The sequence below is a fragment of the Cryptomeria japonica genome, chromosome 4, assembly GCF_030272615.1.
Source record: "Cryptomeria japonica chromosome 4, Sugi_1.0, whole genome shotgun sequence".
NCBI classification, from domain to species: Eukaryota; Viridiplantae; Streptophyta; class Pinopsida; order Cupressales; family Cupressaceae; genus Cryptomeria; species Cryptomeria japonica.
The window spans coordinates 574,088,816-574,160,904 of NC_081408.1; the positions used below are offsets into that span (position 1 = coordinate 574,088,816).

A 72,089-nucleotide genomic window follows, 5' to 3' on the forward strand; every position below is an offset into this window, starting at 1 on the left:
TACAAAAAGAAACCTTCAAGAGCTGCCTATCACCATACATGAATTGCATGAACACATGGAATAGTTGCCAACTTCACACCTCATTGATAAGTTAATGCGATTTGGGACAAAATTAAGAGGTACTAGATCATATTGGACAAAATGTACAATAGAATTATCTAACATGCTACAACAAATAGGGACACCAACAATATTCTTCACACTAAGTGCAGCTGATTTATATTGGCCCGACCTACATGCACTGATGTCAGGAACAATGCCAACTAATGCATGTGAAGCTCAAATTTTGAGGAAACAAAATGTTATCGACTACCCCCATATAGTCGTGCACTACATGAACTTAAGGCATTCACACTTTAGAAAAGAAATACTAGAAAAAGGTTTCAATGTGAGGACTATTGGTGCAGATATGAGTGGCAACATAGGGGATCACCATATGTTCATGGATTTTTATGGATACATGGAGCACCAAATATGGATACTATAGATTGGTCTAATGAACAAGAAATAAAAACTGCTGAAAGATATTCCCATTGCATTGTTCGTGCATTGAATCCAAGAGAAAATATTCATCAACAAAACATACAGGTATAATTGCAATCATTTTCACAAAATTATGTAATGTAACAAAAATATTAATACTTTATAAATAAGACAATTAATACATTTATATTTCTTATTGTAGGCATTTCAGAATTTCTCTTAACATCCATGTTTAAAAAATTCCACACAACTTGTTGAAATGGATATTGATCGAGATTATGAAGAAATTTTAAACACTGTACAAAGGCATACAATTTGTAAAGAAGGGGCATGCTCAAGAAAAAAAAGGAAGAATGGTTTGCAAGTATGTAATCCATCAAAGTATAATTTTATATATATAGTAAATATATTATTACAAAAAAGTATTCAAGTAAAATCAATCACATAAATTGTAGGTACAATGCTCCATGGACTTTAAATTTAAATGACACAAAACTATATAAGGACAAAGACAGCGGTGAAAAGAAATTTGAAGCTGCAAGAAATGATGATAGAGTGAATTCACACAACCGTTACATATTGCAATTGTGGAGAGATAATATAGATTGGCAGCCTATTCTCTCAAAATATGCAGTGATTAAATATATTGCAAAGTATACAACAAAAGAAGAGAAAATCTCAGAAACATACCATCAAATGCTAATGCGTCTTGCAAATATAGAGAACCCAGATGATCTAGCAGCAAGAGCCTATAGGAAACTTCTAAATGAAACTATTGTTGAAAGAGATGTTGGAGCTCAAGAAACATCTCACATGCTATTAGAACTTCCATTGGTTGAAACCAGTAGGCAATTTTTTAATCTCAATGTCTCACGTGAAGTATTCAAACCTGTAGCTGTAAATGATTGGAATGATAATGAAGAACACACAAAATAATTCATTGATGGATATAGAAGAAGACCATTCTCTATGGAAGTTGTCTCAATGATTGATGCAACTAGATTTTGGATGTATAATAATAATAAACGAAAAAGTGCTAACAAATGGAAACCTAGGGAAAAGGCAACAATAGTTAGAGTGTTTCCAAGGTTCCTATCCATTCCTTCATGTGAGTCAAATAATTTTTTTGACTTTTGTTATTCAGAATTGTTGCTCTACAAACCTTTTCATGACATAAGAATAGATATTGGTCTTCACAATGACTCCATAATATCAAATTGAGAGTCATTGAATTATAACCCCTAGCATGTGGAGCGAACACCCAATATAGAAAATCATGACAATATGAGTGATTCAAAAATTGAACATAATGAATTTGTTAATGAAAAAACTACCGAGCATGAATGGGAGATCATATCTAGACTGCATCATGATCAAATAATGCAGGTTTTTGAAATAGATATGTTGGGAAGAAGGGATATTGATAGACAAATAAATTGGTCTAACAAATATCAAGGTGATGAATACACAACTAAAGAAATCAATTTTATCAATAAAATGAGAGATGATTGGAGCCTTATATATGATGATATACCACAATGTATCAACTATGGAACGCTTAGTGAAAAGCAATAAAAAGCATTTAACATTATTATGTCACACTATCATATGGATCAAAATGCCAAGTCATTGTATATGATAATTCAAGGAATAGCGGCAATAGGAAAGTCATATTTGGTTTGTGCAATCCGTGAAGCTCTAAAAAATGTAGTCATGCCTAATCAATCTCCCCTTAAACTACTAGAACCAACTGGAGTAGCAGCATTCAATATAAGTGCATCAACAATTCATTCCAAGTTGAGAATTCCAATAGATGATTTTTCTAAACTAGAAGGAACAAGATTGACAACTTTTCAAGAATACATGTCTCATGTCAAATACATATTGATTGATGAAATGAGTTGCATTGGAGAGAAATTGTTGGCGAACATAGATTGTAGACTTCGTCAAGCATTTCCAACAAATGGAAATCTCAACTTTGGAGGTAAATAAATAATTACAAATGATTATAATAAACATGTCCTATTATAATAAATGTAATTTACATATATTATCAAAATACTTTATATTATACAATATAGTAAACAATTTTTATCGATTATTTACAGGTATTTCTATGATTTTAGTTGGAGATCTAGGTCAATTACCTCCAGTTAAAGATAAACCAGCATATGCTAGCAATAAACGGGCTAAACTACTGTGGGAACACTTCAAAACCATGGTAACATTGGAAAAAGTATTTAGACAAGAGGGAGAAGATATTCAACATAAGCAATTTCGCGATCTATTGACAAACTTGAGAGATGCACACCCCATAATTAATGACTAGAATTTGCTGATGTCAAGATCCAACACAAACATCACAATAACAATAAATGAAGATTTTGACAACAATGTTCACTTGTTCTCGACAAATGACAATGTTCACAATCATAACAAGAAAAAATTATATTCTCTAAAAGAACCTGTAGCATGTAGTATTGCAACAAAAGTTGGAACTCTCAATGCACAACAAGAAAATCCTCATGATCAACTTGATATGGAATTGTTGATTTCTAAAAATGCAAGAGTAATGTTAACTTCTAAACTATGGATAGAATTAGGTCTGTTAAATGATGTTTTAGGATATGTTCAAAATATTATATACAAACCTGGAAGAATGCCCCAAGAACCTCCAATGTATGTAACGGTTAAGTTTGATAACTACTCAGGATTACCATTTGAGGATCAAAATCCAAAAAAAAATTCAGATTAGTGCAATACAAAGAGGATCTACAATTCAGATACCATTGAGATTGGCATGGGCATTCATGATACATAAGTCACAAGGATTAACACTTGAAAAAGCGACAATTGATATAGGTCCAATTGCAAGAATAGGAATGACATTTGTGGCAATATCTCATGTAAAGTCTTTAGAAGGACTAAGAATAATTCCACCGTTCACGTTGAAAAAGGGAAAACAAGTTGAAAAATGAAAAGCTGAAGAGAAAAGACTAAAAGATTTGGAAACAACTTCATGTACTATATTTTCATAAATATTTTAGATTTGTATAATGAAATTTTAATTTATTTACTTCAGTCCAGTATAAACATATATGAAGGTCAGCCATACATGGAAGTCAACCATCCATGTACACAAAATCATCTCCTCAAATTTTGATGACATCTTTAATTCGTGACCTTTAAAATTGAATCCCTCATAAATTAAAATCAAATGCTTAAAAAATAGTAACCATGAATGCAAAATAAATAAAATCTAATTCATAAAACATTATCAATGCTAAAAACTTGGAGAACATGATAAATCTTCCTAACTTCTTTAAAATGACAGAATATCTACTAAAATTTCGGATCATATTTAAATCACCAGCATTTATATATGAAATCAAGTATTTAAATTCATCATCATAACAGAAACAACAATAAATCCTACCTATATTCGCGTGCGTGATAAATAATAATACAAAATAACAAAATTAGTTATGGATGAATGCCGAGTAAATGTGGGGCTTTACCTGTAAACATTGCGATAAGTATTTAAAATTCATCATCATAACATTCGAGTGGCTCCAACAATTACATTGAATCTGTAATGGACAAACCAATTGGTTCCATTACCAACACATTCGTGGTATCTTAAATGACCTTGAAGATATTGCGATAGGAGTCTACGCAACGTGATGTCGACCAAATGCGCGAAATCCAAGAAATGGTCGATTATATGCATTTCAAAACAGGAGCTCTAGATCAATTCTATATGCATTTCAAAACAGGAGCTCTAGATCAATTCTTTCGAGAACAAGTTAAGGAAGGATTCTTCTTTTTCCTCAACAAATAGAATATTTATGCAAAGTTTGATAAACTTCCAAGTAAATATGTATATTTTTTTTTAATATAGTTACTATAACTATAGTATCTCTGAAAATGGTCAGTATATGTAAAGGTAGGTGGTGGTAGTTTGTAAATTCTTATGTAAAATAATATTGAAGTTTGATTTTTTGTTTTTGTAAATTCTTTGGAATGTTTCTCGAATTTGCTTATTCCTTTTTCAAATAAGGTTTTTCATACTTTATTTTTATTATCAATTAAGATTTTCCCACTTCAATTATATATTATATTGAAAGAATATTAATAAATTTTGCAATATGCAATTGATTTAAATATAAAAAATTACATTTTGATTTCCATTAATCAGCAACTAGAAACAATTTATACTAATATTAGTTTATTTTGATAACAAGTAGCTAAATTTACTAGTTAAAACCCATAGATACAAGAAATTCATTCCACCTTTTCAAATTAGTGTTTGTTGAAATCATATTGAAAAGCATAAATATTGTTATGACATAGGGAAAAGTAATAGTGGAACAATATTCTTTACAAATTTTCTATTTTTGCATCATAAAAAGAAAGAATTTACTATATTTTGATAGTGGAACATTGATTATTATATGATATAATATATTTTAAACAATTGGATTCTAAACATTCTACCCAATAATTGGGTAGTTTCTTACTTTGTTACATATGTCAAATGTTCTACAAGCACTTACTAAAAACATGAATATGCATTAAAGTAAATAGACAAGCAATCACAAAAACCTTAAAAAGTACCACTTGAATGGATGAATAATGTATTTTTATTATATAAACAAATAAGTTTTTTAATGAAATAGTTATGTTATTTAAAAAGACATAATAGGAATTTATCTTGAGGTTTCCTAAAATACTACAAACATTTTTTTTTTCCATTGTGGTTTTATTGGGAACTTTATTTGAATTTTGAGGAAATTAAATTTAACTTTCATTATAGATTTTAAAAACATTTTGATGTTAGAAAAATATTAAAATATATGTATATTAAAAATATACAATTAGACACTTAATAAATTAGTTGATAAAAATAAATAAGGATATAAGTAATAAAAACAATGAAAAAATGGTACAAAAATTTATAATAACATTTAATTTGTTTTTTCGTCATCAATTTCATTGAGATTTACTTCTAGCTTAATATTTTAAATTGAAAGAATGTTTACCATATTATTCATAAGAATAAATTAAATTTGAACTCTAGATAAAATTGAATGATCTAACCATAAATCAAATTGAACCTTAATCCTAAAAAAAGTTGAACCCTCACACTAAAATAAATTAAACTCTAACCCTAAACCAAAATTAAATAACCCCAAACCTAATTGAATATTAAATTAAACGTAACCCTAATACTAAACCAAAATTTACTTTTTTAACCCTAACACAAGCAAATTCAATTATATCCTTGAACCAAATCCCACATCAACCCAAATTCTAAACCTAAATTTTACCTAACTTAAACATAATTTCAGACTATCCCTAACACTATTGAACACTAAGCCAAATTAACCCCTTATTCTAAAAGTAATATCCTAATCATATACCGAATCAAACCCTTACAAATATTGAATATTGAATCATAATTGTGAACCTAATCAAACTGTATATATGAGATTAAACCTAATTGAACCCTAATGCTAACAATTGAAAGACAATTGAATAAACTTAAATCTAACTTAACTGTAAACTAAATTCTAACCCCAAACCAAATTGAACCCTATCCTCAAATCAAACTAAATCTAAATCTTTAAGATGATATAACACAAGGTGAATAAAAGATGGGAGGAAGATATATGAAGAATCATTTTAAACCACATTATTCAAAAAATATTCATTGATAAAATGTAAGATTACTATTATCATAAAAAAATCATAAATACTAGATAATAGCTTAAAGAAAGATAAAATAATAAACAAGATTAAACCATAATCCTAAACAAAAGTGAACCACAACACTAACCTTCAATTGAACATTAAACCAAGTTAGACACTACCCCTAAACCAAATCATACATTAACCTAAATGCTATACATAATTGAACCCTAACCCTAACACTAAAAAAATAAAAATATACACCTTACACTAAATCAAAATGGAACCCTAACTATAAACCCAATTCAACACTAAATAAAATTAAATCCTAACCCTTATTAAATTAAGGATTAGTATTTTAATCCCAACCCTACATGTAATTGTATATCTAATATTATTTTGACCATAATTAAACCCTAATTGAATCATAATTAAACTGTCCATAATCCTAAGTTAGCACTAATTCTAATTAAACCCTTACTATAACCCTACCTCTAAGACTATTTGAAACATAACCTTCATCCCAATTGTAATAAACTATAGCCATATTTAAACCCTATTCCCAATTCAACCCTAACTCTAAACCAAATTGAACCCCAACACTAACCTTTACACTAAACCAAATTGAACCCTAGCCCTAAAACTAATTGATCTCTAAATAAAATTAAACTATAACCATTAATCAAATTGTACGATAGAACAACCCCAATATTAAACCATATTGATCTCTAATTATGAACAAAATTCAAATAACCCTAACACAAAACCTTATTGAACGTAACCGTAACCCTAAACCGAGTTGAACCCTAGCACCAACCCTTCCACTAAGCCAAATTGAACCCTAACACTAAACCAAATAAACCTAAAGCATAAATCAAATTGAATCATAACCCTAACCCTAACCCTAACCCTAACCCTAACCCTAATGCTAAACTAAACCAAATTAAGCACTCAAACAAAACAAAATGAAATTGTAACCCATGCCATTAAAAATATTATTAAAATATAAACATAAACAAAATGAAACCGTAATCATAAAACTAAATAACAAGCTTTACTAATTTAAAAATTACTTAAATAATTCATTTAAAATAAATTATTTGATTTATAAATTATTAATTATTTAAATAATTAATATAATATAAAATGTTGCACTTATAAATTAATAAATATTTTATAATTTAATTTCTTTAGCCTATATATATAGAAATATATATAAAGAAAGCCGAGAGATATCGAGGCTTTCATTTCAAATTTTTACTTAAAATTGAACTAAAAAAATTATTAAATGAAAACCTCGATATCTATTGACTTTCTATATATATATTTCTATATATATAGGCTAGTTTTAAGACAATGAGAGAAAGATAAAAATAACTTAAATATAATTATATAGACATAGCAAACACTTATTATAAAAAAACTACTATAATAATAAACTTTTTGCTTGGTAATGGGCCGAAGCCGAATTGCTCCCTTTTGACTGGAGCTATGAGCCAGTGAGACGGTTTGAGGGGTCTCATCACCATTTGAGGGGTCTCATCCTTATAGTTGTGGGACAAATGGGCTTGAAGAGATTCGAACCAGAGACCTCCCATGTAAGATTATTATTGAGAAATTAAACATAACAAATTTAATTATCTAATTTTATTTGTTTGCATTAATATTAAATAATTAAATTATAAAATCTTTACAATTTTAACCAACAATTTTGATAGGTGTGTGTAATCTTTTTATTTTAAGACAGAGAGTGTAGAAAGGAAAAAATGACTTGAATATAATTATATAAACACAACAAATAAATATAATAAGAAACTATGATTATGAACTTTAACTATCTAATATTCCAACCATTGAAATTCTTATTGCCAAAGACTATTACTAACAAACATTCAATTTTCTTTTACAACAACACACAAACACACATAAATATTAGATGTCACAACATACATGGATAAAAAAGCGTGTGCAGAATTATTTAATGGTTAACAGACCGTCCCCTAAAACTTGAATGAAGTGGGACAATGATCGTTGCTGACCCATACACTATCTTATCTGGGAGAGAGAACGGAGCTCTCTATGGTAGCCGCTGAGAATTCAACATTAACTGGAGTGTAGCTAGGGTGGACTACAACTTCATCCTCTCCCCTACCTATTGTATGTTGTAGTTGAAGAGCTTCTTTCAGTTCACTCACAACGTGGCTCATATTGGTTCTATGATTTTGTTGCTCCTCTGTACACGACATTATTAGTCCTGCAAGCTTAGACATTGCACCCGGGTGAAAGTTTTCCCCTACATCTTTATCTATCAAGCTGTCAATATCTCCTGCGGAAATCATCAACCTTGACTGCAGCATCATAGATCAATATTAGTAAATCAAACTGCACCATATCTTGTTTCTTGATTGAATAATTTTTTAGTGTTTAGAACATTGTTATCCTTGTGCTTACCGAGCTTAGAATGTTAATCCTTTCATCTGAACTATTCATATAAATAGGCTTTCTTCCCGAGATGATCTCTAAAATTAAAACGCCAAAGCTATATACGTCACTTTTTTCTGTTAAATTCCCAGTGTTGGCATATCTATCCAAAGAAAAGCACAGAAAAAAACTTTCAGCATTTGTGGTATAATTTATTTTACATGTATTAACAACTATGAAAATTATCAGAACTTAATTTACTGTGGATCAAGGTAGCCAAATGTGCCCTTCACATTTGTTGAGACATGAGTTGCTTCACTAGCTGGCCCATCCTTTGACAGCCCAAAATCTGCTATTTTCGCTTCCATTCTTTCACTTAGTAATATATTGTCTGATTTGATATCTCTATGAATTATGGGAGGTTTGCATCCAGAATGTAAGTACTCCAATCCTGATTATCACACCATCAGTTATTCCTTAAATAAAATTAGATTACAAACTGTCTTGTGATGTATAAAGGAATGCATATACCTTGAGCTGCATTTAAGGCTATGTCAAGCCTTCTTCCCCAGTCAAGGCACTGCTTTGATGAAGACGTTCCTGCAAGCATGGAGCCATATTTTAGCCCAAAGAGAGAAAAAAAAACGCTTTCCTACTAACAATCAGTGGGCTTAGAAAATAAAAACTCTACGCGGCCTCCATAACTATTGATTATCTTTCAAAATGCTAGAGATATCATCAGTTGACTAGGCAACTTGTCTTTTTCTTAATGTAACTATACTTACCATATGCAAGTTCAAATTAAGAGGGAAAATAAAATGGAAGGAAAGCTGTCAAATCAATTGCTTGCCCCTTTGTTCTAGTTGTAGTAAATGATTTTTGCTTAACTATTGACAGTCTACTACCATTATTTTAATAAAAACATTGCTCTTCTTCAATGAATAATAGCCTTTCGCTTTTGTCCAAGACTGATTTTAATTAAGAATTGGTTACTAAGGTTATTTAGGTCAACCATGAGAAATTTGACCGTGATAAAGCTAAATTTTAACTGTTACTTTAGAAAAAGAAAGGAGCAGAAGATTGCCATGGAGAAGTCTATGCAAGCTTCCCCTAGGCATAAACTCGTAAATCAATATTCGGTGTGGTCCTTCACAACAATATCCCAGTAAAGACACAAGATTTTTGTGATGTACTCTTGAGAGAAAGACAGCCTGCGAACAAATTTTCATTTAAGAAGAAATTAGAAACCAAATTATAGATTCGTGCTTGAATTCCTGTTATGGCCCAATTCATCAAGGAAACATACAGACCTCCGTAGTAAATTCATGCGTCCCCTGGTTAGATGTTTCTGAGGATATTTTGACGGCTACTTCCTGTTTGTTCTTTAACAGACCGTAGAATACAGGTCCATATCCTCCTTTCCCAATTTGCCTTTCAAACTCATTAGTCATTTCTTTGACCTCTTCGTAGCTGTATTCTCTGCGAATTGGTTCGATTACAACTTGCGTGTTATCGGAAACCGCGGATTCTGTACCGTGACAATCTTTTTATTATTAAAACTGACTACATCCGATGGGTAGCGTCGAAAAAAATGGGGAAGTAAAACAAGCATACTAGCCTGTAGCATTGCTTCTTCTGGAATTTCTACGATTAATTACGACGGCAGTGAAGGCGCCTATTAATAGTGCTATGACGCTACAACCAACAGCTAAACCGATAATCAAACCTTTGCTTGTGGATTTCCTTCTACAAAAATTGTGGCCTTCATAACAAAGATGTACATTTCCCGAAAGACTACAAAACAAATAAATCTGAAATCAGTAAATTGTGAACTCCTAACTTTTAGGTTTCAAGCCGAATAAAATTTTCCTCAGACAGTAAAATGACCCACAATATTGTAATCAAAATTCATCATTTGTAATGAATTTTGAGACTTCACCTGAGATTTAGGTTCTTTTTACTTTTCAAAGCTGCGGGCACTGTTCCCCCGAGGTCGTTGTTCTCCAAATCACTGAAAGAAAGTTTTCATTCACAAAAGACGTTCCCATTCAAGAAACAATAGCTTCTATGTGAATTCCATAACAAGTCAAACAAATCTCTTGACATAAAATAGTAGCAGAACTAAAAGAATATAGATTGCACAATTTGTAAATGTCAAGAGAATACTCACAGTTTCTTCAAGTTTGTCAAAGTAGCCAGCGATTCGGGTATTGTTCCGTTTAAGTTGTTGTTAGACAGATCACTGAAAACACATATAACAAATTTTTTTACTAGGAGACTGAACAAATAGGTGTTTCGGTTTTGGAAATAACTCTAATGACTTATAACTTCCAACCATATCATCATAGTCTTTAAACTTATCTTCACCGGAAGAAGAAAATGAGGGGAACAGTGGATCTTGGAAATATTGAGGCGTATAAAACAGTACAAGGTGATCCTAAAAGTTAAACATCAAGAATGAAGTATATATGACAGTGGCCCGCATGTTTTCTGGCAAAAGTAAATAGATATATCTGGCCTCTTCTGTTGCTTAAAAAGTAGTCTCAACCTATTGATTGAGCAGTTAAGTTGTTTTCTAAATATTTTTAAAAATATAAATCATATGTATATTATCAATATATTTATTAATAAAACTATTATCTTTATAAAATTTGTTCGAAAATAAAACTTACATAATCTCCAATGCTGTAAGACTGCTAATGTTAGCAGGAATGCTACCCGTTAAGCCTTTTCTTGATAGATTCCTGAAGAATGCACAAATATAAATGTTAGATTAACATAACAAGTTAAAGTTAAATGAATTAAATATAAATTTTAAGTATCACTTACAGGATCACAATTCTAGGTGATTCATCATCATTGCAAGTTAACCAATCCCAAGAATATTGTAAGGGCAAGCATGGGTCACCAACATAAGTATAGTTTATTTGTTGTTGAATGATGGCTGATGCTTCCACTACATTTTCAAAATAGTTGAATTAGACCTCTTATTAGACTTAACTTCTAATAACTTAAAGGATATATAATATTATTTAAATCATAATTTCTTCTAATCTCATATTCTATATTCCATTACATTTAATGAAAAAAAATTAATATTACATCAAAACCATCTGCAAAGACATTCATTCATGAATTCGTTAAGTTAAAAATTGGAAATAAAAGAAAGGATATATTGTTAATCTTAGAGGATCCGATTAATACTGAGAGGGGGGATGAATCAGTATTAACAATAATTTGAAATCAAAAACTTAAACTCATAAAAATTTCACCAAATCAAATATAGATCAACACTAGAGTCATTTACCAGTATCGCTATCTGCATCCAGTTAATACTGAGAGGGGGGACGAATCAGTATTAACAATAATTTGAAATCAGAAACTTAGACTCATAAAAATTTCACCAAATCAAATACAAATCAACACTAAAGTCATTTATCACTACCGATATCTACTGATAAACATCTGGTAAACTGATATATCAATGCTACACTTTAAGTGTTCATTAACCATGCATAAACTGAAAGTAAAGCATACCATCACATCAAAAACATTCACCATATGAACACCACAATTTTCATGTGGAAACCCAAATAGGGAAAAACCACGGTGGGAATTGGTACCCACAAATATTTTGCACTCTTTCAAAATGCGCCCTATTAGGAGCCAAGCCTAGTTAGAAGCTTACAATGATGCCCTGTCAGAAGTCACCCGATTAAGGGATTTACTTCAGCCCTATTAGGAGATTTGATCTGTTAGGATTAACCTCACAAGAGGATTTAGAACTCAGATATTGAGTCATCCTGTTAGGGGATTTTACAATATGAGGCCTCTCAGGACCTACCCAGTTAAGGGATTTTAGCTAATGTAATTGTTAGAGAACAACAACGAATGATCTGTGTATAGAACTCAACTGCTTGCTTGATCAGATCTAATTAAGTTCTAAGTCTACATCACTCTAGCAGATCTCTCACACCTTGGTTCAGCTTCACACACTTCTCAAAATCACCAACACTTCAAAACATCAACCTTACCCAGCTAAATAACCTTTACAACTAGGTTGGCATCAAAACCCTAAGACTTACTACATAGATAATCATAGATCTTTACAACTCATTATAGATCATCATATGGATCATTACAATCAATTACAAATCAATATCAGCCATTGAATGATCATAAGTCATCATCGCAAGTCGATCTGGTACAAAGTCAAACCCTTAGCTTATTTCGCTACGCACTTTGCACATTCCCAAGAAATTTGTTCTCCAAATGTGCCAAAACATCTTTCAAAAACATCACACGATTTGTGTCGTGTTATCATCAACATGTGAATTTGATGTAGATCATCGCCAAACCAAAAATCATTACCGATCAAGAGAATTCTTTACCGGTCCTTAAACACTTCTTAAACCCTTGCAAAAACTCAACAAAAATTATAAACATAACTTTTGGTTGTCACAACATGATGCAGTCTGGTCAGATACATGTTACAATGATAGGAACTCACATTCAAAACCACAAAACCTCAATCATCACCAATTGCCAGATACAATCAGAATATTTCCTCATATACCGGTTAAGGTCCTAAAACCCAATTTCTTCATTCTTTACCGGTAAGCTCTCTTTGGTAGACCAAAAGATTTAGATGAAACAATAAAATATAAGAAATCATCAGTAGACATGAATAAACATTAGTTTCCAGCAATGAGAACACAAATAACTGATTAGAGTCATCCATTATGCAATCTCAATCTCTTCATCACAATTTCATCTTAAATAGCCTTGTACCGGTTCAGTGATTGTTCTCTATTTGTATCAGTTATACCAAATATGCCAACAATCACCCCCTTTGGCATTGATGGAAACACTAAACATCAACATACTCAACTCATATTGTTTTGTTCTATTCTAGACATTCTTTGCAGCTCTACTCTTCTTTGTTGCACCTCATCTGCCGGTTACACTTTATCTTCATTTCTTCTCCTCTTTTCTGTTACACATCCATCTCCTCCTGATCATATTTCTTCTCTCATGACTAATCATATTTCTTCTCCCGCTTTGACAATAATGCTAAAGATGCACAAGCATCACTAATCATCAAATCTGATGCTGCTGCTATCTTCAACATATCTGCAAAACTCATCTAAGTTTCTCCCCCTACGGAGTAGCATGCATCCCATCAATCCAAAGTGAAAATTAGTCAATAAGCCCACTGGATTGATGCATCTCCTGCATCCTAGTGCTTTTTGAGTAGGGTCTGACCCCTAATTTACCTCTAAGGTACTCAAAGTTTGTCTTTGACAATGGTTTAGTGAAAATATCAGCAAGCTGCTCTTTTCTTGTCACATACTCCATTCTAACTTGGTTTTCCTGTACCCTTTCCCTTAGAAAATAATATTTTAATTCTATGTGCTTTGTTCTTGCATGTAGCACAAGATTTTTCAAAATATTAATTGCACTAGTATTATCACAATAAATAGTTACCAGTTCAGACATATCAAATCTGAATCATTCAAGTACATGTCTCATCCAGATTGCCTGTGTGCAATTCATTGATGCTACAACATACTCTGCTTCTGCAGTTGAATGAGAAACACAAGTTTTCTTCTTACTTGTCCAAGCAACCAATCTGCCTCCAAGAAGAAAAGCTCCACTGGTAGTTCTTTTCTGGTTGTCAACATTGCCTGCCCAATCAGCATCACTAAACATATTCAAAGAAAATTTTCTTTTATAAGGATACCATAAACCATAATCTACTGTGCCTTTCAGGCATCAGAATATCCTTTTCACTGCTACCAAGTGAGTCTCCTTGGCATCCTTTTTAAATCTACAAACTAATCCAACAACATGTGCAATATCAGTTTTTCTATGAATGACATAATGCAATTTACCAATCATAGACTTGTATTATTTCTCATCAATAGATGGTGAATCATCTTGTTTAGACAACTTGTAGCCTGTCACCATCAGAGTACCAACCGATCTACAATCTTCCATGCCAAATATTTTTAGCATCTCTTTGACATACTTACTCTGATAGATAAATTCCACCATCCAATTATTGGATTTGCAACCCAATGAAAAATTTAATTTCATCAATAAGAGACATCTCAAATTCCTTTTTTATCTCCTCAACAAAATCCATGCATAAGTCATGATTACTACAAAAAAATATGTCATCCACAAATACTTTAGCTATCAATACTTTATCTCCATCAGTCATTAGATATATGTTACTATCTTCACTAGTATGTTGGAATCCTATCTTGATCAGGTGTGCATGCAACCTTTCAAACCATGCTCTCGGTGCTTGCTTCAATCCATACAGAGCCTTATGTAGTTTGCAAACCATATCTTTGTCTTGACACAAAGCAAATCCATCTGGTTGTTCAATGTATACTTCTTATTCAAGGATGCCATTATGAAAAGATGGTTTAACATCCATCTGATAGACTTTAAATCCTTTAAATGCAGTATAAGAAAGTAGCATCCTTACTCCTTCCAATCCCATCACAGGTGCGATGGTTTCACCATAATCTTCTCTTTCTTCTTGTCCATAGCCTTTGCAAACCAATCTTTCTTTCTTTCTCACAAACTTGCCTTCTTTAATTAACTTGTTTATAAAGACCCATTTAGTGCCAATTAGATCCTTGTATTTGTTAGCAATTTGGAGGAATTGATCATGTGTTGTATTGATGTTTTGTCATTCATGGCAACACCAACTGTTTTGGTTGTTTACCAATTTTCAGTTGGTTCTAGTAGAGTGGTTGGATTATGATATTGATCCTGTATGCTCTGGTATGCTTTGGTTTGTAAAATTGATTTGGATTTGTCATCCATGCTATTCAGATGCATATCACGATCAGTTGGTTTGGGATTTGATGACTTAGATACTATCATTTGTTCTAGTGAGCCTTTTGGTTACTAGTAATGGTTTTACTGACAAAGCTTTGTTGAATTTTTTTTTTATGCACATGATAAGTGGTGTTGGTGCGGCTTCTAGATGCTTCTCAGGATGTTGATGGTTATCATGTTCATGCTCCAGTTCATCGTGGTGTTGGATTTGGTTTATGGCGACCTATTTTGGGTCTGGCATTATCTAGGTTATGGACCAGTTTATGTAATGTGTTGGAGGATGTTCCCAATGTGTTACCAGAAGGATTTAATGATTGGGTTACATTGTTTTTAGCCTAAGACGACTTGGTTAATCGTTGGATTATAGGTTTATGTTATGAATTTATTGTATTATCTTTTAGGTGGCTGACCTAATTGTTTAGGTCCTAGGTTGGTATAAAAATGATGTAAGATCTCTTTGTAGATCATGGTAATGGGATTATGGTTATGGGTTGGTTAGGTGATTACCTATATGAATAATGTTGTAATCATATGCAGTAGTTTTGGTTGATCATAGCTGATCGAATTAGGTTGGTAAGAGAGGTTTAAGGCCTCTAGTACTAAACTTAACCGGAACTGTCCTTAGGCATAGGAGATGCTATCTTTGCAGTTCACTCTTCTTTCCATATTGTTTTTTGGATTTATTTTGTAGTAAGTGAGGCTCCTTTTGTGATGAGCAATGTGTTCTAGGCCATTGGCCTTCCTGTATGTGTAGGCCCCTCATTTTGTAATCACATACTTACTGCAAAAGTATTATCTGACTATGGGCTAGCTTTCCACCGTAGTATTTCCCTTTACCAGGTTTTCCATGTACAAATATTGGTGTCATGTGTTCTGGATGGATGGTAATTGTTCTGTGATTTATTTCTATATTTAATTGCTATATCGGTTATTCTAGTATTTAGTTTATGCATTTTGGTATTGGTTTTATGTGTTTCGAAAATAAGGATTTGAATGCTTAAAATTTTGTAATCTATTGACAACTGATTCACCCATGCCTCTCACTTGTCCTCTAGTTATTTGAGTTGTCTAAAAATTAGTTTTAGAGCTTGGTCCTCTCTGTAGAAGCTTAAAAGCTTAAGGAAGATCCTATGGCATCTAACAGTTCAAGTTCATCAAATACACATGCAGCTATTTTCTAGAGAGAAATTCCTAGGCTTGATGGAATAAATTATAGAGTATGGAAGATTCAGATGGAGACTCATCTAAGATATCCTGGCAAGGAAATTTGGGAGATCAATGAGAAAGGATATATACGTCATAATCTGACATCTGTTAATCCTACTCTGGCAAGCCTAAATAAGGATCTTGAAAATGATTGTAGAGCTGGAGAAGCCCTTTTGTGTGCACTTTCTGATCAACAAATAATGAGACTAACTGACAAATCAGCTACAAAGGCTATATGGGACAAATTGGAGACTTTGAATGAAGGTGAACCTACTATTAAAATTGCTAAACTTGATGGCTACCTGGTGAGATATGAGAACTTGAAGATGGAAGAAGATGAAATGATTACCACTTTTATGGAGAGAGTTGATGAGATTGTTATGGGAATTCAATGTTGTGGTGGATCTATGAGAAAAGATGAAATAGTTTCTAAAGTACTAAGAGATTTTCCACCAGCTTATAAGATGGAGGATACTACAATTAATGAGCTATGAACTATAGAAAACACCTTTGTTAATAGAGATACCTTGGTTGGTAAGTTATCTTCTTTTGAACTTGAGGAATTTGGACCTTCTAGAGATGTAAAATTTGAACCTTCTTTTCATGTATCTACATCATCTACTGGAAAGAGTGATTGGAAAGCTTTATATGTGAAGGAATTATAAGATTTGAAGAAAGAGATAGAAGACCTTTTAGGCCTAACCATGATTATTATAACAAGCATAAGTACAAGAGGAACAAAGAAAAATCATGCTACTTTGTTGATGAGGAAGGTCTGATTGATTTTGATGATGAACCAACACAAGATTCAGCTAGTGGATCTAACAATAGAAAGGAATGGGTATTTTTGGCTATCAAGGAAGATGATCTGGTACCTGAAGAGAAGTCCCTTGCTGCTAAAATTGAAACAAGGATGAATGGGTAATTGATAGTGGATGTTTACATCATATGATTGGAGATAAAAGGAATTTCTTATCTTTGCAAGAATTTGATGGTGGTCTGGTTAGATTTGGAGATGACAAAAAATGCATAATTAAGCGAAGAGGAACAATATCATTGGATGGTAAGCATAACACTGATAATGTTTATTATATTGAAGGTTTAAGGCATAATCTTTTGAGTGTAGGAAAGTTGGTGGATAAGCGATGTCAGTTATAGTTCAAGGATGGAAAATGCAAGATTATCAATAGATCTGGATTGAAGATTGCAACCGGTACATAGACTAAAGATAATATCTTTCATTTGAACTCTGGTGAGAAGAAATGTTTGATTGCACAAACTGATGAGAGTTAGCTATGGCATAAGAGGTTTTGTCATGTGAATTTTAATTGCATTGTAAAGATCAGTTCTACTAGGGTAGTTAGAGATATACCTAAGATTGTGAAGCCTTATAATCTGGTATGTAAGGAATGGAAAATGGGAAAAAAAATAAGAACTTCTTTTAAGAGTATACAAGACAAATCTAATGATGTTCTTGATCTTATTCATACTAATTTGTGTGGTCTTGCTAGAATCAAAACTTTTCAGGATGATAGATATTTCATGCTAATCATTGATGACTATTCAAGAATGATGTTGGTTACTTTTCTAAGGGAGAAGTCTGAAGCATTTTAAAAGTTTAAAATCTTTAAAGCTAAAGTCGAGAAAGAGACATGATTGAAGATTAAATACTTAAGGCTAGATTAGGGTGGAGAATTCACATCCAGTGAATTTAACAGCTATTGTGAGAAGAATGGGATAAGAAGACAGTTGTCTACACCCCAGACACCTCAGCTGAATGGAGTTATGGACAGGGATAACTTTAAGAAACTACTCCTTAGGAAAAAGTATAAAATCCTAGCGAATCAGACATTATTTTTTGGGGGAAATTTTCATATTGATGGTGAATTTTTTTTTTCAAAGTAGGAAAAAAATTTATTTTGTATTGGCAATTTTTTCGTAGGGTATGAAATTTACATAAAATTCTGGCGAATAATACCTTCTTCTATGGGTAAATATATATATTATAGGAGGTAAATATTTTTTGTTTAAAGGAACAAATATATAATTGTATGGGCAAAAAATTTTAGTTCGAAGGAAAAATTATTTAAGCATATTGGCGATTTTTATCCACTGCCTGAAAATTATTTAATTTATTTGGCTAATATTTTGTTATTTATGGAAAAATATATATTTTATTGGCAATTTAATGAATTCATTGTCATTGATAGACAAGGCACATGATACATCACATTGAGTCAAGACTCTGCATGACGTATTGATAAGTGCGACCTCTTTGTCAAGTGAAGGGTGACATGTACCTAAAATCCATCAATGATTTTAAACCGTTCGATGATTGTTGATCAATGGTTGAAGTTTTATTTTAGCCCAAAATTTTGAAGAGAACGTAGTTCAGGAGAAAGTGCCCGGAATGGAATTGGATTCAATAGACACGTATCAAATGTCTCGATCGATAATATCGGTCACTTAATATATGTCTAGTCACTAACTACAATCCACTTTGTCCCCACGACTTCCAATGTGGTACTTGGTACTGGTTTATAAATTATAGCTGTTTCTAATTTGGTACTGGTTTATAGTTGTTTCCAATTTGGCACTTTTGCATTTATTGGAAATATTTGTAGAGATATACGAAAGATTTAAAAAAATTTAAAGAAATTAATACAGTTAGAGAAGGTATTATTACAATCAAGAGCTTCAGCTATTTGTATACGATCTCTTCTTCTTTCATCTTCAATTAGCCTTTGGTAGATAAATTGTCGGAGCTCGCAGTATTTAAATTTTGCCTCTAGTTTACGTCTATAGGCTTAGGCTGTTTAATTTGGTAATCTGATTTCTCAAGATGAACACTCCTATTCACTTGAGAAGCATTTCTGCGGAGGGCCAGAGAGCCTTTTTGGGCTCTGTTAGTGACCCAACCCTCCAATCAGTCTACAAGGAGGTTGGGATGTTCACTAATGAGGCTGTGAGGATGGTCCTAGGCAGAGACTGTGTAACAAAAATAGATATTGTGTTAACATGCACATTACGTCCTGGTTCTTGGTGCCTCTTCTGCACCTCGGAGGAGACAAGGTGGATATGTTGATGTTATTAAGGAAGGTGTTTAAAGAAGAATTCCTTGGAGATGACGTTACTATTGTCGTCCTTGCAGAAGTAGGGGTGGGCATCCCTTGGGCGAGTGAATTAACCAAGCTTCTCCTCCCTAACCAAACAGTGCCAGTAGCCAGGTAACCATTTCTTTTGAACCTGAATGCAAAGCAGTTGATACGTCATAGGAAATGGGTGCATATTGATAGGGACTTTCTCCGGAAATGGTTACTCCTAGACGACTTTCCAAACTACAATTGGCTTTTAGAATTTTCTCAGCTTATAATGTCTAAAGAATTCTATATGGAGGGAGGGCGAGATTCTTAGCGTAAACCATGAATATGTCCACTACCTGTGCTCTAGCACCGAACCCCTAGTATTTTTGTTTTTTTGTCTATGTCCTCGTAACCTCACAAGCTCAATGGCTCACTCATTTTGGCTTTAAAGTTTTTGAGGGACTCAAGTCTCAGACATGTAAAAATTATAAATTTCTGAAACATAAATATTAATGATAATTTTGCAAATTCCAGTTCATTTCAGTTTGCCTCTTATTGATATAAAAATGCTTTCTATTTCATTTTATTAATGATAACTTTGCAAATATTTTTTGTCTATGAGCTACATTATTTCAATATTTTGTTAAACAATAGAAATAAATTTAATATTGTGATCTTTTTTATGTAATTCTTCCTCCTCTATATTTAATATATAAAAAAAAAAATCTAGTTCGTTCCATTGATTATTTGTACATTGATTATGGTTGATTACAATTTTATAAATATGAAAAAAAAAATTGTTTCTTGCAAAAAACAAGTGAATTAAAAGTCCAACTTACTTGTGGTTGAAGTTTTGAACTAGTTCATGCGTGGGTTAGTACATGCTATGGTTTATAGTTACGATTTTTTCATTATGAAGAAATTTGAGACATTTATGAACTGTAGATGGGATCACTTTCATGGAAGGGAACCAAGGATATCCCAACTTCACACAAAATTGATTTGATGTAGGAATGATAGCAAAATGATAGCTAAGCACTTAGTACCAACCTTAACGGGAAGAGTAATAGAACCTATAGTAAGACAAGAGAAACCATCAATAATCTTAACCACTAAATCAAATTTATCATATGTTACTTCATGCAATTGTAAAGTATAAAGATATTCTTAAGTTATTACATTCACCATACATGTTGGATCAATGAGAACCCCTTGTGAGAGTATGCCTTTGATCTTTGCAGTGATATATAGTGGGCCATCAGGTGTTTCAATAGTCTCACTAGGATTAAAGGTAATGCATATTTCATAGGTCCTTAGGAGGTGCAGGTTTATCAATAAGATTAACCACATTATTAGACTCAAGGCCAAAGTCATTAGAAGAAAATTCAAGATTCTCATACTCAATTAGAGAACAGGATTAGATCAATTAGATCAACGTCTTGAGGTGGATTTCAGCCTGAATGTGGGAAGTAAACACATTTGTGAGAGCTTCACCCCGAATTGAACGTTTTACATTTAACTAACAATAATTAAGTCTATAAAGCTCTATTTCAGGCAGAAGTTTTAAAGGATTAAAAAGACTTCAAAAATAGTCTGGAAAAGTGACTCGAGTCTGGTGACGTGTCTAAAAAATGGCAAAAGTCATGGGACCCATGACAACTGACAACAGATACCATCATCCGTTGGATGAGCACAGATCAATGACTTAGGGTGGATTTTGGCCCGAATGTGGGAAGTAAACACATTTGTGAGAACTTCGCCTAGAATTGAATGTTTTACATTTAATTAACTATAATTAAGTCTATAAAGCTCTATTTCTCACAGAAGTTGAAAAGGATTAAAAATACTTAAAAAATAGTCTGAAAAAGTGACTTGAGTGTGGTTACATGCCCGAAAAATGGCAAAAGTCATGGGACCGACGAAAACTGACAATAGATACCATCATCCATTAGATGAGCATAGATCAATGACTTAGGGTGGACTTTGGCCCGAATGTGGGAAGTAAACACATTTGTGAGAGCTTTGACCAAAATTGAATGTTTTACATTTAATTAAATATAATTAAGTCTATAAAGCTCTATTTTGGGTGGAAGTTGAAGGATTAAAAAGACTTAAAAAATAGTCCAAAAAAGTGACTCGAGTGTGGTGACGTGCCTGAAAAATGGCAAAATTCATGGGACCTACAACAATTGACAACATATACCATCGTTCATTGGATGAGCACAGATCAACGACTTAGGGTGGATTTGGGCCCGAATGTGGGAAGTAAACACATTTGTGAGAACTTCGTCTAGAATTGAACATTTTACATTTAATTAAATATAATTAAGTCTATAAAGCTCTATTTTGGGCGAAAGTTGAAGGATTAAAAAGACCTAAAAAACTGTCTAAAAAAGTCACTCGAGTGTGGTGACGTACCCGAAAAATGGCAAAAGTCATGGGATCCATGACAACTGACAACAGATACCATCATCCATTGGATGAACATAGATCAATGTCTTAGGGTGGATTTTGGCCTGAATGTGGGAAGTAAACACATTTTTGAGAACTTGACCTCGAATTGAATGTTTTACATTTAATTATCTATAATTAAGCTCTATTTCGAGCAGAAGTTGAAAAGGATTAAAAAGACTTCAAAAGCAGTCTGCAAAAGTGACTCGTCACTCAAGTCTGGTGACGTGCTCACTATCTTCAGAATTTAGACTGAAGCAATGAATGTTTTGTCCTTTAGTAGTGAATATATATTAATAATAATTAATAAAATTACAACAAGATTCTAGATATTTTGCCCTTTAGGTATTACTTTTGTAATTTTTAGTGTTTTCAAAATAAGTGACTCATAAATCATAATCGTATTTCATTTCATGGACAAACCAGTAAATTGAGGGATAACTAGCTACTAGATTGAGGAATGCAAGTTGCAATAGAGTTTGTCTACGCCAATCTAGCAAAATAGAAATTTCAGGTAAAATCTAGAACACCTACATCCCACATTTTTTACTTTTTTTAATCTCATGGTTCAATTTGAGGGTTAGCATTTTTAGACTTGTATCTAGCATTATTTTGAATTATTAACAATAATAGCGAAGGGGAAAATGGGAAGCAGTAGTTCAATAGGAAGCCAAGAGAAAAAAAATGTACCTAACCAAACTAGTTAAAAAACTAGGTTTCACTGATGAATACCATGATATTTATGACCCTGCTACCCATGGTGAAAAGCGTATCATAGATATTAGATATGCATTTTCTAATAAGGTGGCAAATCCAAGCAAGAAAAAATTTACTATTTTCAACACAATGTTAAAACAAATAACAAATAAAATCGCATCGTGGGATGCTAGATTGGGAAGCATTGTGTTACCTGAAGTATTCCCTTGCCCTAATTTTGTCATGGTTTGCCCCAAAAATTATGATGAAGCTAAAAAAGCAATTGTCAATAAAAATACAAAAGCGGAAATTCTATCCATAAACGTGGGATCAAATTTGCTTGTTTGTTGAACCTAAGGTTTGAAGAACAAAACTCAAACATCCACATTGATCTAGGAAAGATGGCAAAGAATTATGAGATTCTCAATGCAAGAACTGTAGAGATTCATTTATCAGATCTCTAATAATGTGTGGTACTCTGTTGGATCCGAATCATAAGCCTCCTTATCATTCTAACATTTTGTTCTATGGGTTCGGGATACTATTTCCTTGTTGGCATTTTGCTTGGAATTGGAAAATGATAGGGAAGTGGGTGCTAGCCTTCTTGAAATGATTTTTAACATCCATTGTGTAACTCAGCCAGTAAGATATAATTTTGTTGAGCATGTTGTTCAATCCATGCAAAAACAATTACTAATGATCAAAAAAGGTTCCTGTAAGATATTTAGGTTCTCATCCTACTTATGGTACCTCCTTCTATCCAAGTATCATGCAATATTTAAGACCAACAATCTTCACATTCTGAACTATAAGATTGATGAGAAGGCTCGGAATAGAACAGGGTGTCCAATATATGAATGAACACCAAAGATAAGGATGCATGATAACAGAAAGAACTACAACCATTTTGTCGACTTCTTTTTGGTACGGATGTCTAATAAAATTAAAAGCACTCCAATGCCTAGATTGCTTGTGTCTTGTAGAGATTGCATTCAACTTGGAAGTCAAATACAATTGGCTGATTGGTTCTTCATGGAAGAATACATTGTGTTAAGGTTTTATGGATCAATAGTAAAACCCTACAGACTTCCAATACATGTGATAGAGAGGGTATTTGCATTGGAACATGTATGGTAGTTGGAGAGAATAGATAGGAACTTCCATGGTCAACAAAAGAAGAGCATATTTCCTTCCTTGCCTTTCTCATGTGGAGGGTTCACATTTGAGACAAAAAAATTCAATGTGGCATATGACTTTTTGACATTTTTTAGCTTTGGTGATGAGGGTCTCTCTCTGGCAGTATGATCCAATCGTTGTAGTTCAAGCAAGGCTTAAGAAAAATGGGAACTCTTTAGCATTATGTCAACATGAAAGTAAACCATTGCTAGGAAAGCTTAGAAACATGGACTCCTTGGATGAGGTGAAAAAAGAGATGGAGAAAATTATCACTGACAATAACATTTCAACAGAAGAAATACCATCACAAATTATGGCATTACACACACAGAGGACATTAGAGGAGGGTCAAGGCATCCAAAATAGGAGGTCCTACAATTTCTACCAAAAATCTGCTAATTCATCTAACAAATCTATTCCCAAACAATTCTGCAAGAATGTAAAGACAGTTATTGAAATCAAACCGAAAAAAAAGTTTTTTGGACTATGAGGAAGATTGTTGGTGAACCAAAAACCAATGCAGAATTTGAGTCCATCGACGAGGATGAAAAATTTAGCAAATTATAGAATACGGAGTATCCCACAATATCATATGACAGGAGTGAAGATGAAAATGAGTAGGAGGTCGAGCCCACTCCAACAACTACTACAGTCCCTAAAATATTAGGTGGAGTCAATGAGTCCATGAAAGAAAAATATAGCAAAGGGGCAAACATTGTGGAAAAAGTGGGTTTTGAAGGTGGTGGTCTAGGTCCTAGAGGAGAAGGCATTTGGTATCTACTTGAGGTACAACTTCCATCAAATTCAAAATCAAAATCTCCTGTTAAACCAGTCATTGGACTTGATTCTTCAAATTCATCATGGAAAGGTACTACTCATTACCCTGAGGGTCCACCTGCATTTGTTTCAGGTTCAAATCCACAACCACCACCACATCATGGTATTCCTATTGGTGGTGAATGAAGTACCACTGCCATTGGTGGGGAATCTGGGGATAATACTCCTATTAGTGTTCAGTCAAGTGCCACTATGATTGGTGGGGTTGGCATGGGTACTATTACTGATACTAGTTGTCTTGGTGTTGGACAAGGGTAACAACAAAATATCTCTCGCAAGAGGCCACTAGTGGTAGATACTCATACTATTCAGAATCCTATGTCAAGTGCCACTGACACTAAAAATCTATCATTTGCAGCTTCAGATCAGACCCCTCAAAAGACTATAAAAACTACACATGAAAGTGATAGTGAGACATGATCAAGAATGGTTGTTTGTAATCCTTGTAATGCATTAGTTAAAACCACAACCATAGGTGGAACTAGAGCCTCATCTATTCCTATTTCACCTTTCAAACATTCAATTGCTTCAGCAAGCCAAGATTTTTAATTTTGTGATTACTATGAAAAATTTGAACACACAACAAATGCAAATAAAGAAAAAAAGAGTGCATTTCATAGGGTTGCCCTAATTAAAGTTTTAGACGAACAACCTGCAAGGAACAGGGCATTTCCAACATATGATCCACACAAAGATATGATGGAGTTCATGGTTGTTATGCCCCCAACTAAAGATAAAAATCCACCACACAGTCAGATAAATCCCTCTGAATTTCAAGTTAGCACCCTCCAAATGGATTTTTCCAAAGTACATAATGTGGACAAAATTAGTGTGTCAAACAGGACTAATGAAGTGGTCTACACTTCACTGCTAAAGGTGGAGAGTGTCACGAACCCTATTTTTTCAATAATTATTTAATTAGGAAAATAATGTTTATTTTTCAAATGAAATTGAAATGAAATGAAAATAGAACTGTTAATGAAATAAGATAGGATATCGAATGTACTGATATGATTTATATACAATTGAATGATCAGTAATAATTTTTATTGTAAATTGGGATCATCATTGCTAATGAGCGATTGAGTGCAAAGTGAATGCAGGAACAGGTGAACAATGATGAAGATGAGAACATGGTTTAGGTAGAGTTGTCTTAGCTCTTGTATTTCATTAGGATAGATGGAATCTCTCACACACCACATTAGGATTTATATTTGCATCTTGAAAGATGGATGATTTAAATGACCTTATTTGAGTGTTTGTTCAAATTTAAATGATGAATTTGGAATGAGTAGTAAATTGATTTAAATAATTATACATGTGCATTGATTACATGATGTGAGTGGTGTTTGAATTAAATCTAAGTTGTATGAGTGATTGTGAAATATTATGCTTCATAGTTAAAAGAGATAAAATGTGTAAATGATTCAAAAATGAATATTGAATCTAGGTTATATGTTCTTTTTGTTCAGAGAGGTATAAATGTATGAAAAAACATACTTATGAGTTTACTATTGTAAATTGGATAATAGTATAATATATATATATAGTTATAAATATCCAATTATCATGAAAAATGATTACTTCATGATATTTTGTTTATATCTACGAAATCAATTGAAATTAAAATAAATATATATACGTATTATATGTATATGAATTCTAATAATGATTCGACCATATACAAGTATAAACATATGTAATTATGATATATAAAAACATATTTTTAAAATTATAAATATTGTTTTAATGAAAAGTCATTATTTATATTTGTATTTGTATAGATATAAATTAAAGGTTTATTTATATTTGTATAAATATAAATTAAAATTAAAAATAAAAAAATAAAATAAAAATATAATAACAAATAATAACCAATGATTAAAGGTGGCGGGTTATTAAAACTTAAAGAAGGTGGTCGATAGTAATATCGACCACCCCCCTTATTTAAATAAAGGAGTCGATATTACCACCTACCACCCCTCCTCCCTTTTATATGTACAACTGCACCATGTTGCAAAACACTGACCAAGCTATTAAAGTATAAACCCATGTAGCAGCCATTAAGAATCAAAAACTTACGCTGCAGATCTATTATGGTAGTTGGCCAGTTTTATGTGTAGTTACATAAATTAAGGCAGGCGTAGTTTAGAGGGAGTCGACACACCTCCTCCCTTTACTACTAAATTAAAACACTGACCATATTTTACATACGTTGCAGCTGCCAAAACATATGACATGAATTAATAGAAATGTGGTTTACCAGCCCACGTAAACCCACCAATGCCTACATCGTGATTGACATGTATAACATAGTTATTTAAACTTTTAATATTTTAGGGAAGTCATTTTTAGTAAAGTGGACTTAGTCTTGGAGTTAAAAGCCACACGAATAATCAATAATTATGAATTTAACAACTTAGTGGTGTGGTGTCATGAAATGGATAATGGATAACATTGCATGGAGAACACATAAGTGTTCAAAACCATTCAGGATTGTTATGTTGCAATTAGATCGTGAGTGGTGTCACTTAGAATCAATCCACCACTAGGAGAGATAGCCCGAAAGTAGGAAAGGAAGGTAGACAACAACACTATATATAGACCATTGAGTTGGAAGAGAGGGGAAGGGAGATGGAAGAGGAAAAAGGGAAGAGATGCAACCAAGGATTAGAGAATGGAATGAAGAAGAGAAAAGTAGTGAGATTTAGATTTGTTTACAATCGAATCATAAAAGATCAATCATGATCATCTTAGATTTAGAGCCAAATTTCAGAGTAAAGTTTAGAAATAAAAGATAGAAAGGAAAGATAGAGTTAATAGAAAAATCGACAGATGGAGAGCGACAAAGAGGTTGTGTACCATCTTGAAAGAGAGAAGGCAAATGTGAAGAGGGAAGCAAATCCATCACCTCAAGCTAGTAACAAGAGCATAAGGATGTAGGATCTACCTTAATTCTTTGATCATTATGCAAGGATAGTGAGTGAGTCATGAAGTTATATACTGTTTATTAGAATGAAGTTTGATTGAGTCAAGCCATGATTAGAACAAAATTGTGTGAACTCGCTTTTGAATAGTCTTATAGAGAAATGTATTATGAGGTACATATGATAAAATAACTAAGAACATGCATGGAAGATGTTAAAGAGTGGTAGGAATTGCATTATAGGTTTCTTTACATATTCTCTAAAGGATGATCTAGTTTTAGACCTATGCAATATACTAATGGAAGAGTTAGAGTCGAAAAAGGAATTATTGTTAATTGTTTAAAAATTACGTTCATGTAAATAAAGATACAATAGTGAAATAATTTCTTAAAGTTTGTTGATAAACTTAGTAAAACTCTCATAAATGAGATTACCCAATCCTCTAGAAATTAAGTAAGAGGATAGAGAGAGAAACTTTGAGATTGAACCACGAAGAAGATGAAATAATAGGATAAAAACTTATAAATAATGAAGTTATTTTGATATCACAAGGAAAGACTTAGACTTTCAAATTTTACAAGAAAAATAAAGTTGGTTATCGAGTGTCTCATTTGAAAAGCCTTATAGATAGGCGTTTATGAACTTGTATCATATTAGATTGTCGATATGGTAAATTAGTGAAGTCAGTGTGTTAAGTTTTAAATCATGAAAAGTCACATATTAGTATTAAACTAAATATGATGTTTTGAGAAAAGTGGTAAATAAACCATGACACTTGGAAAGATAGAGAGAGTTTAGATGAGATAAGCTTAAAATTCTAAACCATAAGAAATGGAATGCATGTTAATGATTATGCTATGTTTTGATAATTGAATAAAAGAATGTGTACTCATTTTATTCAATTTATATGTAAGATACATACATGTGTTACACCTTCTTAATATTTTAATCTTGTCTTTAAAATTGCTTGAAAGATAGAAGGAAAAGAATGTTTTCTTTTAAATGTATATTTGATTATCCATAAAATATTATTTCTTGTCAGATAGGATTGATTGTAATAAAACATTTACTCTATCAATTTCTATTCAAACAAAAGATTGTCTTCTTAGCATACTATTTTTATCTTACAAGAAATAGGAAGCTAGAATTAAAAGGCGAAAGATTGTCTTCTATATGAATGTATGTGAACAAAGCTAGATAGGCTTGTGTTTGTGGAAAGTTACCTTCCAGGACGGGTGCTGAATGTGGATTATAGAGAGAATAGTTGCTTTTCCAACTATCTATTTTTGTTGTGCATGGCATTATACTCGGCCAAGTAATCAAATTGAATTAACCATTGAAATAATGGAATTCTTTTATTTTATCCTGTCTACCATATCCTAGATTGATAATGAATGCTTGTTTCTTAAAAGAGTTAGAAAAATGAAAATGCTTGTATCATCTAGGCATGGACTAGATTCCATCTTGCCTTTTGAATTTCTTTTTCTAAGCAATTCGTGCAGGGTCAGGTATTCTTGATTGACCAAGAATTCCGGGGAAGCTTAAGCTTCAAGGTTGGGTGGAAAAGGCACCTGAATCCTGTTCTCGTCTTCATGCTAAAGATTGCATTGGCGATAGCTTGGGTTGCAGATCAATGGACGCATCTCACCCTTTACTTTGTATTATTTTGTTATTGAACTTACGACAACTTGAAATGCGTAAGTATTGTATGATTGAAAAACTACTTATATCAATTTATTGAATGAAGAATCGTTATCTATTATAGAAATTTTGTGTTTATTACAATCTATATGGAATGATCAATTGAAGCTATTAATGGAAAAATGGAATGAAATAGACTTATCAACTGATCTATGAGTTTATTTAATAATAAAGAGTATTTAGGCTCATTATTGAAGTTAGCTCGATTTACGTCTTTACAGAGAGAGAAAATAATAAACTGGAGAAACAAATAGATTGTTATAGGAAGACCTAGTAAACGAAAAATCAAAGAGGAAAGCAATGATTTATAGAAAAGGATAAAAAATTCGAGCTCTGTAGTAGAAATTGCAGAGCAGGAAAATATGGATGTAGAATTGAAGGACCTGAGAGAAACACTGGCTAAAATCAGTAAAAAATTGAAGAGGAAAGAGCCAGTTTTTAAAAATTATACAAAAGATATGAGTCTGTTGCTGTCGAAATAAGAAAAATACAGGACCTATTGGATCATGAGAAGGAAAAAGAAAAACATTTGGAAGAGGAAGTAGAGGAAGAAAGAAAAAAATGTCCACAAATGAAAGAAGACCTACACAATGCAAATGATAAAATTAAAACTTTGGAGGATAGATTGAAAGATAATATGAAAAATACAATGAAGTATATATAAGAAAACATTTGGGGGAAAATAATATAGAGGAGTGACAAGTTGTGTGAATCGTTTGAATTGAATGAAAGTTTGAGATTAATTTATATGAAAATCAAAGGGCACATTGAGAAGAGCATACATGTTTATTCAAAAGAGGATATGGCAAAACAGATTTTGCTAGTAGTCTACAGTACCAGTGACAGCTATTTGTCATCCAAGGGAATTAAGAGCCACATTGATGCCACAATTAAGACATCATCTATCCTTCAAAAGTGCTAGAAACTAAGGGAAACATCAAAAGTTATGGATAAATGTGACAAAAAGATATTGAAGCTGCAAGAAAAGACTACTTTTATTAAACTTCGTTTGCCTAAGACCGTTGACCCATCAAATAAATTCATTGGAAAAGAAGCTTACAAAAAAAACATGGAGATAAAAATGAAGTCTGATTTAGACTTGCTTCCTAAGAACACAAGTCCCCAAAATTTTCTAGCATTCATAGAACCATTTACAACTTTGAATGCGGTATTGCGTGAAACAGTGATGTCAAGTCACTCTTCTAAATATGAATTGTTGATGAAGTTGCAATTTACTTTCCATAGTTTAAAGAATATTGACCTTCCATCAGACAAAGAGTGGATCACCCTACAAAAATTGGCACAAAAATCTTAAGACTCATAGTATGTATTGTATAATTTTCTGCTTTTACTCTTAATTTCAAGGTTTTATGTTTTTTTTGTTTGGAATTTGGCATTGCTTAAAATAATTGTATTTTTTGAACAGGAAAAAACCAACACTCGCTATTGCTAATCCAGCCTATGAATCTATGATGCACAGTGCAAACCTTTAGCCTATAAATTTGTATTCTCAAATTCTCCCAGGTTTTAACATTTCTGCATTTCTCTATTTTTGATTACTAGGTTTTGGGCACTATTATTATATATATTTAATTTGTCCTAGCTTGAATTAATATTTAATTTTGAACTCTATTTTTTGAACAAGAGACGTCAGACATGTAGCAATTGTTAAATTGCTAATCTGGCCTGTGATGGCCATGTAAATTTGTGCTGAGTTTGTGATTTTGATTTTGAGTCTTGACATGTTGTAAATCGACTTGAAGCTGTTGTTTCTCCCTAGTTTCTATAAAAAGGAATTGGGGGTCATTTGCAAATGGTTCTGAAACTTTGTATTCACTTTTGCATGGAGAATCACATAGAGTGGTGTACTAAATGAATTGTATCATATGGCTATATTTTAAAAGAATTAATGAAAATCTAAGTTCTCAACATGTCTAAATAAACATCTTTGTATCAATAAACACATTATTGTCTTTTATGCTATTTTAAATCTAGAAATAGAAAGTTGAAAAATACAATTACAAATCAATATTAAATTCTAATTGCAAAAAGTTGACAGACTCATAAAATGTCATCAAGTTATCAACCATAATAATATGCTTTTATAATATGAATGATTAGATACAGTAATAAGACTAATAAATACCAATCTCTTAAAGTTTCCATTCATCCTCATCAAATTCAGAGCTTTCTTGATTCTTGTCTGTGTTTTCTTCACTTTGGGTCTACATACCTTCATTGAATTGCATCTCAATGCTACCAATAGGTCTAGTACATGAGTCAATAGTCCCACTGACACTTTGGTTTGAAGTGTTTCCCAAACCTCTTCTTTCACATTTGGACCTCCAGATTTGTAGTGCCCTATCGTAAGGAAATGTGTGGACATCATACCTAGATGTATAGAGCCTCAAGCAATTTTCCAAATTTTTGTCTAGTTTGTTTCTTAGCTTTGATTTTAGGAACCCCAAACTAAAAACTCTCAAATCTTCCACCAAACCCAATATCATGGTAAGACATAAATCAAAAAGCTTCAAATATTCTGGCATTGAATCATGCGACCCTGCATTCTCAGCTATATATTTCCAAAGCCTTGTTATTGATCCCTCTTCGTGGGGTTTCTCCATTGTGCCATATTGTTCCCTCATAGTGTATGCAAAATGAGATGATTTCTCTCTAAGATGAGTTTCATCTAATATTCCATTTATAGTTACTCCATTCAATTCTCTGGATATGCAAAATTGTTTTATCAAAGTCAGTAGCTTACTTCAAAAATTAGCTGCACTATTGAGGCTCCAATATTGAGGAAAAACAATAGACATGGATTTGAGTAGGTCGTCAGGAGGGAATTCGCTTCTAATTTGTGAGGAAAGATTATAGGCAATTTTCTTCACAGAAGTAGTTATAGACTCAACAATTTTGTCGAAACCTTCCCTTGTAACTCTTGCTAGTTGCTTTCTGGGATACTTTCCTGGTTCCTCGGGGTCAACTGTGGCATAGAAGTGCATTGGTATCTCAGCTCCCCATACATTGGCACATACCTCTCTGTTTGAACTGATTTGTAAAAAGTTATCAGGATTGTTCAAATCTGTGAGTTTCCACCACTTAACAAACTTTTCATCAGATAGTGTTGGTTGATTTCGATAGAGATTGTCGAGGGTCATGTATGTTATCTTAAGCAGCGTAGCATATTTTACAGTATACAGAGCTCTTTTTTGGGAAGCATTCATAATATTCCTCATTTCCTCTAGCATGGGCAGAATAGCTACTAAAGTTAAGAGTGTCTCTAGATTACTTAACCTCCGAAGAAGGTCAAGAAATTTCAGTTGCTCTGATTCATCACAAGTGTGAAATAGTCCAATCAAGGATGGATATTCTAAAAAAACTCCAGTGAACCATCCAAAGAGATCCATTTGGTATCATTATCCTTGAGAAGCTTCTTCCTATCAGTTATTCCATCAGCAAAGTGTTGAAATTCCATAAATCGCTTGGGACTTCAACAGAAGTGTGAGTAGAGCTCTCTAATTAAAATTTCAATTTTTTTTACCGAAGCATACTTGCTCACAATTCCAAAAGCTAGATTCATTCTGTGAGCCATGCAGTGAATTGTAGTAATGTATGGAGCAAATGAAGTTTCAATCTTTGTACAAAGATTGTTCCTATGACCTTGCATTACTAAAGCTCCATCTGCTCCAACACACACCAATTTTTTGGCAATTGTCATGTCATCCATACCTCCATATTCAATTAAACTTCTCTTTACTAGTTGAAATAAATTTTCCATTGTCGCACTCTCCTTCATTTTAGCAATAGATAATAGATGAGGTTGATGGCCATGATTCTGTACAGTATAAACATGCATGCATACCCATGAAGTATTGTCTACTGTCGTAACTTTGTGTAAAGAAAATGCAATAAAGTTTGACTCTCTTATTTTTTCCTTTACATCTTATTTTTCAACCTCAACAAGACATCTTGCCCATTCTCATCCACTGTTTACTGACTAGTGTCTATTAGGATAGTTAGGAACTTTCAAAAAGTGTAATAAACCACTAATTGATGGGATATTTATCATAGCACGCCCTCTACTCAAAATATAAAAAAAAACGCTTAACTGAACAACTTTTCCCTATTGTTCTATTTGCATTGCTTTTCCAAAACTAGCTTCAATAGAACCTTTAACTTCAACAAGCTTCGTCTGTATTTTCTCATGAAAATAATACTCTTTAGCGTTCCTCGCATGCTTACATTCCTCCTTTGTTTTCCATCTTATCACTAATTTTTCAACTCCGTCTATCATTTATTTTTCATAAACTTTACCCATATGCTTTTCTATGGTTTCAAATTTTAGTTGCAACTTAGTTTCCTTGTTATGTTTCGAAGTACAAATCTTACACCTACATTCTATTGGAGGCTCACCTTTGATTGTATTCTCCACTGGTTCAATGAATGGATACTTTGATTCCCAATTAATTTGAAAATTTCTCACTGACATATCGCACTCCCAATCCTTTTTGGATTGTGGTTGATCCTTTTTTTTTATTTGGCTTTTCTTTTCCCCTTTCATGCATTATCATCAATGGAATTATCACCCAAGTCGATTATATCATTCCAGCTAACTTGGGAATCTACCAGATAATCTTCTTCAAGATCATCCTGATCTGAGATATCAGGTTCGTCGTCGTCTTCAACATGCGGTGTAGGTTGTGAATTTTGTACTTGTACTTGTGATGAGGTACCTTCATAATTTTCACCACAATCTTTTCCAAAGCCAAAGTACAAAGACAACGTTCTACTTTTTGTTGGCCTCTTATGTCCTTACCCACATTCAGGTTTCCTACCCTTCTTCCTATTTGACATCTCCAACAAAATAAAGGCTAGCAAAATTTTTTTAATTTGTTGAAGAAGCAATAATAGACTATAAAGTATAATATATGTTTCATTGGCCCTACGACCTACAATCTAGATGTTTGAGGTCTGAATCTCCCGGCTAACCACTTGGTACTGATGGGAACCCATTAAATAATAATGAAATTAACGATACAAACAAATATGATTGCTCACCTTTAGGTCACTAGCAATCACCAATGCAGTCAACAACAATGATTTTCCTCAGTCCGAAACTTTGTTATTGATCATAATTTAGAGCCTAGAACCCACCAAATTGTGTAGAGATACATCTAATCTTTGAATGTATTTATACCAATCCTTATATGGTGAATTCTATGAGAATTTTATATGGTATACAAATATTTGGTGAATCTCGCTTAACTATAACACGACTTATGTAATTTTTGAGGTGATTATGGGTCATCCAAATAATTCCCAAATACAATATAGTTGGTTAAAGTTAGGGTGAATGGAGACACACATTGGAAAAATGTTGGGTGAATTGGGTCCTCCTGGCTAACAAATCTTCATATGCCTATAGGCGAATTATGGTTGTCTATTAAGGCAACCTCGGAGAGTGTAGTTGAAAAAATTAAATCTATCATGTGTCCACCATATATTGTATTGGCAAAATCCTCACATAGAAATATTTAATTACATAAAACATATGGTGATCAGGCCATGAGTTTGATGGAAATTGATAATGTTTTGGCGACATGCCCACCCCCTAGTCGGTACAAAATATTTGCCATTTCCCAGGTTGCTAACGTGAAAAATTCGCCATTGGTGAATATTCGCCACTAAATTAATATCTGGTTGTTGAAAGGAAGAACAAAAATATCTTGGATGCATCTAGAAGTATGATGATAAAATATAATCTACCTCATGTCTACTGGAGAGAAGTTGTAAGCACAATAGTATACATATTCAATAGAGTTCATATCAAAGGAGAAACTGATAAGACACCTTATGAGCTATGGTTTGGTCATACAGTGACAGTTAAGTATTTTAGAATATTTGGTAGTAAATTCTATATCAAAAGAGATGATTACATTGGAAAGTTTGATCCTAGATGTGATGAAGGAATATTTCTTGGTTATTCTAATGAAAGAAAAGCATATAGATGTTATAATAAGAGATTTCAAAGAATTGTGGAGAGAACTAATGTCAAGGAGGATGAGAAGAACAGAAGTCAAATCAGAACTTATAAGAGAGAACTGGTAGTGGAAATGGTCATAACTAAACCGGTAGCACCTACACTGGAACAGAATATTGAACTAGTTACTCCAACAAAATCAAAAAATTGAATAGTAACTGAAGATCAGGACAGAGGAACATAAAATCTAAAGACTCCTAGGTATGTAATGTTGAATCATTTAGAAGATCAGATAATTGGAGACAAAAATAAAGGAGTGATGACAAGAAGAAGGTTGGTAGCTAATGAGGTATGTTTAATTTCTCAAGTTGAACCGACATTAGTAATTGAAGCTTGTAAAGATGAATGTTGGCTGAAACCTATGGAAGAAGAATTCGATCAAATAGAAAAGAATAACACATTGACTTTAGTTCCCCGGCCTAAAAATAGGAATATTATTGGAACTAAATGTGGTTTTAGGAATAAATTGAATGAAGATGGACAAGTTGTGAGGAATAAAGCTAGATTGGTTTGTAAAGGATATTCTCAAAAGGAAGAAATTGATAATGATGAAACCTTTACACCGATATGTAGGATTGAAGATGTGAGATTATTTCTTGCTTATGCTACACATAAGAACTACAAGGTTATATCAGATGGATGTTAAGTGTGCATTTCTAAATGGAGATCTTGAAGAGGAAGTTTATATTGAGCAACCTGATGGATTTTCACTTTTAGATGACAAAAACATGGCTTGCAAGTTAAAGAAATCTTTATATGGATTGAAATAAGCCCTTAGAGCTTGGTATGCAAGACTGGATAAATATCTTTTGAAGTTTGATTTCACTAAAGGTAATGCTGACAGTAGTTTATATTATAAGATCACTGATGATGACATATTTATTATTGAAGTCTTTGTTCATGATATCATTTTTGGAGGTGAAGATAAGTTGTATATGGATTTCTCTAACAATATGAAGAATGAATTTGAGATGTCTATGATTGGGGAGATGAAATTTTTCTTAGGTTTGCAAATAAGTCAAACTGATAAAGGTATTTTCATTTGTCAAAATAAGTATTCTAGGGAGTTGTTGAAGAAATTTGGTATGGAAAATTTTAAACCGGTTGGTACTTCGATCGTTACAAGTGAGAAATTGACAAAGAAAGATGCATCTGCACCGATAAAACCTACAAGATACAAGTCTATGATTGGAGGTTTGTTATATCTAACTTAGACTAGACTGGATATAATAAATGCAGTTTATATTATATCCATAAACTAAATATGGTTAGCCACTTCATCAACATCTTCAATCTGATTGTTCAATCTGTTACAGGTCTAGTGTTGGGAGCACATTGCTATTACCCAGCCTGTTACAAAGAAAGAAAGCTCCACCGAATGTGATCTTCTGGTCATCAACATCTTCAACCCAATCTGCATCTGTATATGCACATAATGTAAAGACATCATTTTTAGGATACCACAAACCATATTTAATTGTTCTCTATAAATACTTAAGAATCCTTTTCACCACATTCTCATGATTTTCTCTACGATCACTCAAAGATGACCCTCAATTAATGAAAGAGCTTGACTATTGGGATACTCTTGAGACATCCATTGCTGAAAATCATCAAATTGGTTATCCAATTTCGAAAGTTGTTGTATAGAAACCTCATGGAGAGCTTCTTCATCATTAAGAGGATTAGAGATGAACTTACAGAGCATGATGCAGCATCAAACTCGCTATACTTGGGGTGTTTGTATGTTCTCCCATTTGTATCATGATCTTCATCATATTGTTTATGATGATAGCACTAGTATATCTACTAGATGCACATTGTTACAGGTCTAGTGTTGGGAGCACATTGCTGTTACCTAGCCTATTCATCATAGATTTCACATTTAATATTAGTGCTATCAGCAATGTGCTCCCAACACTAGACCTGTAACAATGTGAATCTAGTAGATATATTAGTGCTATCATCATAAACAATATGATGAAGATCATGATACAAATGGGAGAACATACAAACACCCCAAGTATAGCGAGTTTGATGCTGCATCATGCTCTGTATGTTCATCTCTAATCCTCTTAATGATGAAGAAGCTCTCCATGAGGTTTCTATAGAACAACTTTCGAAATTGGATAACCAATTTGATGATTTTCAGCAATGGATGTCTCAAGAGTATCCCAATAGTCAAGCTCTTTCATTAATTGAGGGTCATCATTGAGTGATCCTAGAGAAAATCATGAGAGTGTGGTGAAAAGGATTCTTAAGTATTTATAGAGAACAATTAAATATGGTTTGTGGTATCCTAAAAATGATGACTTTACATTATGTGCATATACAGATATAGATTGGGCTGAAGATGTTGATGACCAGAAGATCACATTCGGTGGAGCTTTCTTTCTTAGAAATAAACTTATTTCATGGATCAACAAAAAGAAGTCATGTACCTCTTTATCTACTATTGAAGCTAAGTATGTTGTTGCTACTAACTGCACACAAGTTCTATGGATGAAGCAAATGTTGAAGGATATAAAGGTGAATTGTAATGAATCGGTAGTTATTCACTATGATAACTCTACTACTATTGATATATCAAAGAATCTGGTATTTCATTCTAAGACAAAGCACATATCTATCAAGTATAACTTTTTGAAGGAGAAGGTGGAAGAAAATGAAGTCAAACTAGTTTATGTGAACACTAAAGAGTAGATTTCAGATATCTTCACTAAACCTTTACCTAAAAAATCATTCAAGTACTTCAGAGATAGATTGGGGGTTTCTGCCCCTCTGGTAGAGACCTAAGTGATTCTAATTGGCATCAGTTCTATATCTATTATCAGAGCTATTACTCATTCTAGATTGGTGTGGTGGTGCTACTACTTAGGTGGAGTAGTTAGCTATAAGAATCAGAGGATTTATGATTTTTCTTTGATATTTATGTCAGATCTTTAGAATTGATGTCAAAGGGGGAGAGTTATTCTTGTGAAAAACATAAGGGAGAGATATATTCATTAGGGGAGTTTACTTCAAAGCTTCATTGCTATATCATTCTATGGGAGATTGTTGGTTGTCTTCCATAGGAGGAGACTTGTTTGGCTTTTCTTGGCACTTGGATGTTTTTCACATCTAGTGTTGCCATCAATGCAAAACGGGAAGATTGTTGGTAATTTGAAGGAATTTATTATGTGTTGCATTGATATTTTGTCATTGATGGTAACACCAACTATTTTGGTTGTTTACTGGTTTCCAGTTGGTTTCAATAGAGTGGTTGGATTATGATATTGATCTGGTATGCTCTGGTATTCTTTGCTTTGTGGAGTTGATTTGGATCTATCATTCATGCTATTCAGATGCATATCATGGTCAGTTGGTTTGGGATTTGATGACTTAAATACTACCATTTGTTCTAGTAAGCCTTTTGGTTATCGGTAAGGGTTTTACCGACAAAGCTTTGTTGATGATCTTTTGATGCACGTGATAAGTGGTGTTGGTGTGGCTTCTAGATGGTTCTCAGGATGCTGATGGTTATCATGTTCATGTTCCAGTTCATTAGTGGTTTTAGATTTGGTTTATGGTGACCTATTTTGAGTCTAGTGTTATCTAGTTTATGGACTGGTTTATGTAATATGTTGGAGGATGTTCCTGATGTGTTACTGATAGGATTTAATGATTGGTTTACATTGTTTTCAGCCTAAGATGACTTGGTTGATCATTGGATTGTGGGTTTATTTTATGAATTTATTGTATTATGTTTTAGGTGGCTAACCTAATTGTTTAGGTCCCAGGTTGGTATAAATATGATGTAAGATCTCTTTGTAGATCATGGTAATGGGATTATGATTGTGGGTTGGTTATGCGATTACCTATGTGAATAATGTTGTAATCATATCCAGAAGTTTTGGTCAGTCATAGGTTATCGAATTGGGTTAGTAAGAGAGGTTTAAGGCCTCTAGTAAGATTAACCAGAATTGTACTCAGGCATAGGAGATGTTATCTTTGCACTTCACTCTTCTTTATGGATTGTAGTCTGGATTTATTTTATAGTCAGTGAGGCTCCTTTTGTGATGAGCAGTATGCTCTAGGTTGTTGGCCTTCCTGTATGTGCAAAACCTTCATTTTTTAATAGCATACTTACTGCAGAAGTATTATCTGACTATGGGTAGGCTTCCCACCATGGTTTTTCCCTTTACCGGGTTTTCCACGTACAAATCTTGGTGTCATGTGTTTTGGATGGATGGTAATTGTTCTATGATTTATGTTTATGCTTAATTGTTATATCATTTATTCTGTTATTTGGTTTATACATTTTGGTATTGGGTTTAATTGTTCCGGTACTAAGGATTTGAATGCTTAAAGTTTCGTAATCTATTGACAACTATTTCACCCCATCTCTTAGTTGTCCTCTGGTTATTTGAGTTGTCTAACAGTCTTTCAGTCTGGGAACAAGTGGCCATACCATTTTCTTCTCTATTTGATCCAACTCCTCATTCATTGCATTAATTTAGTCATCATCCTTTAATGCCTCTCTTACTGTTTTGGGCTCAATGGTAGAAATCAGACAAGAATTTTCTATGATTTTCCTCCTTGTTTGAACTTCAACATTTTTATCTCCAACTATTTGTTCTTCTGAGTGATTTAGCCTGACATACCTTGGAATAACTAGTTTCGGTGTTGTGCTTCATGCTTCATGTTCTTCATCTTCTTTATTACTCTCTACATTTACCAGTTGAGCACCTATTTCTACAACATTTTGCTCACCTGTCTTCTACACTTCTGGTTCTATTAACATAAGTCTTTCTTCATCTTTCTCAGGCTCAAATCTGTTGATCTCTCTATGTTTCTTAGAGAGTTCATCTATATTCACATTAGCACTCTCAATGATCTTCTTAGTTCTCTTGTTATAATATTTAAGTGCCTTACTCTTTGTAGAGTAATCAAGAAAAATGTCTTCATCACACTTAGCATCAAACTTTTCAATGTAATTATGTCTCTTAATATAACATTTACTCCCAAAGATTTTGAAATAACATATACTAGGAGTCTTTCCATGCCATAATTCATAAGGTATTTTATTATTACCTTTTTTGACAAGTACTTGGTTCAAAGTATAAATGGTATTGTTGACTGCTTCTCTCCAAAACATCTTCGATACTTCACCTTGAATCATCATGGTTCTAGCAGCTTCAATAACTATTCTATTCATTCTCTCTACTATACCATTCTGTTGTGGAATTCTAGGAGCTAACATCTGCCTCTTAATTCCCTGTTCATCACAAAACTTCACAAATTCATTAGAAGTAAATTCACCTTCATGGTTAGATCTCAAACATTTAGATTCTTGCTAGTATCTTTCTCAACAAGAGCTTTAAATGTTTTAAACTTACTGAATGCCTCAAACTTTTCTCTCAGAAAAGTTACCCGCATCATTTTAGAATAATAATCAGTAAAGATCATAAAATACTTATCACCAAAATATCTCTTAGTCCTCATAGGACCACAAAGATTAGTATGCACCAAATCAGGAATATTCCCTAAAGAGAAATACTTACTCTTAAGAGATATAGAGGTCATCTTACCCATCTCACAATCCTTGCATAACACATTGTCTGGTTTCACAAGCTGGGGCAAACTTCTCACAATACGACTTACTAACTTTAATCAGATTGTCAAAATTGACATGAAAAAATCTCATGTGCCACAACCAGTTGTCTTCAATCTTCACCATAAAAGAATCATTTACATTAGTATTGAGATTAAATAGATTAGGTCTAGTTTTCTTCGTAGTAGCAATCAATTCTCCATTATTTCCAAGAATCTTGCACACTCCACTTTTGAATTCAAGTAGATATCCCTTATCATTAAGCTATCCAACACTTGAGAGGTTATTTTTTATTCCTTCAACCAAAAAGACATCATCTACATTACTCTTCCCATTTAATGAAATTGATCCTTTACCTTTAACCATGCAGGGAGAGTTATTACCAAATCTTACAACACCTCCACCAAACTCTTCAAGGGATAAGAACTTACTTTTGTCAGTGGTCATGTGGTGTGAGCAACCACTATCTATTATCCATTCATCATTGTTATTGATGTGAGACACTAATGCCTTCTCATCAATCAAATCCTCCTTCACAGCAACAAAGGCTATTTCCTCATTGCCATCTTCTTTTGATTCATCATCAGTCACACTTCATCCACTACAACATAATAATGTTTCTTGCCTTTTCCTTTGAATCTCCTAAACTTCTCTTTCTTATCAGAGTTAGGGTAGTTAGCAACTATGTGTCTAATTTTAGTACAAGAGATACACTTCAAGGGTAATTTACCTGTTCCTCTAAGGAATCTTCTAGCCAGTAATGTCTCAAGTTTCATAAGAAGATCTTCATCATCACCATCATCTCTACTACCGCCATGACTAGACCAATAGTCATGATTATGACAAACATATTTTCCTTTCCTTGGTAATGTATTGGTTACAGAAGCCTTAAATGCAAATTCAAAAGGTTTAGAAATACTATTATCAAAACTATTTAGCTCAAATGCAATTAGCTTTCCAATTAGAGAGTCAATAGTGACTTTATCTTTTGAAATGGATCTCAGTTCTTGAATAGTAGACACTCTGATAGAATACTACGGCAAAAGAGTTCTAAGCATTTTACTAACAACAGTATCATCTTCAATCTTACCTTCGACACTCTTTATACCACCTACAACTTCCTTGATCCTTTGACCATATTGAGCTATGTTCTCACCGTCAATCACTTTCATATCATCAAATTTTCCTCTCAAGCTCTCTTCCTTTGCCCTTTGTAAATGTTCATCTCCTCCACAAATTAAATTAAATCTATCCCATACCTCATTTATAGTCTCTAATCCATGAACATCAATATACTCAGAGTTGGATAAAGTACTTACAGTTGCTTCAAGAGCTTGAATGTTTGCCTGTTGTTCTTTGAGTTCATCCAGTGTTAAGGGACTGGTAGTCGGAGCAACATACTTGATTATCACATGGTTCCAATACAATGCACCCATTCCTTTAATGTAGATCTTCATCTGATCACTCCATATCTAGTAGTTGTCCTTGGTAAACTTAGGACCCTCCTTCTTCATTATCTTTTACAAAATCTTTCCCTCAAGCTGTTAGGCTTTCTGCACACAGAGGACCAAGGCTTTAATACCAATTATTATAGTTTAAAATTTTTAGAATCCTTATTTCTATGGATAATGGGGTGGAGAAGAAAAATATCTCATAGTTTTTTCCTACTGACTACTTGTCTCGAAGCTTTGCCATAGGAAAGCAGAAGCTCTTGGAGCTGAGCATCTTCCTTAGATTAAGCTATGCCATGAAGGAGGTTATCATCAACAAACTACTGATGAGTCACTACAAATTCTGAGGTTATCTTGATGCCTTCCAACTCTTTTTTAGAATGTCTGTCTTTGATAGCTCTCCCAAAGACTTTAGACATAATAATAAAAAGAAATGGGAAGATTGGATCTCCTTGGCATAAGCCTTTAGAGGAGGAGAAGAGTCCTTCCAGTTTCCCATTAATGAAATTAGAAAGTATTGGAGAGGAAATGCATTGGAAGATCCAGTTGACCCGTTGCCTTCTGAAGCCAAAAACCTATAATATTTTGCATAAGAAATGCTAGTCCACATTATCATAGGCTTTGGAAATGTCCAATTTAAAAATCATACCAGGTATGTTCATGCTCTGAAGAGTATGAATTGCCTCCTGAGCTATAATTACCCCTTCTAGAATTGAACGACTTGGAAGAAACCATGTTTTCTCTTCTGAAATAATGCTATGCATCAGAGATTTCAAACTGTTCATCATCAACTTTGAGAAAATTTTATATATTGTATTGTAGAGCAAGATTGGCCTAGAATCCTCTAATCAAATTGCCTTCTCTTTCTTCGAGACAAGGGCTATAAAATTATTATTAGTCTCCTTTAGAATATTTCCTGATTTTCTTGAGGATTCTAGTGCCTCCACTAGATCATTCCCTAGAATATCCCAGCATTTCTTAAAGAAGCTTGTGGGGAAGCCATCTGGGCCTGGGGCCAAGTGTCCGAGGGAAGTTAATTTAGAGTACTGAACACCTCCTCCAAAGAGATGCTTTCATTGAGTTTTCTATTTTGAGCATCTGAAATTACTTTTGGAATTATTGAGAGGAACTTCCTTTGTTCCCTTAAGTCAGAGCCATCCATATTGTTTAGCAGATTAGAGAAGAAATTAACGATTTCATTTCTTGTAACCTGTGGGTCCTCTATAATGCAATTGCCTTGGACTCCCATTCTGGTTATTTTATTAATACTCCTCTGAATCCTAGTAACATTATGAAAATATTTGGTGTTCTTGTTCCCAGCCTGTAGCCAACTCTCCCTTGATTTTTGTTTCCAAAAGATTTCCTTTTTAGAGAGGATACCCTCATACTCTGCCGAAAATTACTTTTCTTTGACAAACAGAGTCTGTGACATGCCTTCCTTGATAACATTCTCTTTCAAATCCTCTATTTGTACTTCCAGTTCCCTTTTAATAACAAAGATATTCTTGAAATGAGCAGCATTCCATTCCATTCCAGTAATTTCTTCTTAACATATTTTAATTTTGACACAAAACAGAAAAGCCTAATACCCTCAAAGCTAACTTCTTGCCACCATTGACCAATAAGATTTAGAAAATTTGAGTCCTTCATCCACATATTCTAAAATCTAAAAGGTGGTTTTATGAATGTAGAATCACCTTGAAGGGACAAAAGAAGCAAGTGATGATTAGAGCCAGAACAAGGTAAACATTACAGTCTAAAGAAAATGAAAATGATGAAAGATCTCCCAGCCAGAAGAATCTGTCTATTTTCTCTGCTATATTACTAAACCCTTGCATGCGATTAAAGTGAAAATACTATCACCCGAGTCTATCTCAAGGAGACCATTTCTATCCATCCAGGCATTAATGTCCTATTAAGATCTAACAAGTCTCGAAATGCCACCACTTTTATCCTTTGAACTTCTAATGGCATTAAAGTCCCCTCTTATGAGAATATTTTCATCCAGATACTGAGAGATCATCCCATCTAGGTCCGACCAGAAAGCACGTTTGGAAGCAGGGGAAACTGGCCCACAGACATTGATCAACAAAAGGAAGACATTTGCTTGCAAATGTGTGACCTTCACGTCCAATATACTTGTCTTCTAGGATAATATTGATTTTAAACATAGAATGCCCTCCGTTCGAATTAGAAAACGAAGACTACGAACATAAAGGAATCTAAATAAAATGAAAAGTAATAGACACGTTGTAGTGGAAATTAGATAACATAAAAGATAAGCCTTCATGCTAAAATGTCTTTTTAACTACTATTTATGTGTCATCTAAATATTTGATACATACCATTTGTAGTGAATGTTCCTTGTTGATTTTGAGTACTTTGACGGTACCATTCAAAAGCATTAGCTATTGGAGGCAAAGTGGAACGATTTGTTGCTTGCAAGCGAAATGACATACTACTACTTATGCCATATGGGATGAGGACAGATACATTTGATGATTGCAGATATTTGGGCTGAATGGGATCACTGTTAAGCTTTTTATCATCCAGAAAGAAGTCAAATTCTCGAAGAGTTGTTGCATCCACATCAGCTTTCAATTCAGCGAAATACATAGAAATATAAAGGTTTCCATATCGCGAGCTCTTCTGCAAAGGTATAGCTATCACTGAGGGGGAGTTGGGGTCGCTTGTTATTGCTCCTTGCATTACACGAGATGGAGGTTGGTCATAAGCCACTCCCATAGATACTTCCATACTAGTTGTGATAGTTGGAAAGTCTAGTGAAGGTGGATACCAAAGTCTATCAAATTGGTCATCCGGGTACCTGTTTATCAAATAATTTTTTTTTAAATTAACAAAACATTGACGATAAATAAAAAACAAAAACAATATTTACCACTTTTCTTCATAAGTAAAGTATTAATCACGATTTACCTTAACATTTCCCTTATAAATCTTCGGTGCTTGTGAATTCTTTTTCTCGGTTTTTTCTATATACGCCTATAAATTAACAGATGGAAAATTTTAACCAGAAGATTATTCATGGTATGGAAAGCTTACCTGAGGTCGCTGGGACCTTGAGCTCCATAGTCGCTGTACACTAACCTCAAAAGTGAATAATCTCGGTTGACAGGCCAATACATAGTATGATTGAGAGGTCGCAGTTCCAAAGAAGAAATTATGGGTGTTCCAATACTCAGATTATTTCGGGCAAGGCAGACATTAGTTGGATCGAACTTTGCCATTAAAATGATTTCTTTCTGAACAACTAATTCGTTTGGATCACTAAATGAGAAGCTGTACCAAACGTCGGCGTCCAAAAGGAGATCAAACTGTGGAGGCGAGTTGAGATTGTCATAGTTCCCATAAAAGAATGTTCCACGGAGAAGATATTTTGTTCCAATCTGCATTGGCATTAACTGGTAACAACTTTTCCTTCTCTCGGGAAATCTTCTAAGGCTGGTCAATTGCCTAGATGGTTCTACGCCAACAGCAGCACCTGAAAGATTAACTTTTTCTCCAGAATTGATGTAAGCATCATCTGGCATCCATTGTATTCCAGCATCATCTGTGTAGTTCTCGGTGCCTCCGCAGTCGAGGCTAATGAATCCTGCAAGCATTCATCAATTTTATAAGCACATATCAGATATTTTTATTTCATAATATAGGTAGAAGGGACCCGGAAAGGCTAATCAGTAGTTTAGGACTCACCGGGTTGACTAGATACAGGAGAAGCAAAAATGGCAGCCACCATCAACAAACTCAACGTCTTCTGAATCATTGTGAAAAGCAAAAATGGCGTCGCATTACGATAGTCTCAAGTATAAATAAGAAATGAAAAATAAGTGCATAAGAATAGTCATTAGGTATAAACCAACGCGAGCGATTTCTCCACTGTATTTCTTGAAAGCACCATGCCGGCTATTTACAGGAGATCATTACTAAACAAATATCAATAAAAGAAAAATTATGAGCAAACAGTTTCTTCGATAATCTCTATGAAGTGGGCGATAGTAACTTTCTTTTTTGGATGTTTACTTCCGTAATTATAAAATGGGCGATAATCAACTAACTTCCCAATCGTTAGGTAAATTCTATAAAATTTGAAATATATCTATGCCAGCCATATCAGAACCATGAGGCTCGCATGTCTTTTCACAATTATTATTATTGTTAATCACCGTTCACTATATTTTATTCATGTTCCTGTTTAACATTATTTCATTTCGTTTTTTTAATAGTGTTTATACCATCATTTGTCAAATTGTCTTATGCATATTTATTTAAAAAAAAAAGGTTGATGTAAAAAGTTCACATTTTAAAATTTAAAGTAGACAAAGAAATACAAATTTTAACAGTAAAGTGTAAATTGCTTATAACACGTTGAAATCATTTATACATTCACCAATAAAAAATATGGATTACATCATGAAACACTTACATATGAATGTTTTCAATAAATTATTTCATTCTCATTGCAATGTTGCATTGTATAATTTTTTAAAGAAACTATTTTTTTTTTAAAACATGGAAATTACGGTATAAGTTGTTATGTAAGGAAATGAGATCATCAGCTTATCAATGCAAACAAAGATATGAAATTCCCTTGCATAACATTTGAATAGGAATAGGTTCAACTACAGTAGAGAGCAGGGCACATGGTGTTTTATTCCTTTGTTGAAAAATATTTGAGATTGCGATGTGTGTATGATGTGGGTGTGAATATGGATATTTCCTAACAAGTTCTTAGTTAGCACCTAATCACACATGATAAGTTTACTTAGGATAACTTAGTTGTCATATGACACAATCATTTAATATTGTTCATGTTAGTTATCCTAGGTGTCCTTCTAGATAGAGATGAGTTAGCATCTTGCATTTAATTTTATCACAACATAGTTGTAACATAGATGCCTTCCACCTAGGAACTCGTAAAAATTCCTCTTCTAAGTGTAAGGGAATTTTTTCTAAGAAGGATGTGTCTGATAAGGATGACTCTAATTATGCCCCTTTGGATGAGTTAGTTCCTGACTCCTATAAGCCAGGCTCTGCTCAAAAGGGTAAAGCCCCTATACCCCATCATCGGATAGATATAATAAGAAATTTCGGCTGGGCTCTACCTTTTGTGTGAAAAGAAAACTCCCCCACTAGGAAAATCTCAAGGAAAAAAAGTGCCCAAGGAAAAAGTGACTAGAAATCCCATTGGGTTTGTTGGGGATCAATAGAATCTGGACTTCCACATTAAAATTTCAATCGAAGCATAAAAGGCGACCCTTGTGGGTAAAGATACAAGCTCCTTTGAGGTGGATTCTAGGGCCTAGAGAGGTTGTGGTGAAGGAGGATAAGGAAGGTCAAACTAGTTTTTTCAATTGGGTTGTGTTGGTCGTGTTTTGATGCACTATCAAAAACAGAATAAAATACCAATGGTACTCTGTCCTCTATTGATAGAAAGACTCTCAAATGCTGAAGATCTGCGAAGGAACACTTGAGATGACTCCAAGGTTCTTCTATGTTAGGTCTCAATATGTCAGATAGCTTCAACGGTATTGATGTGATTTGTTGTACCTACAAGGGGACTTATGTTGAATACCTGAATGCTCGAATTGCTTTGGATATTGCTAGAACATGGGACTTCACGGACTTGATTTAAAAAAAAATGAAAAAAAAGATAAGGGTTGAAAAGAGATCTAATTCTAACTCCAAGAATGTAAGAGCAATGGACAATCTTTGATGAAACTCTAAGTCTTGTTTCGACATGCAACGAACATCTCTACAAGGCTAGTGCGATCTTCTAAGGAAAGCTTTATGATTTTCAAATCACCACCACAAGCATAGATACCACCATGTTGATGCATATCAATGAAGGAATGATAATTGAAGTTAAGTATGGGCTAATAGGGATCCAGTTGATCATTCAAGGCACTTTAGCATTAGCAAAGTTTTAGTAGTATGGATATACAAATTTCACGATTGATCACACATAGTTCTTCCATTCATTTAAATAACTTGAAATCAAATTGAGAAGTATAGAGACCATGCAAATTGTTGAATCAACACATAGAATTCACCATTTCTTCAATGAAGTTAACATGTCTTTTGCAACAATGTCTTAGCAACAATCTAAATGCCTTCTCTTTCTATTCTACTCTAAAATACTATCTATCTAATGTCTATTGACTACTAACTATTAACCTTACAAATGAAGAAGTGAGGCCTTCTATAGTGCTCTCATTACATTTCAATGGCTCAGATTGATTTGAGATCAATGGTTAAGATCGATAGATAGAAACCCTAATTAGGGTTTGTTGAACCCATTACAAAGTATTAAATGCTTCATCAATGATATATTTACATTTGATAGGACACATTTCCTTCTTACAAAATCCAACCAATAGATGATGAGGGTAGGTACTTCAATCTTCGTGCTCTTGTAGTAGTCATTTGGATGAGCTAGGTTCATTGAATCTAGATGCCTTCCCTTGAAATAATGTGATTGGATGTAATGATGAATAGTTGCCACCTCATCTTGCTTAATCTTTGTAACTCATCACAAGTGTGCAATTGAATGTGGCATATCTTTTGATACTCAACATGTGCGAGTGCTTGATGTGGCGATGACTCCGCTCATGTTGACCTTCTAACGTTGATTAATTCTTTTGAAATCAGTGTTTTGTCTCGATCAGCTACATTAATGAGCTTTCACTTGGCTATACTGACAAAGATTCCTGGATTTCCAAAGGAAATTCAAGATTGTAAAAATTCTTCTTGAGTGTATGGCACTGACACTTATCTTTTGTTTTGATGTTGATAGTTGTTCATCACAGCAATTTCTTGCATTCGACCCTATTGTCACCTATACATGGTCCTCATCATGCCTTGAAATGCATTGATCCTACTTCTCTTTGCGTGATCTTGCAACTTGACGACCACTTTCTTTGACAATTTGTCTCTCTTTCACCTATTTCCCTTCTCATCGAGGAGATCTAGATGTCACATGTTGCTCATCTTCGTCTTCAATATTTATGTATGTGTCAGTATCTGCTGCGTCATTGACTGGCTTGGGTGACACTAATCTCTCTTGTAAAACTTCTTGTTTTCGCTTATCTGTGATGACTCAATTTGTTGCCATTTACTGCGGTGTCTCACGCATTCGATGGTGAGCTCATTGCACTGCGTTGCTAAAGGGAAGCCAGCTGCCTTGACGATGCCACTTTCCATCTAGCTGCGAAAATTGACTAAATTAGTGTCACGCAATGATATTCGCTTGCGAATATGTAATCGATTATCTAGGGATGAAAACTTTATTAAAAATCTTGCAATTCTAAGTGACGCCCTCAATATTATAATCAAGAGAATGCAGTGATCGAAATCACAATAAGGTACAATCTGATTTTTGTCATTAATCAAGTCATCAAGTGAACCGATCTCCAACCTGCAAGTGGAACAAAATAATCAAAATAGACGTAAATCGACAGTCAAAATAGTGCCGTCTCCTTTATATGAATTTGATGTGACAAGTTCGCCACCTTTCAAAGTTGCTGGATAATCTCTTTTCGATATGTTGTTTGGATAAAAAATCGCCTATAAATAAAAATCTCTGTTGAAACTAATGCCAAGATAACAATGTATTTTGATGCAAAGATCGGGAACTTGGAATGAATGAAAACACAAATCGCTGATCGGAATGAATTCTCCAAAGTCGCCACCCTAGAAGTGATTTCGCTATAAGTTCACTGTGGTATAATAACGAGATCAAAGCATTATCTTGGATAGTTCAAAGAAAATCGTTGATTGTTGAGGATATCAAATTAGTTCGAACTGTTAAGAAAGCAATTATCCTGACAGAATTAAATCTGATAATCAAATTAAGAGTTGTGAATAAATTCACTCTCTTCAATCAGATATAATTCGCTGTATAACCATGAATTCAAATGCTGCCCAGATTGAGTGAAGGTTATGGTCAATGATGTGCTAGCTGATCGCATCCTTCACAAACTAAAAATTACATCATTTTAAAATCACCTCAAAACACCAATTGATTATCTAAATTGCTGACAAAATGAAGTCGTTGGTAAGAAATATCTGAAAATAAGGAGCGCTGGACTTCAATTTGCTATAACCAGGATATCGCTGTTCTTTCTGACAAATTCATCGATTCATGAAAACAATTCACTATTCTTGATGGTCCTTGTAGCTATTTGAATTAGAGCTACCCGTCAAATGAATTCGCCTTTACCTGGGTATACATCGTTGTTCTTAGTCACGCTATTTAGCTTGTAATCTTGGTGGAACATAAAACAATAGTCACCTCCTAGTTGAAAGTCATGGCCAAAATGTAGATCACTGGTATCAAATGATCAGATAGCCACACATATGAAGGCGAAGTTGATGTCAAATTGATCAAATCATTTGATCAATCTGAAAGTTATAATTGCTCAAAGAGACTCGTACCTCATCACAAGTTTAAGCGATCTCTATTAAACGAAAAAGCTCAATCTCTTAATGTTTCTCCCTCGGCCACACATGCTTCCCCCTCCATTTCGGTTTGCAGTGCAAAGGTAAGGTGATGGAGTCCATCTTGGAAGGTGAGACCTAGAATAATCAGGGACCTTCAACTCAAACTTGTAGCAGGGATAAAGGTAAGCAAGTCAAAGCCAGTGATATGGAGGAGCTCGCTGAAATCCATAGGGCTTTTATTATTAAAAGTGTTAGAGTTGTTCAAATGCTAAATAAAACTGTTTACTAGGTTGTTGGGCCTTATTTTTTGTTGTTTTTGTTGCTATTGGCCTAGTATGGCTTGGCATCTGATTTGTCTTTAATGAATATTTCTTTTGTATGGGATTTGGGTCCCTATAAAACTTATTTTACACTAATCAAAACCTAATCACTCCTTACTTGCCTATATAAGAAAGCTCATGATTTGTACATTATATCATATCAATTCATAGTGAATTCTTGTATAGCATTGCATTACGGTCTCATTGTTCTCCATTGCTCAAGTTGCAACATTCTCGTGTATGGTTGATTAGTTTCGTAGTTTGATCGCTTGAAGTCTACAACTTCATGATGGGTCCTTATCTCTCCAACATGTTATCAAAGCTTCGTCTAGGTAAATTACCTTCTCATTCAGACAATTGACTAGTTGATAAGAGATTTGATATTCATTTTCCCATAGCCATGTTTGTAGATTCGACATCATTTTAGCATTGAAAATTCTTAAAATTTTCAGAAATCGCCTCCATTCAATCCATCATTACTCCTAGACAATATTATTTAGTTTTATAAGCCTATTTGAAGTGACAATCCTACCTGCTAATAGCTATATATATATTTCCTTATTCTAATTGTAGCGATATATTGACCTATAGCATAATTTGGAAGGAAAAATTTATTTTAAATTTTTGTGTTATTGGAGGTGTTTTTGCAATGACATATATCTCTTGTGACCACACATTATTATCCAAGTTGGTAGTGATAAATATTCTCAAGTATTATATAAATAGTAAAAGATAAGTGCAAAAGAATATTCATTTGGTATAAACCAGAGCGAACAATTTCTGGGCTATATCTCCGAAATAAAGTAGTTGTCAGTAGTTTTAAACTCGACATTGATATTTCTTGTAAGCAACAGACCAGCTATTTTAAGGAGACAATTCCAAATCATTAATAACAACATCAATTGCCATTTAAAATAATAATAATAATAATTAATTAAAAAGTTGGCGATAATAGCTCCTCCGTCTCGTATGGTTTACGGAGTTTGACTTGACATCGACTTCCCTTTTAATGTCGTTTAGACTCCCACGTTAGATTCTGCCACAACTTCCAAATGGCTAACTTCCAAATGGTTACCATTATTTGATCAATTTGAAATATATTTATGCGAGCCGTATCACAATCATAAAGACTTCATTCTCTTTCTATAATTATTATTGTTAATTTTTTATTTCTTATTTCTTTTCATGGTGAAGTTTACCACAATTCTATTCTATGCATCTTCTATTTGAGCTGTAATTAATGCAAATAATGAAACACAAAAATTCAAAGGGAAGCAACATTCATATAAAACAATAATGGAGATAAAATAAATTAAAGCATTATGTTTGATGATGCATATTAATCATTATATGTAGATCCTCTTGTTTTTTAGGTATTTATTTGACATCTTAAGGGTGTTAATAAGTGATTGTTTAGATTAAGAGATGGATCAAGGGTCAAGACTAATTATATGAGCAAGTCTTTAGCTTTTAGAAGAGTGTTTCATAAGAGATGCAAGGTGAGAGCAAGTTTTCTTACAAGAAAGGGAGGGGACATATCTCTCCTCTCGCACTTACGAGACTATATAGTGAGGATTTGATTTGTTTATAATTTTGGTGGTGGATATTAAAAGTCAAATTATTTTGTCGACGAATGAGGAATCTAAAATAAAAATGGTGGAGAGGGATTAATTATCCTAAGAAAGCATCGATTAGTTAATTGGTTGGAGGAAAAGAGAATTCTTTCTTCGAGTATGGATATGCACTATTAAAATTGACAAAAATATTAAGTAAAAATTAATTGATCTAATCAACAAAGAAAATACTAATTAATTCATTAGTTAGGGGGATGCAAGCTAAAATTAATTAATTTGATTAATTTACAAATTAATTAGTTATGGGGATGAAAGCTAACATTAAGGAAATTCTTCTTAGAATTAGTAGGTGTTGACAGCTAAGCTTGAAGACCTTGGAGCTCAAGTGAAAAATTTGGAGATCCCTCAAAACTGTTTAGGTTGTGAGAAGAATAGGAAATAGATTACAAGTTTGGAAAAACGAATTGAGAACTTGGTGAATATTGATATTTGACCCAATGAAGAAGTTTGTCATAGGAGTGGTGATTGTGGGTAGGAAGATGAAAATAAACAAGAAGAAAAAGGGGCCAATAATAAATAATGAAGGCAAGGCCAAGGGAAAATAGATTAATGTGTCATTTCCCTAGGAATATGCACTAGACCAAATGCTAGAGGATTGAGACTACATGACATAGTGTGACCCTATTTTTAGTGTTGTTCTATTTAGTGTTTTTTGTTATTCTCAGTTTTCTATCTGTGGACATGACCATTTCCAATATGTAGTTCTTATACACTTTTATGAACCTATGTTTGATGGGCTTGATATCCAAGCCTTTTTTTATGGTTTTCGATTTGGAACTGTAATGGGTTGGGCCTCTTTCCCACTTAATATATAATAATCATTAGGTAGAGGAGGAAATAATAAGTAAATATTTAGTGGATAAAGTATGATTAATTTGTTAGAATAACTCATAATAAAATTATACATTTGTTATTGATGTATAATTAAATGTCCATTAGGTATCAATAAACAACTGGAGGTGTTCTATTTGGTTTCAAATATCTTCATTGTGCTATCAAATATTTCTAGCTACCTATCAATCTCTAGTAGTTTGTTGCCAAAGTAAGTAGCAGATTCTTAGGAAGTTATTTAGGCATTATGCAACTAGAAATATAGCTTGTTTTCTCTTGCATAAACTAACAGGCTCTTCAGCTGCTCTACTTTGTGAGTATTTGTTCATGCTCTATGATCTATTTTTTAAATTTGGTATCAAAGATAGAGCTATATGCTACTATAATTGTAATTACAGTTTTGAGGAATCCATATGTGTCATTCTAAAACATTGTGATTAATTGGAAGAGGAAAGATTCTCACTGCTATTGGTGATAAGAGGTTGTTCTTGGCCAAATGATCACTTTGGAGTTTGGGCATCATGTCTGCCCATAAACGAAAAGAGGATCTATTAGAGTTTGAACAACTAACATCCTTCGAAGAAAAGACTAAAATAAGGTAGAGTTGATTGAAGAGACCTGTAAATTTTTTGTTGTTTAATCTTTTTAATATGAAAAATCTCACAGATTATTATCTAACATATTCGAATAAGCTAGATGGTTCCAATTATGTTAATTGGAAGTTCAAGATGCAGACTTTAATGGAAGGGTACAATGCATGAATCATTGTTAATGGTACTAAGGTCAAACCTACTGCACCTCAATCTTCTATTCAAGATTGGTAGAGAAGAGAATCCAAAGCTAATATTCTTTTGTGGATGTCTATAAAGGGTTTAGTCATCTCTCATATAAGTGATATCACTACTTCTAATGGTACGTGGATACATTTGAAAGGTTTGTATGAGATTACAAACACTTTAGAATTTTATTTTGAAACAATAAATTACTTTCAATCAAAATGGAAGTAAATGAAATTATTAGTGATAATTTATCCAAAGTTAATGAGTTAAGGGATAAATTAGTTGATATTAGTGAACAAGTATCTAGTAATGATCTAGTAATTATTACATTTAATTGAATGGTTAGTGATTATCATGTCTTCATTACTATTTTAGTTGCAAGGGAAAAGACACCAGAGCCATTTGAGAATTTGTTAGGTATCCATATACAAGAAGAAGAGAGGAAAAAGAATACGAATAATAAAATTTAGAGTGTAGATTAAACTTTGATAGCCAAAGACAAGAATCCATCAAAAGGAAAGTAGTGGTAAAAGAAAAATTGGCTCAAATTTCAAGGGATAAAAGTTGACCTTACAATTTACATGAATCAAAGTTTCTTTGTAAGCCTATCTTGAAATGTTATTTCTAAAAGGTGTTATTTTAATGTAAATAAAACTTCCTTTACTATTTCAAAGTCTATCAAACATTATAACACTCTCTAAACATATAATTTATAATATTTAAAAGGATAATCAATCAAGAATATTTAAGGAGCTCAAAACTCAAGAGGCTAAGCATTCAAATCTAATACAACAATTATTGTCAAGTATGTTATGTCATATCATGTTGCAAGAAAACTCTAAAATTTTGTAGGAGTTCATGAGCATCACATCAAGCCTTTTGTGAGATTACATGATAGGATTTCATACTTAAGGTAATATCTTGTCATTTTCAGGTTCCATCATTTGTTAATCCTCTCTCCTTGAAAGGACACATGGATTATCATATCATTAGTTGTTGTAGAAATGGGAACACTAACACTAGGTTTGACTTAGGTAAGTCCCTATATGACACAATCCATTTTTTCCTATTCTCTGTGTGTGGGTGTAGCTTTGATAGTAAGAAAGTTAAATATGAGTATAGTACCTAATGATAGATAATGCAATCCTTTTAATGGATGAAAACCCATAGACTAGGGTTACTAGTGCCCCTATCCTACTAATTTGACCCAAATTTTTAGGAGAAAAGTGTACAGAGCTTCCTATTTCCATTTTTAGTTGTCTCCCAAATCATTTGTCACCTCTAGAATAGGGCAGCCAATATTTTTGTTTGACATATTCTACTTTATATTTTAGTATTAGGTTCCTCTCTATGTTTCCATCTTATATTTTTTTTCCTAATTTTGTCCTCCACTCTATATCTTCTACATACTATTATATTTAGTCATTTAATCATTGTTGGCCTAGTTCATTGGTACAAACATCATTATGTCAATCTTTTACAACAAGGGAACATAATTCTAGTGCCTAGAGCTCTTCGTTAGGGATTGTAGCTAGGCCTATGTTGGCAGTAACACAACAACAATACAGGAAAACTGAGAAGGGGGGCAGATTGAATTAGTTTTCACCATTGAACTCAAATAAATTAACCTCAACTTTAGATCTGCTTAGGAACAACAATAGAAAAGATAAACTTCACATTGAAAACACACCTAACACAAGGATTTTTGACATGGAAAACCTGATTAAGGGAAAAACCACGATGGCAACCTGCCCACAATATGATGAAACACCACAGTAGTATGTGTAAATATTATAGTGGGGATTTCACATGCATTCACACACAATATCTAGAGCTTGCTACTCAAATACAACAAAGTGCAACAACCCAGAGAAGGATCACTACCTTACAAAGATTGGACAACAATTTGGATTACATGAACTAAAATAATAGCATCTCCAAATGCCTGATCATAGTTTCAGTTAGAACACTGCCTGCTCAACAACACTTCTTTGCTCATCTCTAGTACCGAAGGATAAATTCTCTTGTTTACACTTACATTACTCTTATAGATCATAGACACAACCATAGACACACATCTAACATGGTTACAATACTTATTTATACAAATCATCAACCTTAACCTTAAGGTTGACTCAACACATAGGACCTAATTACCAAATTACATCACATGATACATAGATCCATAACCAGAGCAATACAATGTCAACAAGGACATATCATGGACCCAAATAAATATTAGGACCTGGAGGCAACTAAGAGGGGGGGTGAATCAATTGTCTATCCATTTCAACCCAAATATAACTTAATCAAACTTGATGTATAATACCGGTAAACCAAACTTAATGTTGGTTAGCAGATTAACAGTCAATATCAATACCGATGAAACTTAATGCATGAAACAGAAAGAGAAACAAAATCCACAACACATAACACAAAGTTTTGGACGTGGAAACCCCATAAGGGGAAAAACCATGGTGGAAAAACTTACCCACAATCAGATGATACTACTTCTTATAGTATGTGTATACAAGTGGGGTCTGTACATGCAGAAAGGTCAATTGCCTAGAGCTCACTGCTCAATCACAAAATAGGAGTCACACTGACTACAATTGGATGGTTAAATCCAATGATAATATACTACTCAAAGTAGCATCTTCTATGCTGGATTCAGTACCAATTAAGCTCAGATAATCACCTCCTTCTCTATGGTCTACTCATATGATCTTCAATATTCACACATACCATAACCTTTTTCTTCTCTCATCTCCAATACCGAAGGATAAATTCTCTTGTTTGCACATACATTACTCTTACAGATCATAGACACAACCACAGACACACATCTAACATGGTTACAATACTTATTTATACAAATCATCAACCTTAACCTTAAGGTCGACTCAACAATAGGACCTAATTACCAAATTGCATTACATGATACATAAATCCATAACCAGAGCAATACAATGTCAACAAGGACATATCATGGACCCAAATAAATGTTAGGACCCAGAGGCAACTAAGAGTGGGGGTGAATCAGTTGTCTATCTATTTCAATCCAAATATAACTTAATTAAACTTGATGCATAATACTGATAAACCAAACTTAATGTTGGTTAGCAGATTAACAGTTAATATCAATACTGTTGAAACTTAATGCATGAAATAGAAAGAGAAACAAAATCCACAACACATAACATAGAGATTTGGATGTGGAAACCCTATAAGGGGAAAAACCATGGTGGAAAACCTTACCCACAATCAGATGATACTACTTCTTATAGTATGTGTATACAAATGGGGTCTGTACATGCAGAAAGGCCAACTGCCTAGAGCTCACTCCTCAATCACAAAATAGGAGTCACACTGACTACAATTGGATGGTTAAATCCAATGATAATGTACTACTCAAAGTAGCATATTCTATGCTAGATTCAGTACCGATTAAGCTCAGATAATCACCTTCAAACATTCCTTGAACCTTCTCTATGGTCTGCTCATATGATCTTCAATATTCACACATACCATAACCTTTTTCTTCTCTACTCATACCATATCACATCTCACAAATGAGACCTTACATATATACCAAAACCTAGGACCAAATGTGTAAGTCGACTCACTAAGAATATTACAATTAAATCAATTACAAATGAATCAAGATGTGATGCATCATGTCAACTCAATACATTTACAATAATAACCAATCAATAAATTATCTCCATAATGTGTCGTGCTGATCTAGACTAGATAATGCATGTTAGTCCATAACCTAGACCAATTTGCCGATAACAACATATATGTCAACTTGATTAGACCAATAACCATAACACCAAAACAAAGTATCCAAACCATATCTTCGACATAACCAGGTGATCTCTAGATGATAACAAGTCATCCTCAATGCTAGTGAATAATATAACCTGCCGGTGAACAATATACTAGTGACTGTGCATAAGTCACTGAACATGTCCGTAAACACAATGTGCCAGTTCAACATAACCAATGTAGCCATTGATCTCCAGAAGGATAAATGTTGACATCAATGACAAAACTAATGCAACACATCCATAATACCAACAATCTCCCCCTTTGGCATTGATGGCAAAACAAGATGGAAAAACATCTAAGTGCCAAAATTAGAATGCCAAAAACCAAAACCAACAATCTCCAGAAGACATCAATTACCACAAATCAAAATATAAATGCATACTCTCCTCCAATGAATAATTTCTCCCCCTAGGATAATGATTCCTAAATACAAAATTTTTCCATAGATATCTCTCCCCCTTTGACATCAAATGCCAAAGCAATACAAATACCAGAACATACAACCAATTACAGTAACCAATTGTTATAACCAACTACTCCCCCTGAGAAGTAGCTCTCCTCCATCAAAGCTGGAAAAAGGTTTCTTTGTTAATTTCTACTAGTCTGATGCCAATCTCCAACTGTCTAAGTTTATGTCGGTGAGGGTATTACCCCAAGCTACTTTCTGAGATATTCAAGGGTTTCTGTAGGCAAAGGCTTTATAAAGATATCTGCAATTTGCTCTTTAGTATTCACATAAACCAATCTTACATCTTTTGCTTCAACATTCTCTTTCAGAAAATTATATTTGATAGAAACATGTTTAGTCTTAGAGTGAAATACCGGATTCTTTGATATATCAATTACTGGTAAATTATCACAATAAATTATTGTAGGATCTTTGCATCTTACCTTTATGTCCTTCAACATTTTCTTAATCCATAATACCCGAGTACACATAGTTGTTGCTGCAACATATTCTGATTATGTTGTTGATAATGATGTACAACTCTGTTTCTTTCTCAACCATGAAATCAATTTGCTACCAAGAAAGAATTCTCCTCTAGTGATGCTCTTTCTATCATCTACATCTCCTGCCCAATTTGCATCGGTGTATGCACATAAATCAAAATTTTCATCTTTAGGATACCAAGTACCAAGATTTGTTGTGCCTTGTAGATACCAGAAAATCCTTTTCACTGCCGATTCATGATTTTCTTTAGGATTACTCTGAAATATTGAAACAATGCATACTGCATTCATAATATCAGGTCTTTTTTTTCCAAATATAGTAAACCTCCAATCATAGATTTGTACCTTGTCAGATTAACAAGAGCTAAATCATCCTTCAATGTCAATATCTCATTTATACTCATAAGAGTACTTACCGGTTTAGAGTTTTCCATACCAAATTTCTTTAGTAGTTCCTTCAAGTACTTTTTTTGACATATGAATGTAGCTTTATCAATCTACTAAATAGACAATCCTAAAAATAATTTTGTCCCCAATCATAGACATTTCAAATTCTTGTTGCATCTTGTTAGCAAAATCTTTACACAATACATCTTCTCCTCCAAAAAGGATATCATCAACAAAACTTCAATAAAAAAGATGTCATCATTAGTTACTTTGAAATACAAGTTGTTGTCAGCATCACCTTTAGTGTAACCAAGCTTCAAAAGATATTTGTCTAATCTAGCATACCAAGCTCTAGGAGCTTGCTTCAATCCATATAAAGCTTTCCTTAATCTACAAACAATATCTTTATCATTTGTCAAAGAAAATCCATCAGGTTGTTCAACGTAAACTTCCTCTTCAAGATCACCATTCAGAAATGCACATTTAACATCCATTTGATATACTTTATAGTTCTTATAAGAGGCGAATGCAAGAAATAATCTGACTGCCTCAATTCTAGCTACCGATGCAAAGGTTTCATTATAATCAATTCCCTCTTTCTATGAATATCCTTTACACACTAATCTTGCTTTGTTTCTGATTACCTTACCATCTTCATTAAGTTTATTATTGAATACCCATTTAGTTCGAATTACATTTTTGTCTTTAGGTTGGGGAACCAAAGTCCATGTATTATTCTTTTCAATTTGTTCTAGTTCATCTTCCATAGCTTTAATCTAATGTTTATCTTCATATTCCTCAATAACAGATGCTGGTTCAATTTAAGAAATTAAACATACGGGTATGTGCAAGCTAATGAGTCACAAATTCGTGGAAGTCTGCAAGTTGGAAAATTTGCTCCTCAAAATGGGTCGCTATTTTCAAAAAATGGGGGCCCGTTAATGGTTCGGGCTCCTGAGCTAAAAGGTGATGGGGGCGCAAAGCTAAATAAATTGGGCCCCCATTTTTAAATTGTCTTTTTACCCTTTTTTGGGGCAAATTTTTCATTTTCACCATGACAGTGAATTGACAAGAGGAGATCAAAAATGGGCCCCCATGCTGTGGTTTCCATTTCAAGCCTCCACCACTATCCCAAGTACACATTCAGTCATCTATTTTCACATTTCATAATTTTCTTGTATATTTTTCTTTTTTTTGTGTGTATTATTTAGTTTTTTTTTGTATTATTTTAGTTTTTTTTTAAAGTAGCCTATAAATAAATTATTTTTTATATTTGTAAATTCTTGATTTTGATCTAAAATATTCTTCAACAGTTAACCCTAAACCCTAACCAGCAACTTTAGAAATCAAAACCAAACCTAGATAATTAACAAAACAAAATATCAAATTAGATATCTCAGAAACGTCATAACGAAAATGAAATCGAAACAAAAATGAAAACGAAATCGAAACAAAAACAAAAATGAAAATGAAATCGAAAAAAAAATAAAATTGAAAACGAAATCAAAACAAAAACAAAAATGAAAACGAAATCGAAACAAAAACAAAAATGAAAATGAAATCAAAACAAAAAAAAAAAAAAAAAAATGAAATGGAAACAAAAACAAAAAAGTTCGAAAAGGAAATCGAAATAAAACCGAACATATGTACCTAAATTGTTCTTAATCCTCATTAGGCAATACAAAAGTTACCACTAAATTAGTATAACCTTAAAAGTAATTAACATTACTCTTCAAATTTTAGATATCAAAGTTTAGGCTTAGTTTTATGCCATGTCATGGCATAAAGGTCCTATATTGGTCCTATTATGTCATGTGATGGTATAAAAGGATCAATTATGGACACATTATCTTATGTCATGGCATAATAGGACACATTATGCCATGATGGCATAATATGTCCTATTATGCCATTACATTTCATAATGGGTTCATAGTTGGTCCTATTATATCATGTCATGGCATAATAGGACCTATTATGGGTCCTATTATGCCATGACATTGCATAATAGTCCACCTATTATGCCATCATGGCATAACAGGCCCATAATACGACCTATTAAGCCACAACATGACATGATTTTCTCAAAAATTGCCAACTTCATCATTTAATTCATCTCCAACACTGAAACTATGCTAATTCAACATGTTTACTTAGTATGATAGGACCAATTATGGACCTATTATGCCATGACATTGCATAATGGATCCATAGTTGGTCCTATTATGTCATGTCATGGCATAATAGGTCCTATTATGCCATGACATTGCATAATAGTCCACCTATTATGCCATAATAGGACCTACTAAGCCACAACATGACATGATTTTCTCAAAAATTGCCAACTTCATCATCTACTTCATCTCCAACACTGAAACTATGCTAATTCAACATGTTTACTTAGTATGATAGGACCAACTATGGACCTATTATGTCATGATGGCATAATAGGTCCTATTATGCCATGACATTGCATAATAGGTCCATAGTTGGTCCTATTATTAGATTTTTAAAAACTTATAAATATCCTGTGTATCATTTAACATATCCACACCTAAAGGATTTGGTTTTGCATAAAATTAAACAAGAGAGAAAAGTAAACATAATTTTTTTATTCATGGGTGAAAACCATTCTTATGACACCTTGGACAAGTACCTTGGCATCATGTATATTTTTTTTAAAAAGTACCCTACACTTGGAGAATACCATAATCTATTCAAATTCTCTTTATTCTCAACCATCCTTGTCATCATCCATATCATGTATCTCACATTCCTAGTTTTTGACCTTGATTCAAGTGTTTTAATCATTTTGAGACATGTTTTAGGAAAATTCTAATATATAAAATCCTATTTACAGAGAACTATTACAAAAAAATTGAGAAAATGAGTAACATATATCCACATCTCTACCAAAGGAGGGAGTATGAGTTGAACATGTGATGCCTACATAGGTAGATATCTACCCAAGTAATCTTATCCTATCCTCTAGGTGCAAATATGCAATACAATAGTTAGGTAAATGCAAGAAAATAATGATGCACCGACAAAGTGAATGTACACATTGAGGTGACACATAACATAAAAGAGAAACCACTAGATATCACATGATTTAATATTTTATGTTTACTTCATATTCTATTACTTCATGTGTTTTATCTCCTATTTTTACATTAAATCTAATCTATATTAGTAACTACTAATTTCCCATAATGATTGATGTCTTATACTTTAATCTTTGTTCTAGCTTATGATCTTCAAGACTATTTGCTTCACATGTATGTTCATATAGTGTTTTTTTAATCTTATTAAAGCATTATCTTATGTTTGTATATTGGTTAATCTATCTTCTTAAAGTATTATCTTATGTTCATACATTGGCCTTTTATTATAGAGAATATAATAGATTATCACTATTTGATCACACATTTTTGCATCTTAATATCATATGATTGTGCCTCACATGATGATCTTATGATCATATCTTGGTTTATAGAGCATAATGATCTTACATTTCAATATCTTATTTTAAGCACTTATCATCAATCCTTATATATTCTTACACTAGAAGTAGGATCATCTTATTTCTCACTTCTTTATTGATCTTATGTATGAAATATTTTATATTGATTTTAATAGTCGATGCATTTTACAAGAAATGAATTTATTAAATTGAATATATAATAGATTTATGATGTTTCATTGAACGTTTTTATTAAGTTTTGTGCGCAAATTTTATATTTAAAGATTCAATAGTATGTACATGTATATTTTTTTAAGTTCAATATTATACTATATATTTCATGTGTATCTCATTCAACAACATAGAAATGTTACTATTTACAAATGTTTTTTTTTAATTTAGTAAAATAGATTCTTCTTTGACATAGAGTTGTATATAATTCATGTATATCTTTATATATGCAGGAGCTCTTTGTTATCATAGATGTCTTTGACATAGATGAACTATTAGGTGAAAATCCCCCACCACAACCTCCTCCTCCTCCTCCTCCACCTCCACCACCACCACCACCTCCACCTCCACCCCTAGATTGGATGAAATTCATTTAAGAGAATGAATTAATGAAAACCTACAAGTGATTGAATAAAACATTGCTGCTATCCAAAATGAGCCAATCACACCACCCCACCTTGTAGAATTTGCAAAATCAATCCAAACTATTGTCGAGTCAGTTAGATCTGTTGATTCTCAATTAGATCAATTTCATTTGCATGATTTCTATGCTGATGGTTTAACTTATAGGCAAATCACTGATTTGAAAATAACCAAAGCTCATTTATGTCCATATTTTACTAACCCAAAAATAAGAGAACCAATGCAACCTAACCAGAAAAAAAATTCAATTAGGTGGTGTGTGCATCCAGAAATGGCTAGATACTTTTGGGATAGATGGTGGATGGTTTTTGATTATCCACCACATTGTAATTATGAGGTCCCTTTTTATTTTTTGAAGAAATTATACTGTGAGTTTGTAATGAACCAAAAACCAAATTATTTTGACATTAAGTCATTCTAGGGTGTTGGTCGTGGAATGCCACAACATAGATTAGGGGCATGGAGTAATAATCCCCTACTAGATCCACCCATAGTTCCACTTGTTACTCCATCGATTCCTGCAGATGTCCAAAATACATCATTCATTTCGACATTAGATGCTTTGACTTCCCTCACAAGTAACCTGAGTGAGCAAGCTGCTCACATGGCATCTGCTCCTCGATGGATGCCACATATATGTTTGAGTTGTCATGAGACATGTGTAGTGATGGTCACGCCCACAAAAGGATATGAAAATCATAGTAAAACCTTTCTTGGGAATTGGGCATTTCAACAGGTGACCAATATCTCTCTCTGTAGACGTTCATTTACTTGTCAAACCAGGGGACGTATACTTTAAATGGCGCAGCAAAATATATGCACTAGGAACTTATTTTGGTGAAATCTTAGCAGAAATACATACTGAAAAGAAATCCTACCTACGCTATAGGAAGGTAATGCAAAGCTCTTTAACTCAACTATGATTTGATTACAACAGAAACCATAATAACTATAACTGAAACACAAACTATGAACTGGCCTTATGTTGCAGGAATAGACACAGTGATGGATTCCTTGTGCTGTAGGAGCAATGTAAAGCTGAGTTTGTATAAAAACTTTAAAGCTGAAAGCAAACCGAAGCTTAACAGGAAAGAACAACTAACTAACTAGCTACAGATACCTACTAAGTGGGCCCCCTTAGCAAGCATCTCCTGATTACGTAGATACGAAAGTCAGAACTTCATTGAACTTTATTCATAAAAATAGAATGATATACATTATTTTGTTGATATGGAAACTAACAACAAACTCTGCTTCTGGTTAAACAGATTATGTCTTTCATTATCATCTTGATTCTTACATGACATCTACTATTCTTATTCTATCCCTCTCTTGCCTCTCTCTCGTGCAGGAGGAGAAGCTTTATTTAAAAACAGGGGAGCAACTAACTAACTAACTAACCCCATCAAAGAAAGACGTGGAAGTAAAACATATCCTTGAATCAAGGAACAAACTTCATAAATGAATTTATACATTCAACCTAATCCAGAGAGAATCTAGCACTCCACTCTTTGTCATTAAAATTCTTTCCCATGATTTCAGTCAAAGAGTCTTTGCCGGAGCTTCCTCGAAGTCGTGCAAGAAATGGACTTTACTGCAAGGCTGAGATTGGCTGCGCTTGACTCGATCATTCTTCAACAACCTGTGAAACAAAAGGTAACAGGCAACAGAAAAGGCGTATGGCACATACACGATATCCATTCATTAATCACACATTTTAGATTTACTTCATCATTCAAAAACTGTATACGATATACCAGTCATTTTAAGGAGTCAATGGGGCAATAAATGCAATCAAGTCAATCACAAAGAGCTGCAGGAATATAAAAGTCTCTTGCTACAGGATATCCCAAAAAGGTTTCACAAAGTCTGAACATCCATGAAATAACAAAAGTAAAGGCATTTAAAAGTTCTATCAAAACATCCAAATTATGAGCATATTTTAAGCTCATCATGTAGGTCCTACTACTACTGTAGGATCTACTTCAGTTCCAGCTGAGCATGATGCAATAGATGATAGTATGATGACATCTTATATGGATTTTCTTTGCTCAGATGTTCATCTTGACCAGGTATAGATATATATACATGTACATGTCAATCTTTTAATACTTCATTAAATATAGGTATAAACTAAGTGCATCCCTTTTTTTAATACAATCTAATACTTCATTAAATAAATTTTGTTTATGTAGATAAGGACTACACCTAATATTAGAGTCAATATTGCATCTACTGGAACACAACTTGACACACCTTATGGGGTATAGTATAAATTTCTATCTAGACATTGTACTATCTTTTTAATTTAATATGTTATCATCGTATACTATATAAATTTTCATGTTGATACATTGAATGCTTCTTTCTCTAGGATTCAAGTCATGAGGGACCCTCTACATCACATCGAGAAGAGGGCCTGACTACTGTGGCACCATCTATGGTATGTATCTTATAATTCTTAAATTAAATATGAACTCTTACAACATTGTAACTTAACTTAAAATTATTTAGTACACATATATATGTTCACTAAATATGATTTCATTAAATGCATGTATGCAGGTGGATACTACCATTAGGATAGGTTATCCTTATAATTTTGATCAGAGCCAATTTGAACACACATCGACATCCTTTGAGGTATTAATATGCAATACTTAATTTGATCTTATTTTGACTTTTAATTTAAGATTTAATTGGACACTTTGAATTTGACCTTGTATAGGAGTTAGCTAGCACTACATTTGGTGTTGATACTTCACAAGCTACTACTAGAGGAGATAGTGCTAGAGGATCTGATGAGCATATGATAAGTTTGTAACTTAATTTATGAATTCTACTATATTTGATAAATGATTCTTTTAATAGTTAATTTCAAGTAATATTTTAATATTATTTTTTTATTGTACATCATGAGATGGGTGGATCTGGACCATGTCCTGGGGACAAGAGAGATATTGTTAGAAGATTTGATGAGCATAAGGTAAGTTTGTAACTTAATTTATGAATTCTACTATATTTGATAAATGATTCTTTTAATACTTAATTTGAAATAATATTTTAATATTATTTTTTTCTTGTACAGCATGAGACAGGTGGATCTAGACCACGTCCCGGGGACAAGAGACCACGGGATGTTATTGATGATAGCACTTAGATTTTACTGTTTATTTGGCTTTGATATGTACTTTTTTATGGACTTTACACATTTGTTTACACGTGCACATACTTTATATATATGGATAGTTGCATAATAGGATTAGATCATATATATTTTGTGCACATTAGATATTATGTGGAGTGAACATCATGTTACCATCTAGATATATATATGGATTAGATATTATATGGATTATGTGGACTTGAAATTTTACTGTTTATTTGGCTCTGATATGTACTATTTTATGGACTTTACATATTTGTTTACACGTGCACACATACTTTATATATATGGATAGTTGCATAATAGGATTAGATCATATATATTATGTGCATACTTTATGTGCATTGTGCCCATTAGATATTATGTGGAATTGAAATTATGTGAAATTATATTTTGTGCACATTAGATCATATATATTTTGTGCATACTTTATATATTATGTGGACTTGAAATTTTATTTATGGAAGTTGTGCTTAAACAACTTTATAGGGATTATGTGGACTTGTAATTTTATTTTTGGAATTTCATTTAAATAGTTCTTGTGATTAGATAAACTAAAGGTACATACATCATGAAATAAGTATCGAAACATATCTTATAATTATAACATATTCTAAATTAAAAAGTATCAAAACAAATATAATGAATAGAACTTGATTAAAACATAATTATCTCATTCATAAATTTGACCAATAGTCTCTCATTTATGTATATTATACACAAAATGTAATCAAGAAGACATATCTAAAATAAAATAAATAGTCTATTTAAATTATAATAATAAGTATTTATATCTCTCAAAATACAACATAAAGTATGCACAAACAATAGTAGTCATTGAGGCCAAGTCTACTCTGAGAGACCTGGAAAAAATAAATACATATGATTAATTTTTATAATCAGGATGCATTGAATTTAAAATACAAAGGGATTTGCCTTAAGGGTACAAAAATCTAACTTACTTGCAATTATTCAAAATGAAACATAAAGTATGCACAAATAACTTTGTTTTCATTGATGCCTTCTACTTGTGGTAGACCTGAAACAAAATTTTACTAGATTAGATTTTATAATTATGATGCATGATTTAAAATGCTATATATAATATGCATCATGACTTTTAAAAGGGAGGTGGATTAAGGGTTTAAATTATAACTTACTTGATATTCATTCCATTATACCATCTGCATCCTCTCTCATTTGCAAAGCATCTATAATTGTCTCGTGCTCTTCCATAGAGAGAGTCCATAATTGTTTATTAGCAAGCCTGCCATGATATCTATCCAATTTTATATTAGTTGCCACTACCAAATGCGAGTAATGTATAATCATCTTCTCGAATTCATAATCTTCAAATGCGGGCAATCCAATCTTTCTTGTTAGATATTTGTGTAGCCAAGTGCCAACAACAACCATAGATCCTGCTAGATAGTCATAACCATCATCATCTACCCAAGGAGTGGTTAGCTTATGTTTTGGCTCTACACATCGAGCCAACCAATTCTTTGTCCCCTCTTCATTGTCCTCTAGTGCAACAATAGCATAGACATGTCCTGTGCACAAAAAAATTTTATTTTAATATTTAATGAGAAATAAAAACAAAAATATACACTGTAAGATTTCATAAATATGTACTATTTAATAAATCAAAACAAATTTCAAAAATAATTTTACCTTGTTGTATAAGATCTGAAATGTGATCATAGTCATTTGATGCAAACATTTGATCCATATCTTTGTCAGTTCTTTCATGCAGATCATTTGCATCTATGGGTGTCAATGATCTTTGTTTCCATTCTTCAACCCATTCTTTATTCTCACAAAATTCCCAATCTCTGGAAACACAAAACTGACAAAAGCAAGTAGGTTGCCTTGTGAATATAGTCCATGTATTTGAATTAAAACTCTTAAACGAATGCTATTTAGCTGATCCAATGATGGTATTACAATCGTGCCGAATAGGAATACTATCTTCCTCTATCAACCAGAAGAAACGTCGAATTGCAGAGTTTTTAGTTGATTCTTTTGACAACTTTGAATTGCACCAATCTACAACTGCACAAGCATCTCTGAATTTCACTGCATCCTCGAATTTCATTTATTCTCTAGCAAGAGCTCTTTTTATACAAGCATCGGCTCCATCCCGTTCCCCCTTACCATGTCCCGCTTCAAAAAAAACTCCATAAATGTTGGACAAATGTTATCTTGTGAACTTTGCATAGCCAATAAAACATTCTTGCATTTTTGAATTGTCCAGTGCAGTTATCTGACCATATCATATGTTGTTTCATGTCAATTTCTCTTTCCTTAAGATTATCATAAAATACCTCGAAGCAATGTTGAACAAACTCTGAAGAGTGTAATCGATTATCACTAACATAGAAATGATACTCCTTCAAAAAAAATTTGTTATCTTCTGTACTGTCATGGTCATGTCTATATATAATATGCACAAATATGGCCACTTGCACTGAGTTGTAGTATTGTGATTGAGTTTCCTCTTGTGGTTTTAGAGTATAATTTTTTGCAAAATCCACAACTAATACTATTGTTCCAACTAGAAATGTGTTCTTGCATATGTGAAACTGTCCATCAAGCCATTGGACATGTTGGGAATATTTCACATATTTTGGAACAATATGAGTTTTAAACTCACTAATAAATGCATTCACACTATTCTATTTTGTAATAAATTTTAAACATTTCCCCATCTTTCCATCCTTTAGAGGGTATTCTATATTTTTAAATATCCTAACATCAACCATTTTCTGTCCAAACTCAGATGAAACATGTTCATGCAAACATTCACCTATCAAAGAATAGTTCCCACATAAATTGCAAAGGCCATAAATGCATGAACTAGAAAGAAATAATTGTTCATTAGGTGGTTTACAAAATAGACTTCCAATAAAATCTTTTATAGTTTCAGGTGGAACATAAACACCACAATCCTACACAAGATCATTACCATGCAACATACAATGTATATATCGAAAAACATCATAATAGTAACGAAACTAAACATGAGTTTTACAACAACAAGATATTCTTTGTTTATTGATTTTAACATACCAGGGTTTGCATTTTTCAAATGATTTTTGACTAAATCATAAATTCATTAACACAGATTCATCACTAAATTTTTGAAAGAATTCAGTTTGAGTCATGTCAAGAAGATGTTTTGGATGAGGATCACGAATTTTTGATCCCACCCTTATCTTTAAAACATCTCTATCATTTGATGAAACTCTAGTGTTATCATGCCAAAATTTTGCAATTAATTGTTTAGTTTCATCATTTAATTTCATGTCCGACCTTTGAAGTCTACCACTAAAACTCCAACAATGGTTTAGTGGATCAATTTCAATTGTATCTCTTCTTTTGGCCGCTCTTGACAAGGTTCTATGATGTAAGTTCAAATAGCCACTTATATGACTTAACATTCTTTTACTAACAATCATTTTGTCAACTATAGATGTCGTTATAACTCTACATGTTGCATTCTTATCTTTAGATCGACTTGTTTTTCTGATAGAATCGATGGCACTGGCAATAGTAGATATAGCTTGCTTATATGATTCATCTTTTCTTTTTGGTTTTGCATAAATACCTTTTTTTTTCATGAATTTACGCATTTTTAACATTTTTATTAATTGTAGCATTAATTGACATTGGAATCCTAACTTTGTATTATAGAAAAAAAATTTATATAATTTGTTCGCATGTATTATGATTTGTCTCCAAGAAACTAACCCATTAAGATTATCTAGCACATTGCTATCAATAGTAAACAAATTACATTCATTTTTGTTCAGAGAGGGTGGTGTAATATTTTCAATTTTTATTTCTTTTCGTATTGGTGTATGAAATTTATATCTAGCTTCATTTACGGGAGCAAGGTTCATCGGCAGGCATTGGAGGAAGTCCCGCTGGAACTCGTTAGCTTTTCCCTTGCAACTAGCCATAGAATAGTAGGGGCCTGCAAGGTGAGTGGGAACTATAGTGGAGGGGATTTGATCGAGAAATGGATGCTCCAGTGACTGACACATTCTGGGTTCTATGATTTTGATGCTGATTCTCACCCAAACATGAGAGCTGGAGAACCCTAGGCAAATGACTGCAAACCGGAGCTAATGATAGAGGTGGTCAGCAATTTGATTGGCATCATAGTCATCAGGATTTAAAAACATACCAGGATTCGCATCCACATGAACATTTGCATCAACAGTCATACCTGTGTGTGGTTCTACATTTCTTCCATCCATCATGATGTCTTCAATAGTCTCATCTACAACGGGCACTGAAATAGATACTTTAGAAGTGTTATTCAATTGTCATTGTTGTGATCTTCGATCTCTTTGGCATTTTGCCTCCTCCTCTCTTTGTGTTTGAATTTCGTCCATTGTCATTGTCCTCTTTTTTTTCTTTTGGCGTTGCTTAGAACCCATCTTTACAAACTCCTCTTCAAAAAATTATATCTTTTTACTGAGTTTTTCAAAAAATCGTGTAAAAAATATTAAAAAGTACTGCCAAATGATGTAAACAATCTTTGTCAGTATGGATTTCATTGATAGTGTGGTAAATTGATGCAATCTATCTTTTTTTTTTTTATAGTAACAGTTATTTAGAAATGGGGGCCCATTATTAAATCCAACGGGCAAAAATGGAACGGGCCCCCATTTTATAAATGGCCCCCCATTCCCGTTCTTTAAAATTTGAATCCACAACCTGCCACTTGCCTCGGGATTAGGCCCGGGATAGGCCTAGGATGGCCACACCTGAAACATGAACCTACAAATTTAAAGCTCCATGAATGAAAGCACAAATATGAACTTCTGAAATAGTTTACGTGCCTCTAGTCAGAGAGTTTTTATACGAAATTAAAACCCATTTTAGATTATACTGTCTACATTCTAAATATGTAAATTTATTTAAAAATTGATTATTTTAACTATTTTTCATTTAATTCATACTAAATCAGGTCCATAAATTT

General features: G+C 33.1%; 2 protein-coding genes across 2 annotated transcripts; both read right to left on the reverse strand.

Moving 5' to 3' along the window:
• Window positions 1-8,225: 8,225 nt before the first annotated feature.
• Window positions 8,226-44,148, reverse strand: LOC131071036 (probable LRR receptor-like serine/threonine-protein kinase At1g51820). The gene is made up of 11 exons (XM_059219270.1): window positions 44,021-44,148; window positions 11,268-11,339; window positions 10,766-10,837; window positions 10,535-10,606; window positions 10,214-10,389; window positions 9,906-10,123; window positions 9,680-9,806; window positions 9,127-9,195; window positions 8,857-9,046; window positions 8,626-8,758; window positions 8,226-8,522 (listed from the first exon to the last, which is right to left on the reverse strand). Exons 1-11 carry the CDS (start codon window positions 44,146-44,148, stop codon window positions 8,226-8,228), a joined length of 1,554 nt encoding a protein of 517 aa, XP_059075253.1.
• A 384-nt stretch (window positions 44,149-44,532) lies between these two features.
• Window positions 44,533-46,536, reverse strand: LOC131071035 (putative leucine-rich repeat receptor-like protein kinase At2g19210). Its single transcript, XM_058006734.1, has 5 exons — window positions 46,495-46,536; window positions 46,332-46,392; window positions 45,681-46,230; window positions 44,963-45,444; window positions 44,533-44,684 (listed from the first exon to the last, which is right to left on the reverse strand). The coding sequence occupies exons 1-5, from the start codon at window positions 46,534-46,536 to the stop codon at window positions 44,533-44,535; spliced, it is 1,287 nt and encodes a 428-aa protein (XP_057862717.1).
• Between the last annotated feature and the right edge of the window lie 25,553 nt (window positions 46,537-72,089).

What these genes read in the sequence shown, in the direction of transcription:
- LOC131071036 (XM_059219270.1), bottom strand. Translation starts at nt 44,148, where the DNA reads ATGGAATGGAATGCTGCTCATTTCAAGAATATCTTTGTTATTAAAAGG. An exon ending in CGCATGAATTTACTACGGAG is followed by an intron (nt 9,807 to 9,905) that starts GTCTGTATGTTT and finishes ATTTGTTCGCAG; the next exon opens with GCTGTCTTTCTCTCAAGAGT. An exon ending in CTTGCATAGACTTCTCCATG is followed by an intron (nt 9,196 to 9,679) that starts GCAATCTTCTGC and finishes CCATGCTTGCAG; the next exon opens with GAACGTCTTCATCAAAGCAG.
- LOC131071035 (XM_058006734.1), bottom strand. Translation starts at nt 46,536, where the DNA reads ATGGTGCTTTCAAGAAATACAGTGGAGAAATCGCTCGCGTTG. An exon ending in TGGAGAAATCGCTCGCGTTG is followed by an intron (nt 46,393 to 46,494) that starts GTTTATACCTAA and finishes ACAATGATTCAG; the next exon opens with AAGACGTTGAGTTTGTTGAT. An exon ending in CAAGGTCCCAGCGACCTCAG is followed by an intron (nt 45,445 to 45,680) that starts GTAAGCTTTCCA and finishes TTTGATAAACAG; the next exon opens with GTACCCGGATGACCAATTTG.